Raw genomic sequence first — 60,948 nt, forward strand, 5'->3', positions numbered from 1 at the left:
AAAGGTGTACTTGGTAAGTGGGAGGCCTTCAAAAATGAAATTTTGAGAGTACAAAGCTTGTTATATATCTGTCAGAATAAAACATAAAGATAATGGATTTAGGGAGTTTTGATTTTCGAGAGATATTGAGGCTCTTGTTAAGAAGAAAAGGAGGTGCATTGCAGGTACAGGCAGGTAAGAACAAATGGGGTGCTTATAGAGTATAAGGAATGCAAGATAACAGTTAAAAAAACAGGAAGGCTAAAAGAAGGCATAAGGTTGTCCTAGCAGAAAGGGCAAAGGAGAATCCTAAGGGATAAAATTAGTAATCCATTCTCTAGCTGAAAGAGATGTGGGAGATTGTAAATGAATTTTTTGCATTTGTAGTTGTGAGGTAAAGCAGTATCAACTTCAAGGACCTTAGGAGGATTGCAGAAGAGGACGTGTTTGCTCTCTTGAGGCAAATTCAGGTAGATAAATCCCCATGCTCTGACAAGGTGTTCCCTTAGAATTCTGTGGGAAGCAAGTGAAGAAATTGCATAACCTCTTGACTTTCAAACTCAATGTCTCGACTAATAAAAGCAAACATTCCATAAGCCTCCTTAACCACCTTATCAACCTGTGTAGCCACTTTCAAGGAGCTATGAACTTGGATCCCAAGATCTCTCTGCTCAGCAGCACTGTTAAGATCTCTCTGCTTAGCAGTGTTCTGTCTCCTAGCAATTGCCATACCAAGACGCAATACCTCATATTTATCTGGGTTAAACTCCATCTGCCATTTCTCTGCTGAAATCTACAACTGATCTATATCATACTTTGCCAGTCTTCTACACTATCCATAACTCCACCAGTCTTGGTATCATCCACAAATTTAATAATCCCATGTGCTTTTTAGCTTTTTAACTTTGTAGTTCTGTGCTGTACCATTCAATGTTCTATCATTTAAAACTCCAAATCTTACTTCTGTTAGAACATTTTTGGTGTGGTTCTCATTTCAAAATCATTTTCGACCACCAATAGTGACCTCCTTTCTCGACCTCCTTAAAAGCCTTTTCCAGATGACATGATTGCAAACACATCCTCAGCTTGTTGGGCTTAACCACCCTCAACATGCTTAAGGCCCCAGGTCTACCATCATGAAGATTTTTGTCTCCATTAGTCCTTCAGTGTCCTCGTAACAGCTCCTGATTGATGTCTGGACAAGATAGTTCCCTGTGGCTTTCCAATTTCTTCAAACACACCTGTAATTTATCTAGCACTTGTTATCTGAGTATTACTCTGGAGCAAACCCACACTCATTACTCACCCACACACATCTCCCTCTGGCTCCCCTACCCCTCTCCTCCCTCTCATTTTTCAGTTTAAAACTCATTTATTTATCACCTGTACACTCAAGCACAGAGAAATGCGCCATTTGCTTTAACAACCAGCACTACCTAAGATGTAAAAACACAAAATGCTGGCAGAACTCAGCAGGCCAGACAGCATTTATGGGAGGTTTCGGCCCGAAACGTCGTCACTACCTCCTCCCGTAGATGCTGTCTGGCCTGCTGAGTTCTGCCAGCATTTTGTGTTTTTATTTATTTCCAGCATCTACAGATTCACTTGTACTACCTAAGGTGTGCTGGGAGCAGCCCATGAGTGTTATCGCGTATTCTGGTGCCAAAATAGCACGTCCACAATCTTTCGCAGAACACAAGCAATAACATCAACATAACAACAGCAATAAAATGAAAAACAACAGGAAAAGAAGCCCCTTTCCTCTCTCCCACCCAAATACACAGAACATGTTAGGAAATTGAGTACGGGAGTTGAGACGTTACATTACAGATATGTAAGCTGCACGTGGAGCACTGTGTACTGTTTCCGTCACCCTGTAACAGAAAGGATGTGGTTAAACTGGAAGGAGTACAGAAAAATATTTATGAGGGTGATGCCAGCACATGCAGGCCTGGGAAAGGTTGGCTAGGTTAGGTCTTCATTTCTTAGCAGATAGGAAATTGAGGGTCAACTTTAAAGAAATATTTAAGATTATGAGAGACATAAGTAAGGTGTCTTTTTCCCAGGATATCAGAATACTAACCTATGGGGTGTAGATTTAAGGTGAGTGGAAAAAGAGACCTGAGAGCCAACTTCATCAGACAGTGGGTGGTGAGTTTATGGGACGAGCTGCCAGAGGAAGCGGTTGAGGCAGGTACAATAGTATAATTTAAGAAGCAAATGGTATAGAGTGCAGAGGGTTGTTTGGGGTGGGGTCTCCTGGTCAGTTTGTTTCTGGGCTTACCAAGCTAGCCATTCATGTGTTCAATCAGTGGACAGTTAATGACTCTGCCTGAGCCAACTGCCTGCCCCCTTCAGGGGTTATATCCACTGCCAAGTATCCTTGGAGAAGGAGTATGGGGTATCGATGGGAAAACTGTGGAATTTCCAGGAACACTGGCACCTCAGGGACTCGAGTGTGTTGTAGATAGTAATAATCATATTTTAATATGAAACTAAGTAGTTTATGAGGTCCTGATTATTGTATAGTGTTTTGATGTTGAATACACTTTTGTAAAAGAAAAGCAGTTGGATACAGGACATTGGGGCCAACTGAATGGGCTCCATGGTTAATTATGTACATGATTAATGCAGCTCAAAAAAAGTGAGAGAATGAGAGAGAAAGAGAGAGAAGTAATAAAAGAAATCAACATTTTAAATTTGAATTTGATTATTTTAATTAATTTTCTCTCTAGGAAAGAAATATTACTTTCTCTCTCTCTCTCTTTCTCAAACTTAAAATGTTGATTTCTTTTAAGGCAAATCAAATTTAGAAACAAAAAGGTACATAGATTCTGGGTTGAGGCAATTGAGGACTACACACAATTATGATAATAACTTTTCATTGAATGAATATAAGTTTAAAAAGAAAATACTTTTACATTCTAAACAATTTTGTGGGGTGGGGGTAGCAAGATGGTGTGGGGGGAGGAGCAGGGGCTGCTAGTGGTATTTGCAAACACTCCTCACAAAAGCTACATGACAAAATAACGGGGGGAAACTATGGTACAGATGGTACTTTAGTTATTAATGTGTAAAGAAAATGCAGAGCTGGTGATCACCAGCAACTGATCACATAGTTGATCAAGTGCTCATTGAGGATAAAGACCAAAGTTATGAACATTGGTACTGTGCTTGCAGCAGCTGGAGGCAGGCAAGCTGGCATCAGTCAACATGAGAAGGTATGATAATCTCATTCAGATATCCTGTGAAATCCTCGTCCACAGTGATCATCAGCTCAGTTGAATGGTGAAAGTAAAATGGGTTGGGTGATCTGAACACAAAATGGTAAATTGTAATAGTGGTGGGAGTATTGTGTAATGTACACCCTTAGTGAAGTCATTTGGAATCAAAATTATCTGTTGTGCTGTAAATCACTGTCAACATTCTGCGAAAAGGTGAATCACTGTCAACATTCTGCGAAAAGGTGGGAAAGACTCCATTCTACAGTGAATAAGTACTGGATTGCCCATTTACCTGTTGCAGCCTTTATTTATTCTTCTTTATACATTTAGTCTTGCCCCTTACCCCTTTTTCTATGTCCACCTTTATGTGTCTGTACTTGTCAAAGGTACTTACAAACAGTTGACACCTGCGAACTATCAAGAAAACATCAGAAAGAACATTCAAGGAAACTTGTTCCACAGCTCAACCCACGAAGTCCCCATGCTGCCACTAGAAATGTAGAAGGGGTGAGCACAAGGTACAGGCTGAATCAGGAACTAAAGGAAAGCAGCAGAATAAGCAATTCAACCCCTCAAGTCTGTTCTTCCATCCAACAAAGGTTGACTCATCTATAACTCAGCAACAGTATCTTGTCCTCCACGTATGCCCCTTGACTCCCTTGATGGATGGAAATGTATCAATCTTTGATCTGGAATTGAATGATCCTGCAAATCCCTCCAGTTTAGAGAATCCCAAGTGAAGAAATGATCCTTGCTTTAGTCCTAATTGTCTGGCATTTCTCAGTCTCCACCCAGCTAATATGATTTATGTGTCACATGTTCCAGATATCACCTGGATCCCCATTCTCATCCACACTCCCCAGCTTTCACTCTTCCTGCCTAAAGTCTACCTTGTTACCTGTTGTGTTTAGTTTCTGTTCTCTCTTGGTTTGAGGACCCTCATGACTTGTTATTTTGCAGTCTATTATTAAAGTTATCATGCACTGATAAATCGTGTCTGCTACACTGCTTCTCCTGGAAATATAGAGGAGGCTTGATCCAAAAGGACAGCATCAGAGACAATTTATCCGTGAATGATTTCTTTAATAAGAGACTGCAAAATAACAAGCCACGAGAGAAAACAGACACTAAACACAACAGGCAACAAGGCAAGCTTTAGGCAGGGAGAGTGAAGCCCAGGAGCAACTGGTTCAAAGAGTGAACAAGGGCTATGGAGGAGCACAGGGGGTTAAATAGGTGATAACTCTGGAATCAGTGGTAGGCAAGTCCTATTAGCTGGGAGCTGCCTGCATATGGAGGCTGACACTAAGGCATTGGCCTCTGGTTCTAGACTCCTTAGCTAAGTAAAACATCTTCACCATACTTAACCAGTTGAGCCACTGTTGTTTGTCCCAATGAGATCACATCTCATTCCTCACAGACAGGACATGCAGGTGTACAGACTCAGCCGCAGAGATTGGGTTGAACCTGCTCCACGGTCGCTGTGAAGCAGCAGTTCTAACATCTGGTGAACAGAAGCCAACCTTACTGACCATCTGGTCATGCAATGGACTCTGCATCCCAGGAACCGGTCTGGTGACACACCCTCTGTAGTCACTATATCACTCTTTGGGTAGGGAGTCACTTTCATTCATCAGTATATATGTTAAATTTGGAATAAGTGGCTCTTAATTGGATTAAAGTTGTGAACTGATTTCAATTAAAAATGTTCTCACAAGGTGATGCATCATCTTAACAATATGAAAAGGTATCTGCATTTACTGAGACGGTAAATCCGTTGGAGACCAATCCCAGAGTTGTAAGGGACGTTGGTAATTGGTGGAACTACCACCGATTCGTTAAGCCCACTTTATGTTTTTATTTCCTCTCGGCATGACAGTTATCATTTGTTCAGGTTTCCCGCTGCTGTTTTTATTTCCATTCCCCCAAAGGTTAACATCCACCAATGACTGGAACCTGATCATTAAAGAGTCCACACTGGAAATGAGCTGACCTGTCCTAGAATGGCACTATATTTTGGGAGAGCTGGATGGTCAGAGCTACCTGGTCGCCTCGATATTATCAGTGCAAACCATTCGAGGTAAAAGGCGTGATTTTATCTAAAGACAAGTCTGCATCTCCCTCCACTTCGGAAACGGAATCCGTGGCTAACTCATTGGTGGCCAAGATCTGGGACACCCTGTCAAAGATCTGGTTGTCTTCCATGCAGTCCATTACATTGGGAATCATGGTGACATAGGCCGTAACCATCTCCTTGTGGAAGGCCGTGTCCTGGTTGTAGGACACAAGCTGGTTGCTAATGTTCACCGTCTCCACTTGGTTGTTGGCGCAGAAGTCTCGGCAACCCAGCAGGCTGGAGAAAGCTTTGCGGAACTCGGCGTTGAAAGCGTAGACAACCGGGTTGAGGGCGGAGTTGGTCCAGCCGAACCACACGAAGATGTCAAAGGTGGTTTCGCTGACACACGGTAACCCGGGGGCGGTGGACTGGGAGCGCCGGTCGCAGAAAGGGACCATACAGTTCAGGATGAAAAAAGGCATCCAACAGCAAACAAAGACCCCCATGATGATGGAGAGCGTCTTCAAGACTTTGGTCTCTTTCCTGAAGGAACTCTTCAGCGCGCTGGGATGCTGCGCCGGCTGCCGAGCCTGTCGCTTATTCCGGCAGCAGTTCTGGGCACGTTCGGCCGCTCTCTCCAGCGAGGCGATGCGCCGGATTTGGAGCTGAGCGATCCTGTAGATCCGCGTGTAAGTGACCAGCATGATGGCCACGGGGATGTAGAAGCTGACCAGGGAAGAGGAGATCGCGTAGGTCCTGTTGAGACTGGAGTCGCAGCTTTCGGTGCTGTTGGGCGCTGCCGACTGCTCGGCTGGGCTGCTGTGCCAGTGGAATTGCACGGGGAGGAAGGAGATGAGCAGCGACAGCGCCCATGTCACGGCGATCATCACCAAGGCAGCCCTGTGAGTCATTCTGCGCTGGTAAAGGAACGGGCTGGAGATTGCCCAGTACCTGTCCACACTGATCACACACAGGTTCAGGATGGACGCTGTCGAGCACATGATGTCCGAAGCCACCCAGACATCGCAGAATCTGCTCCCGAACGGCCAGTAAGTGACGACTTCTGTCACCGCTTTCCAGGGCATCACCAGCACGGCCACCAGCAGGTCGGAGAGCGCTAGCGAAACTATGAAGATATTGGTGACCTTCGTGCGGAGGTGTCGAAAGCGGACCAAGGCGGCACACACCAACGCATTGCCGAACAGGGTAGACAGGATCAACAGCGTGAGCAAGATCCCCGTAAGGACGCGAGCCGCCAGCTCACTCCTGGCAGTTACCGCTTCATTGAGGGTCCTGTTCGACGCCATCCCGGCTGCTATACCCGCCCGCCCATACCTGATGGTGCCAGATCAGTCGTTCAGAAGGATTCTGGAGTTTGACTGCAGAGAGCCTGCACCCGCATCTCACCGGTGGTCAGTCACACTAGGCAGGGGCTGCGTTTGCCTTCTTTCTTCAAAGAGCCCCGTTAAAATCTTGTCCTCCTGTTCAGCCGGACTGGTTTCAGTCTCCACCCACGCAAACACGGGTTGTCCCATCTCACCAACGGCCTACCTGTCATTCCCGTGGAGGCAAATAAAACATCGGAGATCATTCGTTTTACAATGTCCCTCGGGAGATGTTCTTCCTGAGACCCCGCGTCTCGGAAGAAAGGGGAAAAAGCCCCTCAAACGGACACCAATTCACTTGACTGTTCATAAATAGATTCTATCACAATTAAAATTCCTTTCCAAACTTAAAATCCAAAGTTGTGCTGGAAAAAATAATTATCGTTTAATTCAAATAGTTGAAATTCTTTTAAAGGAAAACGGTCCTGCCAATAGTCTACCGACTATTCTCGTAGTTTCGACTCTTCCTCCGTCTGCCGGACGCTCTCAGACCGGACAGGCTTAAAAGTTCGCTAAAGAATCTGTAGAACAAAGCGCTCAGCTAGAACCGATCTCAGCCACGGCTGATGCAGCGTTTGCCACAGGTTGCTAATATTAAACGAAGTCCTCTGCCTCTGTCTTATCGCCGACTAGAGAGCGCCACAGGGAGCCTCCGGGCTGACAAGCAGATAACCAAACAACGACACTTCCCATTGTCACATGCCGCGAAAATCTCCTGTGTGGAGAGTTATCTGCAAGGATGGGGGAAGCAACAAAGAGAAATTCAGGCGTGGGCTGAAGAGTTCTGAAGCACGGCCCCAAATCCGAATTCGCAGGTGCTGACAGGAACATGTATCCAACTGTTCGTCGTTTATGAAACGTTTGTGTTGAATGTAATGAGAGCTCCAGGGATATTGCCGCTCTCTAAAGACTCGGTAGGTCCGGATACTTCAGTTAGATTTCCAGTGACATGTTAACATCGAATTCAGAATTATTATTTCGGTTTTTTTTTCGCGTGAAAATAAGTGATATAGGACTTACCACATTGAGAACCACTGCCTCCATCGCATCGTAAAGTACACTGCTCTCATCCGAGAGAGAGTGACGGTCCCGGATTAGTCTACAATGCATTGGTGACCGACGTGAGACCGCTCTACTGTTACAGTGGTAACCGACGGGTATTTGATCGAAATGCCGATGGACAGGAAACGCTCTGGGTAAGACTCGTTGCAAAGGAGCATTAGGAAAAGGTCCCTGATCCCCTCTGCTTACGAAGAAGTGTGAATGTGCCTTTTGTTTTAGAAAAACGATTGCACTCAGCCATGGAGACAGGTTTGTGCTCATTGTAAACTGCGTGCTTTGAATTTTCCACCCTGTCTGCGGGGATTTTTAATAAGTGAATACAGTTCATGGACAAGACATAATTCCACGCATACGAGTTCCGGTCACTTTCAACGAATCACACCGGCACATAGAGCGGCCTTTCGGCGCCGATCGTCGTTTTTCCCGCTCACATCGGGCCAATTGTCCCAGCTTCCTACACGCCAGGAGCGGTGTCCAGGGCCCTATGCTCACTCAGCCTTGCAACCTGGGCAATGTGCTAACTCGCAAACGCCACACGACCTCATTCAGGTACGTAGGGTTTACATCCATTAAAAAGAAGTCCTGCGCAGATTGGTTCTCAGATTTGAACAGGATTTGCTCCAGTTTGCCCACCGCAGATGCGATTTCTCTGGCCTTCATTCTACTCTGGATCATCTGGACAACAGGGCTTGTAGGCCAGACTGTTGTTCATCGATTACAGCTCGGCATTTAATACTATCATCTTATCCAAATTCAGCATCAAGCTTCAAGAACTGAGCCTCCGTAACTCCACCTGCATCTACATAACAGCAGACGGCTGTAGAGATGAGTGTTAACAACATCTCATTCTGATGACCAACAACTCCTTAAGGCTCCATGCTTAACCCTCTAGTCCACTCCGATTGGGAGGGTAAGTACAGTTCCAATGCCACCTTCTATCTCAACAAGGAAACTATTGCAGTTGGGTGAATCACAGGTATTGAGGAGTCTGCTTGCCGAGGAAGAACGTTTTAAGCAAGAGTGTAGTAAATTTGTGGAATTCATTGCCAAATGAATTCTGTTGCTACCAAACGCTCAAATGTGGAGGCCAAATACTTGAGCGTATTTAAAGCGTAGGTGGATAGTTTCTTGATTAGTAAGGGTGACAAAGGTTACAGAGAGAAGACAGGGCAATAGGGTTGAGAGTGAAAATAATTAGCCATGATTGAATGGCAGAGCACACTTGATGGGCTGAATGACTTATGTGTTAAGATCTATGATTGGGGAATGCAGCATTTTAAATACTTGAATACTTTAAATACATCTCCAATGACCTGTCTTAGGCTGTGCACTTAGATGCAACCATAAGGAAAGCCTGTTAGCTTAGGAGGCTGAGGAGGTTTGGCTTGTAACCAAACATATTAACAAAGTTATATAGCTGAACTGTTGAACTGGCTGCACCATGGGTTGATTTGGAAATTCGAAAATGCAGAAATGTAAGAAGCTGCCCAATACACCCCAGGCTCATCCCACACCATCTTAGTAGTATCTACAGGAGGCAATACAGTGCAGGCTCATCCCTCACCATCTAAGTAGTATCTACAGGAGACAATACAGTGCAGGCTCACCCCTCACCATCTTAGTAGTATCTACAGGAGACAATACACCCCAGGCTCATCCCTCACCATCTTAGTAGTATCTACAGGAGGCAATACAGTGCAGGCTCATCCCTCACCATCTAAGTAGTATCTACAGGAGACAATACACCCCAGGCTCATCCCTCACCATCTTAGTAGTATCTACAGGAGGCAATACAGTGCAGGCTCATCCCTCACCATCTTAGTAGTATCTACAGGAGGCAATACAGTGCAGGCTCATCCCTCACCATCTTAGTAGTATCTACAGGAGACAATACACCCCAGGCTCATCCCTCACCATCTTAGTAGTATCTACAGGAGGCAATACAGTGCAGGCTCATCCCTCACCATCTAAGTAGTATCTACAGGAGACAATACACCCCAGGCTCATCCCTCACCATCTTAGTAGTATCTACAGGAGGCAATACAGTGCAGGCTCATCCCTCACCATCTAAGTAGTATCTACAGGAGACAATACACCCCAGGCTCATCCCTCACCATCTTAGTAGTATCTACAGGAGGCAATACAGTGCAGGCTCATCCCTCACCATCTAAGTAGTATCTACAGGAGACAATACACCCCAGGCTCATCCCTCACCATCTTAGTAGTATCTACAGGAGGCAATACAGTGCAGGCTCATCCCTCACCATCTTAGTAGTATCTACAGGAGGCAATACAGTGCAGGCTCATCCCTCACCATCTTAGTAGTATCTACAGGAGGCAATACAGTGCAGGCTCATCCCTCACCATCTTAGTAGTATCTACAGGAGGCAATACAGTGCAGGCTCATCCCTCACCATCTTGGTAGTATCTGTAAGAGGCAATGTCATCCATTATCAATGATCCCCACCATTCCAACTATGACAGTTTCTGTTGCTACCATCAGAAGCTGGAAGTCCCACACTGCTGGGTTGAAGACAGCGACTTCCCTTCAACTATCCAGTTCTTGAACCAACCAGCAAAGCCCTAATCATCACAGCTTAGCAACTCTGATCACTTTGCACTAAAATGGGCTTTATTTTGCTTTTGTTCTTATGTATGATTTTCTTATGAATGCTGCTTAAACAATGCTATGTGCCTGTGATGCTGCTGCAAGTATCAGTGCACCTCTGCATACACCTGCTTGTGCATATGACAATAAATTTCACTTTAACTTAACCTTGAACCCTTGACTTTGCGACTCACTCCCACTTCCCAGCTCTTGGTTGTACCTTCATGCGTTACATCCATTAAACACTCATCCATGTGTGCCGCTCCTTCTGTCAGTTACTTGCCCTCTTCTATCATTCAGAACTGTACAAATTCCTGTGGCTTCCTTACCCATCGTAGCCAGGTTTAGATTTCTGATCTGGTATTCCCCAGTCTATAGCCTGCACTTAATTGAAAAGGAAAGGAACTACTGCGGGTGGAGGTAAAATAGATAGGCAGAAAACCCCACAGGTTCTCCAAGATACATGCTTGTGGAAGTCAATTGAAGAAAACTGGTTGAAATTGAAATAAAGCCCTGCTGTTATTAAAAAATAAAACAAAATTATGCAAGTGTTTAGCAAGTCAGGGAGTTCCTGTGCAGGGAAACAAAATAAATGTTTCAGGTTCATGATCTTTTATCAAAATGAGAACATTTGGAAACCAGGCAAGCTTTTATTTCAGAAACAGGAGAGGGCTGAAGAAAACAAAGAGAAGGCTTGTGAGGTGGAGACCGAGAAACTGAATGAAGCAGCCGATTATTTGTCTTTTGCCCTATTTATTCCTTCTCACAATTATAGCCATTTTTGTCTTGCATTATACAGCTGCTGCTAAATAATAAACTTCATGGCTTTCCTGTAGGTCAGTTGTAATAAATGGTGCTGATTCTTCCTGGACCAAGGGGTGTTAAGCAGAGAGAGAACTGAGGAAATAGGGGAAGTGATGCAACTCTGAATCTGTGACCTTGTCAGGGTTGTTGAAAGGTCTTTGAGCTGAAACATCACCTTTATTTATTTTGCTACCTGAGCTGCTGAGTGTTTGCAGTGTTTTATTATTTCAGATGTGCCATTTCTGGCCTTTTGATCATGACCATTTGTTTCATTCATTGTTTCTCTCTCCATAGATGCTGCTTGACTTGTTGGATTATTGAGATACAGTACAGAATAGGCACTTCCAGCCATGTGAGCCATGCCACTCAGCAGCCCCCGATTTAACCCTTGCCTAATCATGGGACAATTTACAATGTCCAATTAACCTACTAATCATTACACCTTTGGACTGGTGGAGGAGACCAAGCATAGAGAGGAAACCCACACATTCCATGGGGAGGACATACAGACTCTTTACAGATGCAAATGGAATAGAACTCCAAACTCTGACGCCCTGATCTGCAATAGCATCGTACTAATTGCCATACTACCATGGGAACCAACCTATAATCTAGCAAATATCTAACAAGTGCTGTATTCAATTTGTTGGTTTTCTTTTCTCTTCCTTGGTTTTCCCTCTACTTTCATCAATTAAGAGCCTTCTACAATCTCTCACCCAGCACCACAATTATCTGTATCATTCAATTTTTCTTTATTCTCTCCATTCCTCCCCTTTCTGTGAAATTCAAGCAATGCTTGTTTTCTAACTGTTCCCAGTTTGTCTGTAATGTCATTCAATTGAATCATTAATTCTGTTTCTATCTCCATCCTCATGACCAGTGGAGTATTTGCAGCATTTTCTGTCTTTACTTCTGTCATGTACCGTTTAGCCAGGTCTTCCAATATAAAGAAACAGACTACAACACATTCAGAGTGGATCACATTTTTAATCCATTTATTATTTCACTTGCAAGGGGAGGTATACCTCCAGCCAAATTTCATCTGGAAATATAGCTTCTATCTTCTGTTTCAACCGAAGTACCTTTATACATATTTTTACCAAGAACATTGATTAGGTTGCTTCATTCCATAACATTACAATCCTCTGTATTCTTCATCTTTATCTCTTTCTCACATTTGATCTTTAGAAGCTTCCATCTTGTTTACACCTGTTATCAAAACATCTCCCCTGGCCATAAAACAAATTGCCTGTCATCAAAGAAATAGTTTGTTCCCATGTAACACAAACACACTTGAAGTTTTCGCACATAAGCCAGCAAAGCACCTTGGGATTTCAAAGACCCAATTTTATTACATTACATTTTACAGAAGTTACAAATTCATAAAGACTTCAGGGTTACAGATATATTTCCACATTCCCTCCTTACTGCCATTTCATGACAACACCATAATCATCAAAACACAGTTGTTAGTCAAAAATTATTTGAATATTCAAATAATGATAGTCTCAGAACTTTAGTTAAACAAAGCACCCTTTCCCTAGTCCGGATCAACAGATACCCATTTTTAATATACTCTCCTTCTTAGTCCTATACTACACATAAATCGCATACAAATAACAGCTATTATTATTATACCAATGGTTATACCATAATGTAGGATAGTCACCCATCATCCTCTTCCCGGACTGTTATAATTGTGAAACTGATCTCCCACTTAATCTTTTTGATGGCCTCTCGGATATGATCCACAAATTGTTATGTCTTTGGATTATTCTGATACGTAAATGCAACATTCTGATCCAATTAGGGCACAATCCTTTTTTGGATATGACAAAGTCCAAAGCCATTTGGTTTTGTGATGCTACTGTACGGATCTCCACCAACTCTGTCAACAGTTTAGATATTGCTTGTTGGGTTTGATCAAGAGCATATGTAGTTCCATTTGCTAATTGATGCCTTGGAAAAGTTCCTGTACCTTACCATTTCCATAGGCAAGTGTTACCTTCCCCAGGGACTACACTAAGAGCTTTTACCCTCGGGTCATATGGAGGTATGGTGACACGTAAAAGTTTGGGCACCCCGGTCAAAGTTTTGGTTACTGTGAATAGTTAAGTGAGTAGAAGATGAACTGATCTCCAAAAGTCATAAAGTTAAAGATGAAACATTCTTTTCAACATTTTAAGCGAGATTAGTGTATTATTTTTGTTTTGTACAATTTTAGAGTGGAAAGGAGCACCATGCAAAAGTTTGGGCACCCCCAAGAGATTTGAGCTCTCAGATAACTTTTACCAAGGTCTCAGACCTTAATTAGCTTGTTAGGGCTATGGCTTGTTCACAATCATCGTTAGGAAAGGCCAGGTGATGCAAATTACAAAGCTTTATAAATACCCTGACTCCTCAAACCTTGTCCCAACAGTCAGCAGCTGCCAAGCACTCTAAAAATTAAAATAAATGATACCCACAAAGCAGGAGAAGGCTATATGAAGATAGCAAAGCGTTTTCAGGTAGCCGTTTCCTCAGTTTGTGATGTAATTAAGAAATTGCAGTTAACAGGAACGGTGGAGGTCAAGTTGAGGTCTGGAAGACCAAGGAAACTTTCTGAGAGAACTGCTTGTAGGATTGCTAGAAAGGCAATTTGACTGCAAAAGACCTTCGGGAAGATTTAGCAGACTCTGGAGTGGTGGTGCACTGTTCGACTGTGCAGTGACATCAGCCAGTGGCACGGGGAACATTTCACTGGTAGAATGGAAGAATGAATTCAATTAAGTACCAGCAAATTCTGGAAGCAAACATCACACCATCTGTAAAAAGGCTGAAGATGAAAAGAGGATGGCTTCTACAGCAGGATAATGATCCTAAACACAACTCAAAATCCACAATGGACTACCTCAAGCTGAAGGTTTTGCCATGGCCCTCACAGTCCCCCGACCTAAACATCATTGAAAATCTGTGGATAGACCTCAAAAGAGCAGTGCATGCAAGATGGCCCAAGAATCTCACAGAAATAGAAGCCTTTTGTAAGGAAGAATGGGCAAAATTCTCCCAAACAAGAATTGAAAGTCTCTTAGCTGGCTTCTGAAAGTGTTTACAAGCTGTGATACTTGCCAAAGGGGATGTTACTAAGTACTGACCATGCAGCTTGCCCAGACTTTTACTTCAGGCCCATTTCGTTTCTTATTTTGAAACTAAAAGATGGAAATAAAAAAGTAATCTTGCTTAAAATATTAAAGAAATGTGTCATCTTTAACTTTATGCCTTTTGGAAATCAGGTCATCTTTTACTCGCTTAGCTATTCACAGTAACAGAAATTTTGACCAGGAGTCCCCAAACTTTTGCATGCCACTGTATATACCATCCTCTGAAGCAATTGTTCTTTCCTAATCTATATCCCCGTCTTTCCCCAGTGATATTCTGGCAGAGGAGGGCTGTAAGTTTTGGAGTCTGAGCTTTGCTGTAGCAACATATCCGCAACAGAGGGCGTGGACCAACTGAAGTAACAGTTTATCTCTGTTCCATTAAAGGGCACGGGTAAAAAGGGCTCAGCCATTTCCACATGTGCCTGGATATCCATACAAACTCAGCAAAGTAGGACATTGGCCCTGTTTGTACATTTGCAAATCTTTCATAAGAAAGTGTTTGTAGTTATTGAATCTGTCAGATTGGCCGAATCAACTCTATTAAAATGAACATTTTACCTAAATTTATATACCTTTTTCAGGCATTACCTGTTTTTATTCCTAAATCTTCTTTTGATTCTCTCAATTCTATTATATCTTCTTATATATGGAAAAGCAAACATTCTTGACTAAATAAAGTTCATCTTCAAAAATCTAAGAAGAACTGAAGTTTAACTTTACCAAATTTTAGGTTTTATTATTGGGCAATCAATATACGAAATCTTACGTTTTGGACATATTATATTAACCATGAGGATTGTCCAATATGAGTTTATTTAGAAGCTAACTCTGTTAATAAATTGTCTATTATTTCTCTTCTTGGATCCTCACTCCCTTTATCTTTAACTGAAACTTTGGAAGTTAAACATACTTTGAGGATCTGGGTCCAATTTAGGAAATTCTTTGGTCTATTGAGATTTTCTTTGTCTAGTCCCATTTGTTTTAACTATTTCTTTTAATCTTCGATGACCGATTCAGTTTTTAAAGAATGGGATAGATTGGGTACTAAATGCTTCCAGGATTTGTTTGTTGGAGGAAGTCTTCTTTCATTTGAGCAAATGTCAGCTAAATATAGTTTACCCAAAACTCATTTTTTTCAGTACTTACAAATTAGAGACTTTCTGCGTTCTCAACTATATATATTTCCTGTAAGTTCCGATAAGGACTTATTAGCTGTAATTTTTAATTTGAAACCTTTCAATATCCAATATTTATGGTATGTTGTTAGGAATGAGAAACGTTCCCATAGACAGAATTAAAAATCTTTGGGAAAAAGATTTACAGACTTCAATTTCTGAGGAAACTTGGAGTGAAATATTTTAATTGGTTAACACTTCATTGTTATGTACCTGTCATTCCCTTTTACAATTTAAAGTGGTTCATCGGGCTCAGATGTCTAAAGATAAGCTATCTCATTTTTATTCGGATACATCCCCGTTCTGTGATAGATGTAATAATGGAGAAACTTCTTTAATACGCATGTTTTGGACGTGTCCGAGCCTTGAAAGATACTGGAAGGAAGTATTCCAAACTTTCTCGGTACTTTTCAAGGTAAATTTTGAAGCCTAACCCTTTGACCGCATTATTCAGTATTGTTGGAGGAAAAAACTTCATTTTGGAGACACCTGATTTGCATATTTTGGCTTTTACTTCTCTTGTAGCTAGGAGGGCGCTCTTGCTTAAATGGAAGGATGCTGTTCCGCCTACTCATACTCAATGGTTACAGGATGTTATGTCACACCTAAATTTAGAGAAGATCCGATGTTCAGTGTTTGAATCTAGCCTAGACTTTTATACATTGTGGGGACCATTTTTGAGTTATTTTCAAAACCTTTGATCTGTTGTAAAAGTACAGATGGTGGCTAATAATATATTTTATTATATGTTACAGCTCTGACTTTGGTAGTGGGTTTGAATTTTTTTCTGTATAACAAAATTATTATATTTCAATATTACAATTTAATTTTTATGAATTCAGGGTTTTGTGATTGTATTTTTAATACTTTGTATTTGGTACTATCTTTTTTCTTTTAACTTCTAATATATATCTTGTACTCTGTATTCCTTTATGCAGAAACTAATAAAAATATTGAAAGAGAATCTGTCAGAAAAAAAGACAAGGGCTAATATAACCATTGTCATTAGGATTCCCAGTGATTTTATATGTTTTCCATGTCAGTTGGAACCTTCTTACAGTGAGAAGCATGAATCCACGGCAGCTTTCCTCTTACCTTGATGGCTGTATTGTAACCAGCAACACCTGAAATGGTCCTTCAAATCAAGGTTCCAAACAATTCTCTCTTTGAAGTGTCCACACCACCAAGTAGTCTCCAGGCTCGATGCTGTGGCACTTAGTGTCTGTTTATAGTTGCTGGGATTCCTTTACCTGTTGGTGATTTAACCATATAATTAACAACTACAGCATGGAAACAGGCCATCTCGGCCCTTCTAGTCCGTGCCGACGCTTACTCTCACCTAGTCCCACTGGCCCACACTCAGCCCATAACACTCCATTCCTTTCCTGTCCATACCAGCTACTGCTTTTTTTTCAGAGCAAAACAATAGTTCCATTAGCAGTGGCTCGAATAGTCATCAGAACCAAAGGCAGCACCTGTTTCCACTTTAGGCCAGTTTTCTCACAAATTTAGCTAAATTTATCCTTTATTTTTCCATTCACCACTAGGTCCTCTGACTGAATATCGAAATGTTGATTCACCTGTAAGGCTTTGCATACTTCTTTCACTCTCTGGCTAAAGAAATTCCTCTTTATCTCCATTCTAAAAGGACACCCCTCTGTTCTGAGGCTCTGTCCTCTGGTCTTAGATTCTCCCATCACAGGAAACATCCTCTGCACATCCATTCTATCAAAGCCTTTCAGTATTTGATAGGTTTCAATGAGGTCACCCCTCATTCTTCTGAATTCCAGTGAATACAGGCCCAGAGCCATCAAACACTCTTCGTATGACAAGCCATTCAATCCTTGGATCATTTTTGTGAACCCCCTCTGAATCCTCTCCAGTTTCTAAGACAATGAGCTCCAAAATGCTCACAATACTCCCAGTGAGGCCTCATCAGTGTTAATGTTCAGTGCACCAGTAAAGTCTCAACCTCGCATCTTTGCTTTTATATTCTAGTACACTTGAAATGAATGCTAACATTGCATTTGCCTTCCTCAATGCAGACTCAACCTGCAAACTAACCTTTAGGGAGTCAGTGAATGCTCCAGTCAGGTGATCAGCACAGGTCTTTACTACTTGGTCAGGTACCCTGTGTGGGCCAGATGCTTTTTGTGGGTTCACCTTCCTGAAGGCTGCTCACATTGTCAGTCTCAGAGACTGAAATCACAAGATCATTAGGGCAATAGTTGTTCATGATGGTTCCTCCATGTTTTGTTGGCCAAAGGGAGCATAGACGGCGTTGAGCTTAACTAGGAGGGAAGCCCTATTGTCGCCTCTGTTGCTTGATTTAACTTTACAAACATAGAAAACCTACAGCATAATACCTTCAGCCCACAAAGCTGTGCTGAACATGTCCTTACCTTAGAAATTACCCAGGGTTACCTGAGTAAAAAACTTACCCCTGACATCTCTTCTGTACCTGCTTCCAAGCACCTTAAACCTGTGCCCTCTCGTGTTTGCCATTTCAGCCCTGGGAAGAAGCCTCTGACCTTCCACACAATCAATGCCTCTCGTCATCTTTTTTTTATTAGTTTTTTTATACACTTTACAGATTTAAAAAAACCCAAATCACAATGAGGAACATTAATACAGTGCAAAATTAAGCATACAATGACAATATGATACAGAGAAAGAGAATTCTAAAAAAAGCACCTAAATTGAAGACAAGTAAACTTAGTGTCCTCCCCAAGCCCCACAACACAAAAAAACTCCAGACCAACCACAACACAATATAGAGAATATAAATCACCTCTCATCCTCCATCACTCCAAAGAAAAAAGGCCGAGTTCACTCAACCTATTCTCTTAAGGCATGCTCCCCAATCCAGGCAACATCCTTGTAAATCTCCTCCGCACCCTTTCTATGGTTTCCACATTCTTCCTATAGTGATGTGACCAGAACTGAGCACAGTACTCCAAGTGGGGTCTGACCAGGGTCCTATATAGCTGCAACATTACCTCTCGGCTCCTAAACTCAATTCCACGATTGATGAAGGCCAATACACCGTACGCTTTCTTAACCACAGAGTCAACCTGCACACAGCTTTGAGTGTCCTATGGACTCAGACCCCAAAATCCCTCTGATACCCCACACTGCCAAGAGTCTTACCATTAATACTATATTCTGTCATCATATTTGATCTACCAAAATGAACACCTCACACATCTGGGTTGAACTCCATTTGCCACTTCTCAGCCCAGTTTTGCATCCTATCAAATGTCCTGCTGTAACCTCTGACAGCCCTCCACATGATTCACAACACCTCTAGCCTATTTGTCATCAGCAAATTTACTAACTTATCCCTCCACTTCCTCATCCAGGTCACTTATAAAAATCACAAAGAGTAGGGGTCCCAGAACAGATCCCTGAGGCACACCATTGGTGACCAACCTCCATGCAGAATATGACCCCTCTACAGCCACTCTTTGCCTTCTGTGGGCAAGCCAGTTCTGGATCCACAAAACAATCCCATGCCTCCTTACTTTCTCAATAAGCCTTGCATTGGGTACTTTGTCAAATGCCTTGCTGAAATCCATATACACTACATCTTCATCAATGTGTTTAGTCATATCCTCAAAAAATTCAATCAGGCTCATAAAGCATGATCTGCCTTTGACAAAGCCATGCTGACCCATCCTAATCATATTATGCCTCTCCAAATGTTCATAAATCCTGCCTCTCAGGATCTTCTACATCAACTTACCAACCACTGAAGGAAGAATGTGATAGAGGTGATAGAATTCAAGCCCTGACACAAATATTGATCATCCTTCGTTGTTCATCTGGAATTGCCACTTTGCCGATGAGGTAGCTTTCCTGAGATCATACCTGGAGCTTTTGTAACTTTCTTGACCACCAGACTTGAATGCCTCTGATCTGGCTCTCAGAAGGCTCAGATTTCCTGGTTCATCCAGGGCTTCTGGTTGAGGAACTGAATGGGGACACACTTGTCAACAACTGTTATAATAAAGTCCATCACAACCATACATTCAGATTCGCAAAAGAGCTTTTGAACACAGCCCAGTCTACCAAGTCAAAGCATTCCTGAGGCTGCTCTTCTGCATTCTGCAACCATCTCTTTGTTGTCCTAGTCTCTGGAGGTTTGCTCTGTAGTCTCTGCCTGTGTGCAGGTAGGAGAAGGACAGCTAAGTGATCTGATTTACCAAAATGCAGTCTGGACAATGATAGGGGGCATTTCTTATCTTAGTGTAAGAGTGGTCTAGTATATTGGGACCTGTGGTGCTACAAGTTGTTTGCTGATGGAAATTGGCCAGTGTTTTCTTCAAACAAGCCTTGCTGAGTGTTACCCTGGCCTAGCATCTAGGTGCAATTATGAAAAAAGCACGGCAGTGCAAATTTAGGAGTTTGCAGAGATTCAGCATGACATCTAAAACTTTGATAAATATATATATGTGTAGTAGAGAGTATATTGACTGGCTGCATCATAGCCTGGTATGGAAACGCCAATGCCCTTGAATGGAAAATTCTACAAAAGGTAGTGGATACAGCCCAGTCCATTATGGGCAAAGCCCTCCCCACTATCAAACAGATCTACACAAAAAGCCATCATAGGAAAGCAGTATCCATCATCAGGAGCTTCCTGCCATCCACCAACCAGGCCAGGCTCTCTTCTCACTGCTGCCATCAGGAAGGTGGTGCAGGAGCCACTGGACTCACACCATCAGGTTCAGGAACAGTTATTACCCTTCAGCCATCAAGCCTCTGAACCAAAGGGGATAACTTCACTCAATCTCACTTGTCCATCACTGAAATGTTTCCACAACCAATAGACTCACTTTCAACAGTTCTTCATCTCAAGTCATCTCAATATTGATTGCTTAGAATTAGTGTTGATTCTGTGTTGAGAATTATTATTCTTTCTTTCTGTATTTGCAGTTTGATGTCTTTTGCACACTGGTTGAATGCCCATGTTGGCACAAACTTTCATTGGTTCTGTTATGGTTATTATTCTGTGGATTGATCGAGTATGCCCACAAGAAAATGGATCTCCAGGTTGTATGTGGTGACATATATGTACTTTTATAATAAATATACTTTGAACTTTGACTGCTTGGGTTTCCTTCTGCATCCTGAAGATACATTGGCAAGATTAGAGAATACGTACACGACGCTGGAAGAACTCAGCAGGTCAGGCAGCATCCATGAGAAAAGAGTAGCCAAAGTTTTGGGCTGAGACCCTTCATCAGGAAACATTAGCTACTCTTTTCTCACGGATGCTGCCTGACCTGCTGAGTTTTTCCAGCGTCGTGTACGTATTCTTTGATCCACAGCATCTGCAGTTGTATTTTTGTGCATTGGCTAGATTAATTGGCCACATATGGAGAATAATAGGGACTATTAATGATCATGTCAGAGATGGTAGGTTTCAAGAAGATGGGGATGGATAGTTAATCTTGTAACCACAAAGGTGTCATTTCCTTTTATTCCCCCTTTCCATGTCATCTAACCAGGACTGATATACTGACAGCCTTCATCTCCTGTAAGTCCTGTTTCAGCTACAATATCACATTTTCATATGTTTATTGGTACCTATATTCCCCACATTCAGGTATGCAGATTCCACTTTTCAACCAGAGCTCCCTCACTAAATTTTGCTTTATATTTCTGCTTTCCTCATATCTGAATTTATACTTTGCTTCTCATTCTCTTCAGGAATATTGGCCTCAGCTGTGTTGAGGAGCAACTTGGTTAGCCTGTACACATCTTCCCCAGAGTTAGTTCCCATTTCCAAAGAGTCTCAAGTCTTTGCTCCAGTATCATCTCTCCAGCCGTTGTGGTCTGCAGGTTGAGATTCTAAATTGGAGAAAGGCCAATTTTGATGGCATCAGAAAGGATGTGGCAAGTGTGGACTGGGACAAGTTGTTTTCCAGAAAAGGCGTGCTTGGTAAGTGGGAGGCCTTCAAATGTGGAATTTTGAGAGTACAAAACCTGTATGTTAGGGGAGATTTTAAATGGATTTGTTTGCATCTGTATTTACTCAGAAGATGGACATAGAGTCTATAGAAGTGAGGCAAAATGGCATTGAGGTCATGGACCCTATACAGACCAAAGAGGAGGTGGTTTTTTATGTCAAGGCAAATTCAGATGGATAAATCCCCAGAGGCTGACAAAGTGTTCCCTTGGATACTGTAGGAGGCAAGTGCAGAAATTGCAGAGGCCCTAGCAGAGATAGTTAAATCATCCTTAGTGACAGGCGAGGTACCGGAGGATTGGAGGATAGCTAATGTTGTTCTGCTGTTTAAGAAAGGCTGTAAAAATAAACCAGGAAATTATTGGCTGGTGAGCCTGAAATCAGTAGTGGGAAAGTTATTGGAAGGTATTCTAAGGGACCCAATATACAAGCAATTGGATAGATGTGGACTCATTAGGGACAGGTAGCATGGCTTTGTGTGTGGTAGGTTGCATCTAACCAGTCTTATAGTTTTTCAAAGTTACTAGGACAGTTGAAGGCAAGGCAGTGGATGCTGTCGACATGGACTTTAGCAAGGCATTTGACAAGGTTGCACTTGGGAGGTTTGCCAATAAGGTTCAGTCACACAGAATTCAGGGTGAGGTAGTAAATTAGCTTTGTGGGAGATGCCAGAGAATGGTAGTAGACGGTTGCCATTTTGACTGGAGGCCTGTGATGAGTGCCAAAGGGATTGGCACTCCATAGTCACTTATACTCACCTTTTCTCCCTTGCACCCACACCTCAGTGAATTCCACGCCTACCATAACGCTGAGCTCTTTTATCTCTGTCTCCGTGCCTACTTCTCTGGTAAGGACTCTCCAGCCTACCCTGATGACACCTTCTCCCATCTTTGACCCTCCTCCTCTTCCTGGACACTCCACCCTGGCCTTCTGCCTGGTCTGGATCTTTTTGTTGCTAACTGCTGACAGGACATCAACTGTCTCGATTTCACCACCACACTCTCCAATTCCAACCTGACTTCTGAATGTATTGCTCTTCACTTCCTCTGCAATAATCCTAACCTCACCATCAAACCCACAAATAAGGGGGTGCTGTAGTAGTTTGGTGGACTGACCTCTACCTTGCTGAGGTCCAGTGACAACTCTCAGACATCTCCTCTTACTTACTCCTCGAACAAGATCCCCCTAAGGAGCACCAGGCCATTGTCCCCCACACCATCACCATCCTTATTAACTCAGGGGATCGCCCATCCACTGCCAACAGCCTTAAAGTTCCGACTTCCCTCACCTCCTGTTCCTACCTCCTACCCAAGATCCTCAAACCCAGTTGTCCAGGTAGACCTATTATTTTAGCTTGTTCCTGCCCCAGTGAGGTATACTCACAGACAGATACCTCAACTCTGTCTTGTCCTCTCTCGTTCAGTCCCTTCCCACCTGCATCCATGACACTTCACATACTCTGGATTTTTTCAATTACTTTCAGTTCCCTGGCCCGGATTGTTTCATTTTCGCAATGGATGTCTATTCCCTATACACCTCCAACCCCCATCAGGAAGGCCTTAAAGCTCTCTGCTTCTTTCTGGACACCAGACACAATAGTTCCCCTCTACCACCAACTCTCCCCCATCTGGTGGAACGTCCACACTCTTAATAATTTTTCCTTCAGCTCCTCCCACTTCCTTCAAACAAGGGTGTAGCCATGGGTACTTGCATGGGTCCCAGTTATGCCTGCTCTCAGAATGAGGTTTTTCATTCCAGAACAAAGGAGATGTCCTCTTTCTTCAAAGAAAGGGCTTTCCCTTCCTCTACCATCAATGCTGCCCTTAACCGCATCTCTTCCATTTTATGTATGTCTACCCTCACTCCATCCTTCCGCCACCCTACCAGGGAAAGAGTTCCTCTTGTTCTCACCTACCACCCCACTAGCCTCCGCATCCAGCACATAATTCTCCACAATTTTTGCCATCTACTACTAAGGATTCTACTACCAAGCACATATTTCCCTTCTCCCCCTTCCCCACTTTATGCTTTCCACAGGGATTGCTCACTGCACAACTCCCTTGTCCATTCATCCCTCCCCACTGAGCTCCCTCCTGGCACTTATCCTTGCAAACACCTCCTCCCTCACTACCATTCAGGGCCCTAGAAAGTCTTTCCAGGTGAGGCAACACTTTACCTGCGAGTCTGTTGGGTCTTATACTGTATACAGTGCTCATAGTGTGGCCTCCTATATATTGGTGAAACCTGACATAGATTGGGAGACCACTTCACCAAGCTGACGTACCTCTACAGCCGAGATGAGACCACACTTAGGTTGGAGGAGCAACATCTTATATTCTGTCTGGGTAGCTTCCAACCTGATGGCACGATCACCAATATCTTGAATTTCTGGCAATTGCCCCCCCACCCCCCACATTCCTTTTTTCCTCTCTCACCTTATCTCCTTACCCACCCAAACCCTCCCACTGGTGCTCCTTCCCTTCCCTTCCTCCATGGTCTTCTACTCTCTCAGTTTTCCCCTCCTGCAGCCTTTTATCTTTTACTTATCAGCTTCCCAGCTCTTTACTTCACCCCTCTCACCTATCACCTACCACATTGTACTTCTTCCTCCCCTCCACCTACCTTCTCACTGAGTTCTCATCTTCCTGTCCAGTCCTGATGAAGGATCTCAGCCCAAAACATTGACACTTTTCCATGGATGCTGCCTGGCCTGCTGAGTTCCAGCATTGTATGCATTGTTTTGGATTTCCAGCATCTGCAGATTTTCTCATGCTGGTGCCAGGTCCATTGTTATTTGTCATTTATATCAGTGGTAACATGGTTAACTTGATCAACAAATTTGTAGATGACACCATGATTGGGGGTGTATTATACAATGAGTAAGATCAGAACTTGCTGAACCAGCTGGAAAAATGGCAGATAGAATTTAATGTAGATCTGCATGTGTTGCACTTTGGTAGGAACAAGCAGGGTAGGTCTTACAGAAGAATATAGGGTAATGAGAACTGCGGTCAAACAAAGGGATCTGGGAATACAGGTCCATAATTAATTGAAAGTAGCATCATAGTTTGATAGGGTTGTAAAGAAAGCTTTGGCACATTAGTCTTCAAAAATTAAAGTATTGAGTAGTATGTTGAAGTTGTACAAGGCTTTGGTGAGGCCTAATTTGAAGTATTGTGTGCAGTTTTGATCACCTACATACAGGAAAGATATAAATAAGATGGAATTCAGAGAAAATTTACAAGGCAGGTTTGAATAGGTTAGAACTTTATTCTTTGGAAAATAGAAGATTGGGAGGAGATATGATGGAGGTTTACAAGATTATGAAGGGTATAGATAGGGCAAGGACAAGCCAGCTTTTTCCCCCACCGAGGTTGGGTGGGGCTACAATCAGAGGTCATGGGTTAAGGGTAAAAAGAGAAGTTTAAGAGGAACATGAGGGAAAGTTTCTTCACTCAGAGGGGCTTGTGAGTGTGGAATGAACTGCCAGTGCAAGTAGTGCATGCAAACTCAATTTATGTTTAAGAGAAATTTAGACATACACGGATGACTGCAGTACAAGGTTCAGTGCCTACTGTTCATTTACCACACAAGCAAATAATGGGAAATAAGATGCAAAATTTTCAATTAGCAGTCAACAATTTATTGCATACTCCTAACGATTCAATTATACCTCATTCAGAATGTTTTAGAGGCTTCCCCCCACTAAGGATGGTGCATTAATTTTGACTTAACTGAAAGGATTGAGTACCTTCAATAAAGGGTTATCATACGAGGAACGTTTGATGGCTTTGAGTCTGTACTCGTTGGAATTCAGAAGGATGTGGGGAGAATCTCATTGAAACCTTTTGAATGTTGAAAAGCCTAGACAGTAGATATGGAAAGGATGTTTTCTATGGTGAGAAAGTCCAGGACAAGATGGCACAGCCTCAGGATAGAGGGGAACCCTGTCAAAACAGATAGAGAAATTTCTTTAACCAAAGGACATTGTGGAATCTGTTGCCACAGGCAGCTGTGGAGGCCAGGTTGCTGGGTGTATTTAAGGAAGAGATTGATAGGTTCTTAATAGGACATGCCATCAAAGGCTTTGCGGAGAAGAGCAGGAACTGGGGTTAAGGAGGAGAGTCATTAAAAAAAGGATCAGCTATGATTGAATGGCAGAGCAGACTCAATGGACAGGATAGCCTAATTCTGCTCCTATATTTTATGGTCTAATATACTGACCATCGATATTCTTCAGTCATTAACTGTGGACAATAAATTCTACCCCTGCCAGCAAAGCCTTTTCATGCACCAAAATACAGATCAATTAATGCAAGATTCTTAATGTTAAAACTCAACTAAACACTCAGGTTTAAAAACATAGAAAACTTGCAGCACAATACAGGCCCTTCAGCCCACAAAGCTGTGCTGAAAATGTCCTTGCTTTAGAACTACCTAGGCTTACCCATTGCCCTCTATTTTTCTAAGCTCCATGTATCCAAACAGGAGTCTCTTAAAAGACCCTATCGTTTCCACCTCCACCATCGAGAGCCCATTCCACGCACTCACCACTCTGTGTAAAAACAAAACTGGTCTCTTTACCTACTTCCAAGCACTTTAAAACTGTGTCCTCTTGTGCTAGCCATTTCAGCCCTGGGGAAAAGCCTCTGACTATCCACACGATCAATACCTCTCATTATCTTATACACCTCTATCAGGTCACCTCTCATCCTCCATCACTCCAAGGAGAAAAAGCCAAGTTCACTCAACCTATTCTCATAAGGCAAGCTCCCCAATCCAGGCAACATCCTTGTAAATTTCCTCTGCACCTTTTCTATATTTTCCACATCCTTCCTGTAGTGACACGACCAGAACTGAGTACAGTACTCCAAATGGGGTCTGACCAGGGTCCTATACAGCTGCAACATTACCTCTCGGCACCTAAACTCAATCCTACAATTGATGAAGGCCAATGCACTGTATGCCTTCTTAATGATAGAGTCAACCTGCGCAACAGCTTTGAGTGTCCTATGGACTCAGACCGCAAGATCCCCCTGTCCTTCACACTGCCAAGAGTCTTACCATCAATACTATGTTCTCTCATCATATTTGACACACCACATTTATGAGTTGAACTCCATCTGGAAGAACAAATGTTTCTGTATTTGTATCATTTAATAATGTTTTGGTAACATTCCCATTTAGCTGTATTATCTCAATGTAATTTCTGCTCTTTCATAACTTGTAATTGAAATCTATCAGTCATTATTAGTTAAATTTTACATCAATACAGATCTTTCACAAAGTCTATATACTAAAATAACTTAAAAATTTAAATGTTTTCAGTGCATGTACAAAACATTTGATGACAGTATTGTGATTAACAATTGCCAGGCTATATTTTTAATATGCAGTACAATATTTCCTAGAATTTACCAATTTACGGTATGCAACTCATCAGTTTCTATCTCCATTGGGAAATGAACTATGATTGTAGCTTACATGCAAATCAAAGTATGCATTTGAAAAGGTTTACCCCTGTGCAATGGTGGCATGAACTGGGGCAAAATTGTGCAGCATCTTAATAGTTTACAAACCAGAACACCTTTTTTTATTTCTCAATGGATTTACATCATTACAAGTTTTATATTCAAATCTTACAGACCACTTAATTGAAAATTTGCATAATAAATTAATACAAAATACAACTCCAGTAGACATTAGTACAAAATTAAAATTATTAACTTTTAGATAGTGCCAAAACCATATTCTGATACAAGAAATTCAAGTGCAATTAATGGAGCTCTCCCCCCCCCCGCAGTTATCTACACTATCTGACTCTATACACACCAATGACATTTAATTTGTTAACTATGCCAAACAGAACACCTCAAAAAGTGATGCAGAAGCATGCATACGATAGAAAATAGCAAAAGGCATTGCAAGATTTACAATTAGAATCCACATTTCAAATCCATAAACATTTTCTTCAAGACCGTTGTCAAACTGCGGGCGAGTTCCAAATGCTGGAAGTATCCAGAACTTTAAACAGAAGAAAAGCAGAACTGAGAATGAGATTGATAGTAAATTTCTCAACACAAGCCACATAACAGAATAAATCCAAATATACTGTATATGCCAATTAATAAACTTCCTCCCGTGTTTCAACACTGGACCATGAGAAACAGGATTGTTGATTACAACTTTAATTGCAGCATTTGACTAGTTTCTGCTTAAGTATTGTAACATTCTGTTAAGATTCAAATCTCTTTTATAAAGACATTTAGAAAAACACTTATAAAAATGCTTACTGAAATCATCCAAGTACTGTATTAATAGTTCATGGTTCACATGGCCAAAATGGATTCTGATGAAAAGTCACTAACAAGAAGTGTTGACAATCTCTTTCTTTCTGCCTTACCTTGTTGACTATTTTCAGAATTTTATATTTTAAATGAAAGCTAATAAATTAAATCACTTCTGCAACCTTTAATCAAAATAAACTACTAATTAAGTGGAAAATATTGCAATTTACAATGTCAAACCAAGGTAGGACAACAAATGTTTGTGCTCTGAGGAGTGTGGAATAGAGGGACCTAGCAATAAAGTACATAGTTTGCTGAGAGCATCATCACCAGTAGACAGGGTGGTGTAGAATGCACAGTAGCTGTCATCAGTCAGGGCATTGAGGGCAGGAATTGGGACATTATGTTGCAGTTGCACAAGATGTTAATAAGACTGCACTTGAATAGTGCAGAGTTTTGATTGTGCTGCTAAAGTCCTCATTAAGTTGGAAAGAGTGCAGAGACTTATCAGGATTCTACTCAGACTTGAGCCCAAGTTACAGGAGAGGCTGGGCAAACTGGGTTTTTTATTTCTTGTAACATAGAAGACCGAGCAGCAATCTTTTGGGAGGTGTATGAAATACAAAGATAGTGTTAGAAGTCTTTTTCTCCAGCCAAGATTTAAAAGACACCCAAGGGGCAACCTCCACAGAGTGCGGTACACAATGCAACGTGCTGCCAGAGAAAGTGGTGAGGCAGGTACAATTATAGTATTTAAGACATTTGGACAAGTTCATGGATAGGAAAGATAGAGAGACATGGCCCAAACAGGCAATGGGACTACCTTGTGGCTCAATGGACAAGTCAGGTTAAGGTGGATTTTTCTCAGATCCACTGAATGGCATGTTATCAAGCAGTACCAATCTGAAATGACAAAGTCTTGCCTGGTGACCCTAGTGCCTGGAGTCATTCATATGATGCATCGTCACCATATGGGTGGTCAGAATAAGACTCCACAAAGAAATTGCAGTAAAGAAAATATGCAAATACTCAGGTCAGTCAGCACCTTCAGAAAGATTTAACATTTCAGGGCAAGACTTCACTAAAACTGAACTATTAACTCTCTCCAATTCCACAAATTTTACCCAAGTTGCCGAGTGATCCCAGCATTTTTGGAATTTATTTTTACCTTTCCAGCATCTGCAACCTTGATTTTTTTTTTACAAAAAACCCTGATAAAGCCAAATGTCAAATTCAATAGCTTAAAAATAATGCTGGAAACATATTTATAATGCTTATGGATGTTCCCAGCTCAAATCAAAAATAATGAAAAAACAATTCTTAAAAATATTTTCAACCAAGTTATTCAAACTAATTAAGCTAATCATTGAATTGCAAATTATCTTAACTGATGCAATTCAGTAATCTGATTGCCCCCAAAGGATTGAACTATTAAATGTCTAACTTCACCTGACATTTGATAACTTTTCTAACCTCCTTTTCCCATTTCTACAGCACTTTTCTCCCATGAAAATCTTGTTTAAAAAGGCAATTTTTTTCCAGTGAATGAAAGAATTAGTCCACTTCAAAGTTTAGCTTCTGCTAGTTTTGAATTCACTTGAAAATGCTAGTCCTAAATACTTTAGATAAATGTTTCAGTGCTATATTTACTCATTTTTGTGGATGTGGAAATTTGGCTCAATGAGTCTATGGCCGCTCTCAAAGCAATCCCCTTCTCTCCCCACTTTCCAGGTTACAGCACAGTGAAGCACGTAGAGCTGCATCAACTCCACTGACTTGTATATGACCAGGTGGATTTCCTCATGGCCCAAAGATGTGCTAAATGGCCATGGTAAATTATCCCTAGGATAGTGGATAACATGTAACATGAGGAAGTCATTGGACATACAAGGAATGTGGGGGCAGGCGAGGAGAGAGAAAATGGGACCAAAGGGCTAAATGGCCTCCTTTGTCTTGGGAAGAGATTTGAAATAAGTGAATAACCTATTCTCTCCAATGTGCCCATCTGCTTCATCCCATGAGATGCCTCAGGCTTGTTCACATTCCTTGCCTTGAAAGGCAGTGGTTGAGGGGTTGAATCAAAAACAAAGGCTGCCACTTCAGAATTGAATTGAGTTATTTTCTTTGGAATACAAAAGTCCTCTTTGCTGTCCTACAGAATGGCCCAAGTACAGACGTACAGTTTAGAAGAATCTCAGATACACAAACGTACTGATTGAACTGATTTAGTAGATGTCACCTTGTTGATGGGATAACCTGCTGAGTAAAGAAGTTGTGCATTTTCTGCTTCGTATAAACACTGGTGACTACACTGCAGAGAATATACCACTGGCTTTAAAATGCTCCAGCATGATCTAAAAAGGCCAAATACAAGTCCCAGACATTCTTTCTCAATGAAAAAACTATTATAAAGACTAAAGATTGCTTTTCAACTGGCTTGTATTGCATTTCTAAATCTTACCGAAATGTTGCACAGGAAGAGAAAGGCAGCGATATTCTTCAGCAAAAGGCTCTTTATGTCCCACGTGCGTGTTTCGATGTCCCTCAGTGGCATGGAGGATGCGGGCTGCCAGCCACCATCTCCCCTGGCTGCATTGCTCCTGCCATCGCCACCAGCTTGCTCCATGCAATTCCCACAAGCTGAAATGGTGAAGACCCCTTGGCTCTTTTCCACTTGCTTCTTGTACTTGTCACTTTCACGATGAAGGGATTCTATTATAAACATATTCTGGAGATATTTCTCAATGATTGTTAACAAAGAAAAGGGTAGATTCAGCCACGTATGACCTGGGCGCCTTTCTGCTGCAATTCCTGCTATCACAGAGCACCAAGAGAGGAGCCAGGAGGCAGAGGCTGTGCTGACCAGGAGGGAGCCATCCAACTTCCTTGTAGGGTTCGTGGAGTTGTCCACCAATCGTTTGTCTATTCTATAAATCACAAGGCCACTTGTGGTTGCTGCAGACATTAAACTTAGCACTGTAATACTATACAAATAGAACATAGTCACAGCAGACTGGCGCAGAGCTTCAGAATGGCCCACCTGTATGTTGTACACAATCAGAATTCCTATGGTGGCTGCCAGTACAACAGCTCCCAGAACTGGTCCTGGTAATATTTTGTATTGTTTCTTAAAAAAAAGTTTGCGTGGTTTATGCTCCTTGATCTTCCGCCCAACATTCTTCCACATGACATAAAGCATGGCAGACGCAAATACATGGTACTCAATGCTGAAGGGATACATGTAATAGAAACCTTTGTAGAAAACAGCACACGCATTGGTAGTACAGTTACACTCTGGTGCAGTCTTTTCTGAAATAAAAAGGATTATGCAAATTACCTTTCAACAATATTATGCAAACTACCAGGACTTGTACTTTTAAGTGAGACTTAAACCCACTCATACTTTTATTGCAAACAATAGTCAGTGTGCAGTATAGTCAAGGCACTATGATATTGACATTTGCATTCATCCTGCTGTTAATTTGCCTTCCTCACTGCTAGCCGTCATGTTTATTTTCAGCAACTTATGCACAAAGGGTACCTACAGTAGGTCTCTTTGAACCCTCATCTTTTCAAATACTTAATATCCTGTTATGTGCACCACAGTGGATAGCTTTACTTTGCTTAATAACCCTGCTCAAAGCTTCTTTACATCTTCTCCAACTCAGTCCCAGCTGTTTTCCTTTCATAAACCCACACCAGGTCTGCTCAGCCCTATTTTAAGGCAGCTCTTTCCGGTGTCATTCACAGAATCTCTAGATATATTTTGTCATCTCAACAACAGGTATACCACTTTGAATTCTGTTGGTGAGGTCAGATCTCTGACATTGTGACTCAGAAGGAAAGGGGAGTGGAGGGCAGGGGAGAAGGGGTGACCTGTGGTGATAGGGAATATGTTGGTTAAGAGAACAAAGAGAAGGAGATTTGTGGATGAGAACAAGATTCCCAGATGGTATGTTGCCTCCTAGGTGCCAGGGTTTGGAACATCTCAGATTGACTCCTCAATATTTTCAAGTGAGAAGGTGAGCAGACAGAGGCCATGGTCCATGTAGGTACCAATGGCATAGGTAGGAGATTCTGCAAAGGGTGTTCAGGGAGTTAGGTGCTAAGTGGAAAGACAGGACCAAGGTTGTGATCCCAGGATTATTACCCATGCCACACACTAGTGAGGTCAGAAATAGGAAGATCACTAAGATGGAGGGCGTCAGAATTTTGGATTATTGGGCTCTCTTCCAGGGATGGTGGGACCTTTACAGAAGAGATTTGCACCTGAACTGAAAGGGGCTAATATCCTAGTGGGGAGGTTTACTAGTGCTGCACAGAGGGTTGGAACTGGAGTTGCAGGGGATGGGAACCAGAGTACCAAAACACAGAAGAGAAGTTTCCAAGAAATATTGAAGCCCTGGTTAAAAACATGGAGGTGCCCAGCAGGTATAGCCAGGTAGAAACAAATGTGCTTCAGGAGTACAAATACAAGAGAACAATGAAATCACGAGGGCTAAAAGAAGGCATCAGATTACCTGAGCAAACAAGATGAAGGAGAATCCCAAGGGGTTCTACAGATACTTTTAGAGCAAGAGGATTGCAAGGGACAAAATTGGACCTCTGGAGAATTAGAATGGCAATCTATGTAGAACCATAGAGCATTACAGCACAGAAACAGGCCTTTTGGCTCTTCTTGGCTGTGCCAAACCATTTTTCTGCCTAGTCCCACTGACCTGCAGCTGGGCGATATCCCTCCAAACCCCTCTCATCCATATACCTGTCCAAGTTTTTCTTAAATGTCAAAAGTGAGCCTGCATTCACCACTTCATCTGGCAGCTCATTCCACACTCCCACCACTCTCTGCTTGACAAAGCCCCCCCCCCCCAATGATCCCTTTATACTTCCCCCCTTCACTCTTAACCCATGGCCTCTGGTTCTTTTCTCCCTTGGCTTCAGGGGAAAAAGCCTGCTTGCATTCACTCTATCTATACCCATCATAATTTTATACACCCCTATCAAATCAACCCTCATTCTCCTGCGGTCCAGGGAATAAAGTCCTAACCTATTCAATCTTTCTCTGTAACTCAGTTTCTCAAGTCCTGGCAACATCCTTGTAAACCTTCTCTGCACTCTTTCAACCTTATTAATATCCTTCCTGTAATTAGGTGACCAAAACTGCACACAATACTCCATATTCAGTCTCACCAATGTCTTATACAACCTCACCATTACATTCCAACTCTTATACTCAATACTTTGATTTATAAAGGCCAATGTACCAAAAGCTCTCTTTACAACCCTATCTACTTGTGACGCCACTTTTAGGGAATTATGTATCTGTACTCCCAGATCCCTCTGTTCTACTGCACTCCTCAGTGTCCTACCATTTAGTTGTATGTTCTACCTTAGTTTGACCTTCCGAGGTGCAATACCTCACACTTGTCTGCATTAAACTCCATCTGCCATTTTTCAGCCCATTCCTCCAACTGGTCCAAATCCCTCTGCAAGCTTTGGAAACCTTCCTCACTGTCCACTACACCTCCAATCTTTGTATCATCAGCAAATTTGCTGATCCAATTTACCACATTATCATCCAGATCATTGATATAGATGACAAACAACAATGGACCCAGCACTGATGCCTGTGGCACACCGTTAGTCACAGGTCTCCACTCAGAGTAGCAATCCTCCACTACCACTCTCTGGCTTCTTCCAATGTCTATTCTAATTTACTACATCTCCATGTATACCTAGCAATTGAATCTTCCTAACTAACCTCCCATGCGGGACCTTGTCAAAGGCCTTACTGAAGTCCATGTATACAACATACACTGCCTTCCCTTCATCCACTTTCCTGGTAACTTCCTCGAAAAACTCTAATAGATTGGTTAAACATGACCTACCACGCACAAGGCCATGCTGTTTCTGATAAATCCCTGTCTATCCAAATACTTGTAGATCCTTTCTCTTAGTATTCCTTCCAATAATTTAAACAACAGAACTACATGAGCTATCCTCCAATCCTCCGGCACCTGACCCTTGGATATCGACATTTTAAATATGTCTGCCAGGGCCCCTGCAATTTCAACACTAATTTCCCTCAAGGTCCGAGGGAATACCCTGTCAGGTCCTGAGGATTTATTTACTCTGATTTGCCTCAAGACAGCAAGCACAACCTCCTCTTTAATCTGTACAAGTTCCATGACCTCCCCATTTGTTTGCCTTGTTTCCATAGACTCCATTCCAGTTTCCTTAGTAAATAAAGATGCAAAAAACCCATTTACTATCTCTCCCATTTCTTTTGGTTCCATACATAGCCGACCACTTTGATCTTCAAGAGGACCAATTTTATCACTTACTATCCTTTTGCTCTTAATATACCTGTAGAAGCTCTTAGGATTATCCCTCACCTTGACTGCCAAAGCAACCTCATGTCTTCTCTTAGCCCTCCTGATTTCTTTCTTAAGTATTTTCTTACTCTTTTTATACCCCTCAAGCATCTTATTTCCTTCCTGTTGCCTATACATGTTATACATTTCTCTTCTTCATCAGAGTTCCAATGTCCCTCGAGAATCAAGGTTCCTTATTCTTATTGCTTTTAACCAAGACAGGAACGTACAAACTCTGCACTCTCAAAATTTCTCCTTTGAAGGCCCCCCACTTACCAATCACATCCTTCCCAGAGAACAACCTGTCCCAATCTATGCTTTTTAGATCCTTTTTCATTTCTTCAAATTTGGCCTTTTTCCAGTTTAGAACTTCAATCCGAGGGCCAGATCTATCTTTATCCATGATCAAGTTGAAACTAATGACGTTATGATCACTGGAACCAAAGTGTTCCCCTACACACACTTCCGTCACCTGCCCTAACTCATTTCTTAATAGGAGATCTAATATTGCATCCTCCCTAGTTGGTACATCTATATATTGATTTAGAAAACTTTCCTGAACACATTTCACAAACTCTAATCCATCTAGACCTTTAACAGTATGGGAGTCCCAATCTATGTGTGGAAAATTAAAATCCCCTACAATCACAACTTTCTGTCTCCTGCAGTTGTCTGTTATCTCTCTGCAGATTTGCTCCTCCAATTCTCGCTGACTATTGGGTGGTCTATAATACAACCCTATTAATGTGGTCATGCCTTTTCTGTTTCTCAGCTCCACCCATATGGCCTCCGTAGACAAGCCCTCTAATCTTTCCTGCCGAAGCACTGCTGTAATATTTTCCCTGACTAGCAAAGCCACCACCCCCCCACCCTTCATCCCTCTGTCTCTATCACGCCTGAAACATCAGAACCCTAGAACATCTCTCTCCTGCCCCTCCTGTAGCCAAGTTTCAGTAATGGCTATGATGTCATAATTCCATGTGTCAATCCAGGCCCTCAGCTCATCTGCCTTACTCACAATACTCCTTGCATTGAAATATACACACCTTAGAAGATTATTATCACCACACACAACCTTACTATTTGTGACTTTGCATGAACTACTATTATTTATTTTTACCCCCGTTCCACTATCTACTGTGGTTCCCATTGCCCTGCAAATCTAGTTTAAACCCTCCCCAATAACACTAGCAAACCTCCCTGCAAGTATATTGGTCCCCTTGTAGTTCAGGTGTAACCCATCTCTCTTGTACAGTCCAACCTGCCCCAGAAGAGGTCCCAATGATCTAGAAATTTGAAACACTGCCCCCTACACCAGTTTCTCAGCCACGTGTTCATCTGCCAGAGCAATCTACTCTTACCCTCACTGGCACGTGGCACAGGCAGCAATCCGGAGATTACTACCTCGAGCTCTTGTTTTTCAACTTCCTATCAAGCTCTCTGTACTCATTCTTCAGGACCTCCTGACTCTTTCTACCCATGTCATTGGTACCAATGTGTACCACGACATCTGGCTGATCACCCTCCCACTTCAGAATGTGTGGAGTCAAGAGAGTTGGGGGGGGGGGGTGAAGAATGCAAATGGATTTTTTTTTGCATCTCAGGAGACTACACTGAGTCTATGGAAATGAGACAAAGCAGCAGCAAGGTCATGGACCCTCTCCAGACTAGAGGAGCTGTTTGCTGTCTTGAGGAAAACCCTCAGGGCCTGACAAGGTGCTCCTTCAGTCCCTGTGGGAGGCAAGTACAGGAATTGCAGGGGCTCTAGCAGAGATATTTACATAATCTTCAATGACAGAAAAGGTTAACATTGTTTTACTGCTTAAGAAAAATCTAAAAATAAAGCAAGAAATGGTAGGCCAGTGAGCCCGACATCAGAAGTGGGAAAGTTATTGGAATGTTTTCCAAGGGACCAGATATGAATACTTGGATAGACGAGGACTGATTGGGGATAGTCAGCATGGCTCTGAGTGGTTGATCATGTCTAGCCAAACAGAGTTTTTCCCAAGGAAGTTACAGGAAAGTTGATGATGGCAAAGCAATGGATGTTCAGCAAATCATTTGACAAGGTCAGGAATGTTCAGTTACTTGGCCTTCAGAATGAGGTAATAAATTGGATTAGACATTGGCTTTGTGGGAGAAGCCAGAGAGTGGTAATATATGGTTGCTTCTCTGAATGGAGGCCTGTGGCCTGTGACAGATAGATACCACAGGGAGAGGTGCTGAGTCCATAGTTGTTTCTGATCTATAGTCAATGATTGGAATGTTAATCTGGTCAACTGGATCAGTAAATTTGCAGAAGACATCAGATTGGGGGGTGTAGTGGACAGCAAGACTATCAGAGCTTGCAGAGAGAACAACAGTGTGGACCATTATCTAAATGGGGAGAAGGCTGAGATATCAGAAGTGTAGAGGGACTTAAGAATCCTCATGCAAGACTCCCAGGAGGTTAATTTACAGGTTGAGTCTGTCATAAAGGCAGCAATTCAATGTTGGCATTTATTTCAAGGGGAATAGAATATAAAAGCAAAAAGTAATGCTGAGGCTTTATAAGACACTAGTCAGGTTGCACTTGGAGTATTGGCAACAGTTTTGGGCCCCATATCTCAGAAAAGAGAGCCCAGAGAGGTTTACAAGGATGATTCCAGGAACAAAGGGGTTAACATATGAAGAGCATTTATCAGCTTTGGGCCTATACTCACAGGAATTTAGAAGAAAGAAAGGCGATCTCATTGAAACCTACCAAATGTTGAAAGGACTAGACAGGATTGATGTGGAGAGGATATTTCCCATGGTTAGGGTATCCAGAATTAGAGGTCACAGCCTCAAAATTGGGAGTGACCTTTTAGATCAAAGGTAAGGAGGAATTTCTTTTAGCCAGAGAGAGTAGTGTATCTGTGGAATGCTCTGCCACAGACTGCGGTAGAGGCCAAGTCCATGGGTATATTTAGAGTGGAAGTCGTTAGTTTCCTGATTGGTCAGGTCAAAGGGTATGGCGAGAAGGTGGTTGTATGGGGTCAAGTGGGATCCAGGATCAGCCATGATGGAATGCCAGAGCAGACTCGATGGGCTGAATGGTCCAATTCTGCATGTCTTATGGTCTTTTGCTGTGGGGATGTTTCACTGCAGCAGGCTCTGGAAGACTTGTGAAGGTAGAGGGCAAAATTATTATATGGAAATCCTAATGCTGTCTGCAAGAGAACTGTGACTTGGGATTTGTTTTCCAGCAAGACAATGATCTCAAGCACATAGCAGGAATGACTTAAAAACAAAGTTAATGTCCTGGAGTGGCCAAGTCAAAGTTAGAGTCTAACTCAAATCCAATTGAGAATTTGTGGCTGGACATGAAAAGGGCTGTTCCTTCATGATCCCCATGCAATCTGTCAGAGCTTGAGCAGTTTTGTAAAAAAAAAAGGGGAAAAATTGCAGTGTCCAGATGTGCAAAGCTGATAGAGACCTATCCACACAGACTCAAAACTGTAATTGCTGCCAAAGTTGGATCTACTAAATACTGACTTGAAGGGGGTGAATACTTATGCAATCAATTATTGTGTTTTATATTTGTAATTAATTCAGATCACTTTGTGGAGATCTGTTTTTACTCTGACACAAGTGTTTTTTTTTTCTGTTGATTAGTGTCAAAAAAGCCAAATTAAATCCACCATGATTCAATGTTGTAAAACAATAAAACATGAAAACTTCCAAGGAGAGGGTGAATACTTTTTACAGGCATTGTAATGTTGAGGCTTTATAAAGCACTAATGAGGCCTCGCTAGGAGTATAGTGAGCAGTTTTGTGTTCTTAATTTTAGAAAGGATGTGCTGAAATGGCCTGATTCTGGTCCTATATCTTATGGTTAATACTGTAGCTAATGAGAGCATACAGTCACGAGGATACACAGGAGCATAGTAAAAGGGAAGAAAAAAAAACAATTGGCCTAAACTGTTCCTTTCATTGCAAGAGGCTTAACAGATATGGCAGATGAACGTAATGTGCATTGACTCAGAGGGCTGGGATACTGCAGCCATTACAGACGTGGCTGAGGGAAGAGCATGAAAATAGCTCAATGTTCCGGGACACATCAGGCGTGACAGATGCAAATGTAAGGAGGGAAAATTTGTCTTCTTGAGGAAAGGGGATGTAACAGACCTTGGAGAGGATACTTTGGTGCAGAGGTCATATGAGTTGGAACTTAGAAATAGGAAGAGATTGTATTATAGCTCTACCCTCACCCCCACCCCTGAAAATAGTCTCCAGAATTGAAAGAACGGATACATTGAGGAAGTGCAACAAGTTGTAAACAGAACAGGGTAGTAGTAGTGGAATATTTTAGCTCCCCTAATACTGGCTGGGCTGTACACACTGAATGTCTTGGATGGAGTGGAATTTGTGAAGTGTCCAAAAGATATTCCATTACCAATAGAGGGGGACATCAGACGCTAGTACAATGCAGCTCCTTTGGCCATGATGTGTGCTGACCTATTAACCTACTCTAAGATTATTCTAGCTTTTCTCTTCTACATAATCCTCCATGTTCCTATCACCTATGTGCTCAACAGTTTCTTAAGTTCCCCTAATATATCTGACTCCATCCCAGTTCCAAGCACCCACTGTTTAGAGAAATTACACTCAACTTCACCCCTACACTCTCCTCCAATGACCTTACGGCCCCCCCCCCCCACTTCTATAAGCCATTTACACCCTAGGCAAAAAGGTCTTTGGCTATCCACTTTACCCATGTTTCTCGTCTTGTACATCTCTATTTGTCACCCCTCATCCTCCTGTATTCTAAAGGGATCAGCCCTAGCTTGATCAACCTACATCTTCACAAGAATGCCCTCTATCCACAAGATATAGAAGCAGATTTGGCCATTTTGCTCATTGAGTATGCTCCATCATTTCATCATGGCTGATCCAATTTTCCTCTCAGCCCCAATATCCTGCCTTTTCCCCATATGCCATCATGCCCTGACCAATCAATAATCTATCAACCTCTGCCTTAAATATACTTAAACACTTGGTCTCCACAGCTACCCGTGGCAGAGAATTCCCCAGATCCACCAGTGGCCAAAGAAATTCCTCCTCACCCCCATTCTAAAACAACATCTCTCTATTCTAAGGCCATCTCCTCTGGTCTTCGACTCACCATAATGGGAAACATCTTCTCCACATCCACTCCTATCAAGTCTTTTGATAGTTTTTAATGAGGTCACCCCTCATTCTTCTGAATTCTAGTAAATACAGGCCCAGAACTATCAAATGCTCTTCATACGACAGGCCATTCAATCCTGGAGTCATTTTCATGAACCTCCCTTGAATCCTCTCCAGTTTCAGCACATCCTTCCCAAGATGAAGGCCCCCCAAAACTGCTCACAATACTCCAAGTGAGGCCTCTCTAGTGCTTTATAAAGTATCAACATTACGTTCCTGTGTTTACGTTCTGGTCCTCTTAAAATGAATACAGTACCAATATTGCATTTACGTTCCCACCACCAACTCAACCTGAAAACTAACATTAGGGAATCCTACACAAGGACTCCCAAGTCACTTTGCATTTCAGTTTTTTGTATTTTCTCCCTATTTGAATTTAGTCAACCCTTTTCTTCTCTTCTACCAAAGTGCATGACCATACACTTCCTGACACTGTATTTCATCTGCCACTTCTTTGCCCGTTCTCCTAATCTGTAGCTACTCTACTTCCTCAAAACTATCTGCACTTCTACCCATCAATTTCATCATTCAAATATTTGTAATGTAACAAGAATCAGTCCCAATAGAAACCTCTGAGGAACACAGCAACCAGTCAGAAAATGTGATTGAATTCACATTATGACCATTTCAGGTTCTCCTCAAATTGCAGGGCGAATTCTATCATACTGTGATCACTTTCCCCTGAGGGTTCTTTTACCTAAAGGTCTCTAATCAATTCTGGTTCATTGCACAACACCTAATCCAGAATAGTTGATCCCCCAGTAGACTCAACCATGAACTGCTCTAAAAGCTCTCACAAGCATTCAAGAAATTCCTCCTCCTGGAATCTAGTACCAACCTGATTTCCCCAGTCTTCCTGCATATTGAAATCCCCTGTGACTATTGTAATATTGCCCTTCTAGTAAGCATTTTTTATCTCCCATTGTAATTTGTAGGCCACATTCTGACTACTGTTTGGGGTTCTGTATTCAACTCCCATCAGGGTCTTTTTACCCTTGTAGTTCCTTAGCTCTATCCAAATGATTCAGCACCTTTCGACCCTATGGCACCTCTTTCTAAAGAGGCAATTTCATTTTTTTTAAAAAAACCAACAGAGCAACAATACCTCCTCTGCCTTGCTGCCTATCCTTTGAATACTACGTGTATCCTTGGACATTAAGCTGCCTGCTATAACTTCTTTCAGCCATGATTCAGTGATGCATACAACATTGTACCTGCCGATCTGCAACTATGCTGCAAGTTCATCTACCTTATTCCATATGCTGCACGCAGATACAACACCACCAGTCCTGTATTCACACTTCTTGATTCTTACGTTGCAACTCATCCTGTTGACTGAAATTTTGCCCCATCAGCAGCCTCTCTTCACTACACGTTGCCTCCATTTGTAAACCAACTACCTCATCTTCAGGACCATCATTCGCCTTCCCTATAATACTTCTTGCATTGAAATATACACAGCTTAGGACACTAGTTGCACCATCCTAAACCTTCGGATTCCGGAATTTGCCTGATGTCTAACCAGCATCTGCCACAACATTTCCACTAACTGTTCTGGCACTCTGGTTTCCATCCCCCTGCAACTCCAGTTTAAACCCCAAGATTTTATACTTGGGTCTACAATTCCCAAGATTTCCACTCTCTCTCATGAACAAAAGAATAACGTTTGTTACTCTCCAATTATCTTTTACTACTCAGGCCAGTGAGAATACAAAAATCATTCCTAAGGGTGCAATAATCTCTTCCTCACTTCCTGCAGTTCTCTGGGGTATATCCTGTCTGGCCCCAGGGATTATCTATCCCAATGTTTTTCCAGCACATCCTCTTAACATCAAGATACTCAAGTATATGGATCTGTTTATTCTGTCCTAGTATCAAGGTCACTCTCAATGGCGAATACTGAAATCAAAATATTCATTAAAGACCTCCCTTACCTCCAGGCACATTTCTCTACTATCCTTGATTGGTCCTAACCTCACTTAGTCATCTTCTTGTTCTTCACACATGTACAATACCTTAGGGTTTTCCTTAATCCTACTCACCAAGACCTTCTCATGGTCATTTCTAGCTTTCCCATGTCCATTCTTCAGCTCTCTCCTGTAGAGAGTTATGGGGTAGTTGGATACCCCATAACTCTCTACAGCCCCATCCAATCCTTGCTTCCAAAACCTTATATAAGTTTCTTTCTTCCTCTTGACTAGATGTTCCACATCTCTTGTCAACCATGGTTCCTTCACCCAATCATCTCCCTGCCTTAATGGAGAGGGTGCAATGTTGGATCTCTTCCTAGGAAATGAGGTAGGGCAAGTGGCAAGATGCAGCAAGAGTTGGAGAGGGAAGAGGTAAAAGAAGCTCGGAGAGAAGCTGTGTTTTTAAAACTGATCGCGACAAAGAGGCTAGACTGCGCAGGCGCGTGAAAGCCGGCCTCTGAGATCAGTGGGGGAATTTTAAAAGCGAGTAGAGGCCGAGTACGAGCTTCACTCCAGGTGAGGTAAGGCTGGGTAAGCTCCTTTAATTAATCTAAGTAGCTTAGGAGTAGGTAATGGAGGCAGCAGTTAGGGCAGTTGAGTGCTCGGTTTGCACTATGTGGGAAGTCAGGGCGAGCACTGTTGTCCCTGATGACTACACCTGCAAAAGGTGCATCCAGCTGCAGCTCCTGACAAACCGAGTTAGGGAACTGGAGCTGGATGAACCGGATCATTTGGGAGGCAGAGGCAGAAATAGACAGGAGTTTCAGGGAGATAGTCACCCCTAGGAGTCAGGAGACAGGCAATTGGGTGACTGTCAGGAGAGGGAAGGGGAATAGACAAGAAGAGCAGAGCAGCCCTGTGGCTGTTCCCATCAACAATAAGTATACCATTTTGGATACTGTTGGTGGGCATGACCTACCAGGGACAAGTTGCAGTGGTTGCGTCTCTGGCACCAAGACTGGACCCTCAGCTCAGAAGTGAAGGAGGGAAAAGAGGAGAGCAGTAGTGATAGGGAATTCGATAGTTAGGGGGACAGATAGGAGGTTCTGTGGAAGAGATCGAGAATCCTGGATGGTCTGTTGCCTCCCTGGGGCCAGGGTCCATGATATCCCGGATCGGGTTCTCAGTATTCTCAGGAGGGAGCGTGAGCAGCCGGATGTCGTGGTCCATATAGGGACCAATAACATGGGTAGGAAGCGTGAGGAGGTCCTGAAAGGTGAGTTTAGGGAGCTAGGTGCCAAGTTAAAGGACAGAACCTCCAGGATAGCAATCTCAGGATTGCTACCAGTGCCACGTGCAGGTGGGTTTAGAAATAGTAAGATAGTGCAGATCAACACATGGCTGAAGACATGGTGCAGGAGGGAGGGCTTCAGATTGATAGATAATTGGGCAGTTTTCCAGGGAAGGTGGGACCTGTTCCAGCGGGACGGTTTACATCTGAACTGGAGGGGAACAAATATTCTTGCAGGTAGGTTTGCCAGAGAGGCTCCAGTGGATTTAAACTAGATATGAGGGGGGAGGGGAACCAGAGTGTAGGAACAGATGTATGGGAGAAGGAAGAAAAAGACAGTAAAGTTCTTTGTACTGTTACAGATAAACAGAGGAAAAGATGGAGAATATCTTAAGTGCATTTATTTTAATGCTAGGAGCATTGTAAGAAAGTTGGACGAGCTTAGAGCATGGATTGATACATGGAAATATGATGTTGTAGCTATTAGTGGGGTGTGATTGGCAACTAAATATTCCTGGATTTCGTTGCTTCAGGTGTGATAGAAGCAGAGGGACAAGAGGGGGAGGTGTTGCGTTGCTTGTCAGAGAAAATATTACAGCGGTGCTCTGGCAGGATAGATTAGAGGGCTCGTCTAGGGAGACTATTTGGGTGGAATTGAGGAATGGGAAAGGTGTAGTTACACTTACAGGGGTGTATTATAGACCGCCTAATGGGGAGCAAGAATTGGAGGAGCAAATTTGCAAGGAGAATAGCAGATAATTGTAGTAAGCACAGGGTTGTGATTGTGGGAGATTTTAAATTTTCCACACATAGACTGGGAAGCCCATGTTGTAAAAGGGATGGATGGTTTGGAGTTTGTAAAAATGTGTGCAGGATAGTTTTTTGCAGCAATACATAGAGGAACCAACCAGAGAAGGGGCAGTGTTGGATCTCCTGTTAGGGAATGAGATTGGTCAGGTGACGGAAGTACGTGTTGGGGAGCACTTTGATCACAGTGATCACAATGCCATTAGATTCAATATAATTATGGAGAAGGCTAGGACTGGACCCAGGGTTGAGATTTTTGATAGGAGAAAGGCTAACTTTGAAGAGATGCGAAAGGATTTAGGAGGAGTGGATTGGGACAATTTGTTTTATGGGAAGGATGTAATAGAGAAATGGCAGTCATTTAAAGGTGAAATTTTGAGGGTACAAATCTTTATGTTCCTGTTAGGTTGAAAGGAAAGGTTAAAAGTTTGAGAGATCCATGGTTTTCAAGGGATATTGGAAACTTGGTTAGGAAAAAGAGAGAGATCTACAATAAATACAGGCAGCATGGAGTAAATGAGGTGCTCAAGGAATATAACGAATGTAAGAAGAATCTTAAGAAAGAAATTAGAAAAGCTAAAAGATACAAGGTTGCTTTGGCAAGTAAGGTGAAAATAAATCTGAAGGGTTTCTACAGTTATATTAATAGCAAAAGGATAGTGAGGAATAAAATTGGTCCTTCAGAGAATCAGAGTGGACAGCTATGTGTGGAGCCAAAAGAGATGGGGGACATTTTGAACCATTTCTTTTCTTCCATATTCACTAAGGAGAAGGATATTGAATTGTGCAAGGCAAGGGAAACGATTAGGGAAGTTATGGAAACTAGGACGATTAAAGAGGAGGAAGTACTGGTGCTTTTAAGGAATATAAAAGGGATAAATCTCCGGGTCCCGACAGGATATTCCCTAGGAGCTTGAGGGAGGTTAGTGTAGAAATAGCAGGGGTTCTGACATAAATATTTCAAATGTCATTAGAAACAGGGATGGTGCCGGAGGGTTGGTGTATTGCTCATGTGGTTCCATTGTTTAAAAAGGGTTCTAAGAGTAAACCTAGCAATTATAGGCCTGTCAGTAGTGGGTAAGTTAATGGAAAGTGTTCTTAGAGATGGTATATATAATTATCTGGATAGACAGGGTCTGATTAGGAACAGTTACCATGGATTTGTGCGTGGAAGGTCATGTTTGACAAATCTTATTGAATTTTTTGAAGAGGTTACGAGGAAAGTTGACGAGGGTAAAGCAGTGGATGTTGTCTATGTGGACTTCAGTAAAGCTTTTGGCAAGTTTCCGCACGGAAGTTTAGTTAGGAAGGTTCAATCATTAGGTATTAATATTGAAGTAGTAAAATGGATTCAACAGTGGCTGGATGGGAGACGCCAGAGAGTAGTGGTGGATAACTGTTGGTCAGGTTGGAGGCCCGTGGCTAGTGGTGTGCCTCTGGGATCTGTACTGAGTCCAATGTTATTTGTCATATATATTAATGATCTGGATGATGGGGTGGTAAATTGAATTAGCAAGTATGCAGATGATACTAAGGTAGGTGGTGTTGTGGATAATGAAGCAGGTTTTCAAAGCTTGCAGAGAGATTTAGGCCAGTTAGAAGAGTGGGCTGAACGATGGCAGATGGAGTTTAATGCTGATAAGTGTGAGGTGCTACATTTTGGTAGGAATAATCCAAATAGGGCATACATGGTAAATGGTAGGGCATTGAAAAATGCAGTAGAACAGAGTGATCTAGACATAATGGTGCATAGTTCCCTGAAGGTGGAATCTCATGTGGATAGGGTGGTGAAGAAAGCTTTTGGTATGTTGGCCTTTATAAATCAGAGCATTGAGTATAGGAGTTGGGATGTAATGTTAAAATTGTACAATACATTGGTAAGGCTGAATTTGGAGTATTGTGTACAGTTTCGGTCACCGAATTATAGGAAAGATGTCAATGAAATAGAGGGTACAGAGGAGGTTTATTAGACTGTTACCTGGGTTTCAGAACCAAAGTTACAGGGAAAGGTTGAACAAGTTAGGTCTTTATTCTTTGGAGCATAGAAGGTTGAGGGGGGACTTGATAGAAGTATTTAAAATTATGAGGGGGATATAGAGTTGACGTGGATAGACTTTTTCCATTGAGAGTAGGGGAGATTCAAACAAGAGGACACGAATTGAGAGTTAGTGGGCAAAAGTTTAAGGGTAACACCAGGGGGAATTTCTTTACTCAGAGAGTGGTAGCTGTGTGGAACGAGTTTCCAGTAGAAGTGGTAGAGGCAGGTTCGGTATTGTCATTGAAAGTAAAATTGGATAGGTATATGGACAGGAAAGGAATGAAGGGTCAGTGGGACTAGGTGAGAGTAAGCATTCGGCACGGACTAGAAGGACTGAGATGGCCTGTTTCCGTGCTGCAATTGGTATATGGTTATATTTATATGGCTAAAAAGAGGGAGGTTTTTACTGTGCATAAGTAATGAGGAACTAGTATATCTTGATGATTTACAAGTATAGGAGTGCACTTGAGAGATATTAGAGGATACAAGATTTGGCAGGCAAGATGAAGCAAAATCCCAAGAGATTCTGTAGATGTAACAAGAGTAAAAGGGTGACTATGGAGCAAACAGGATCCCTTAATGATCAACATAACTGACATATATATGGAACCAAAGGAAATGGGAAGGATTTTTAATAATTTTCTCCACATTAAAACCAGAAGAAAAAGTAAGTTAAAAGGAATAGGGAAGTGAATGATGTCTTGGATCACATTAATTAGTATGGAGGTGGTACTGGAGACCTTGGAGTACATTTGGGTGGATAAATCCCCAGGGCCTGATCTAGTGCATTCTCAGACCCTGTGGGAAGCTGAACAAGAAATTGTGGACACCTTGCAGAACTTTGGCTTCACCTCTGGCCACAGGTGATGATCCTGAGGACTGGAGAGTCGTTAATATGGTAATATTGTTTTAAAAAAAAGGTAGCAAAAGCAAACCAGGAAACTACAACCCACTGAGCCTCTCATTGCTGGTAGGTAAATTGCTTGAGGGGACTCTGAAGGACAAGATGTACTAACATTTAGAGAGACAAGGTCTGATTGGAGACAGCTGACATCCTTTGTGTGGGTACTCACGTCTGAGAAATCTTTTGAAGTTCTTCAAGGAAGTAACCAGTAGGGTAGATCAGTGGATGTTGTCAATGTGGACTGTGGCAGGGCCTTTGACAAAATCTCTCCAGGCAGACTAGTCTGGAAGGTTTGATCATATTGGATCCAGAGGAAGAACATTCATAATTGGCTCAGTGGTAGGAACCAGAAGATGTTTGTCTTGGCTCCTATCATACTGGAGGCCTGTGCCTAGCGATGTGACATGGGGAGCTGGTGCTGAAACCTGTTTGTAATTTACTTAAAACAATTTGGATTTTGATGTAGAAGGCATGGGTGGTAACTTTGCAAATGATACCAAATAAATGGTGTTGTAGGCATTGTAGATAATTATGACAAATTAGAGAACTATCAATCAGCTAGGTACATGACCCAAGGATCGGCTTTCAATCCAGAGGAGGCACACTGCATTTTGAGTTGGACTTGTACAGTGAATGGTAGGCTCCTGGGCAGTTTATGAAACAGAAGGCCATAGGATTGCCATTGCAATCTAGACTGAAAGCCATTTGCCAATCCTGAGCCACATACCTAGCCCACTGAAATTCCCCTATTAAATTTTCATAGTTATTAATTTCTACATAGAAGAATAGAGTACAAGATACAAGTCAAAAAAGATAAAATATTACCAAATACATTATATTGGAATCACATCCTTTCAAACCAAATGTAAGGTCTCAACCCGAAACTTCAACTGTTCTTCTCCCTCCACAGGTGCTGCCTGATCCTCTAAAAGATTGTTTTTTTTGTCCTGTCAGTGTGCATTTGTTAATTCAAATACTTCTACACATGGTTAAGAAATATCCTCTCTAAATTTCATTTCCCTTGTTCTGGAGTTTAAATTCACTGAAAATTTCTTACCCACAGATATGTTGATAACTCCAAATGTGGCCAGTCGTTTTTTGTGATCATTCAACTGATGTTCAGATTCAGCAACAATACCATTCACCCACAATAACAGATTTGTGAAGACAGCATGAATCATCCCAAATCTAATGAAAAGACACATCTTGTAAGGCACACAGAATGTAGTAAATAAATTAAAATTAGAAATTTTACAGTGGAAAACATTGAAATCATGAAGTTGCAAAAATTCAAAAAAGTTTCTAAAGTCAGTCCAGTCGATTAGTTTCACAAGGCATTTCAAAGGAAATGCTCACTTAATATGTTCAAAAATTTTGGATTACTATACCAAGGACAGTGTCTAAAATAAAACAATTACAGCTAGAAAATACAACTCTTACAATTCCAAAGTTTAATTTTAATTTTAGCATCAGAATCAGTTCTAAATTTCCTTCAAGATACTGCACTAACATTGTTTGACAAATGCATTTTCTCCTCAGACAACTACAGAATAAGACTAACAGCCAAAATCAAACAATAAAGCAAAGTCTATTGCCATAACATAAAGGAGAATATTAGATCACATGACCACAAGACCAAGGCCATTCAGCCCATCCAATCTGCTCTGCCATTTCATCATGGTGATTCCGGATCCCACACAACCCCATACACCTGCCCTCTCACCATATCCTTTGAGGCCCTGACCAAGCTGGAAACTATCATTAACACTTTTAATATACCTATGGACTTGGCCTCTACTGCAGTCTGTGGCAGGGAATTCCACAGATCCACCACTCTGACTAAAAAATTCCTCCTTACTTCTGTTCTAAAGGTCACCCTTCAATTTTGAGGTTGCATCCTGTAGTTCTGGATATCCCCACCAGGGGAAATATCCTCTTCGCATCCAGCATTTCAATCCAATCCAATCCTTTCAACATTCAGTAGGTTTCAATGAGATCCCCCAGCATTCTTCTGTATTCTAGTGAGTACAGTCACAAAGCTGCCAAACACTCCTACGTTAACCCCTTCATTCCTGGAATCATCCTCATGAAACTTCTCTGGGCTCTGTCCAATGACAATGCATACTTCCTGAGGTAAGGGGGCCAGAACTATTGGCAATACTCCATGTAGCCTTACTACTGTCTTACAAAGCTTCAGCATCATCTCCTGGTTTTCATATTCTCGTCCCCTTTAAATAAATGCCAACATTGCATTTGCTTCCTTTACCACAGACTTAACCTGTAAATTAACCTTCCGGGAGTCTTGTACAAGGAACCCCCAAGAGCCTCTGTACCTCTGTTGTTTGACATTCTCCCCATTTAGATAATAATCTACACTATTGTTCCTTTTCCAAAAATCATACATTTTCCAACAACGTATTCCATCTGCCACTTTTTTTGCCCATTCTTCCAATTTGTCTATGTCCTGCTGCAATCGCATTGCTTCCTCAGCACTAATACACCTCTACCCATCTTCGTATCATCTGAAAACTTTGCCAAAAAGCCATCAATTCCAGCATCTAAATCATTGACAAACAATGTGAAAAGTAGCAGTCCCAATACTAACCCGAGGAACACTAGTCACCAGCAGCAAACCAGAAAAGGCCCCCTTTATTCCCTCTCACTGCCTCCTGCCTGGCAGCCATTCCTCTATCCATGCCTGTATCTTTCCTGTAATGCCATAGGATTTTATATTGATAAGCAGCCTCATGTGAGGCACCTTATCAAATGCCTTCTGAAAATCTAAGTAAATGACATGCACTGCCTCTCCTTTGTCCACCCTGCTTGTTATTTCCTTGAATTCTAACAGATTTGTCAGGCAAGATATTTCTTTATAGAAACCACGGCAGCTTTGAGTTACTTTATCATTAGTCTTTAGGTATCCTGAAACCCCATCCTCAATTACAGACTCCAACAGTTTCCCAACCACTGAGGTTAGGCTAACTGCCCAATAATTTCCTTTCTTTTGCCTTCCTCCCTTCTTAAAGAGTGGAGTGACATTTACAATCTTCTAGTTCTCCAGGACCATGCCTGAATTAAGTGATTCTTGAAAGATAATGACCAATGCATCCATTATCTTTTCAGTAACCCCTCTCAGAACTCTGGGATGTAGTCCATCTGGTCCAGGTGTCTTAGCAACCTTTGAGTTTGCCTAGCACTTTTTCCCCCAATGGCACTCATTCCTACTCCCTGACACTCAGACCACTGGCACACAGCTAGTGTCCTCTGCAGTGAATTCTGATGCAATGTACCCATTAAGTTCATCTGCCAATTCTTTGTCCTCCATTACTGCCTCACCAGCATCATTCTCCAATGGTCCAATATCAATTCTCACCTCCCTTTAACTCTTTATTTAATGAAAAATAAACAGATTCTGCATGATATTATTGGCTAGTTTCACCTCATTTCATCTTTTCCCTTATTGTAGCTTTTTCAGTTGTCTTTTGATGGATTTTAAAAACTTCCCAATCATCCAACTTCCCACTTACTCTTGCTAATTTATATGCCTTTTCCTTGGGTTTTATGCAGTCCTAACTTCCATGTTTGCGTACCCTTGCCATTTGAGAACAACTGCTGTCAGACATATCAATCTTGTGCCTGGTGAACTATTCTCAGAAACCTCAGCCACATTCTGCTGTCATCCCTGCCAGTATCCTCCTCCAATCCACCTGGGCAAGCTCCTCTCTCATGCCTCTGTATTTGTTTATTCTATTACGATATTGATACATGTGAGTTATGCTTCTCCCTCTCAAATTGCAGTACGAATTCAATCATATTATGCCACCAAAGGGTTCCTTTATGTTAAATTCCCTAATTAGATCTAAGATTGTAACAAAACTCCCTGTCACTTAAACAGAAGATGCATGGAGTGCAGAAAGCTAACCGGTATGCACAACAGGAAAAGGGATCGGACCAGTTAATGTCAGCAGTATACCCAGAATTCTCTACTAACTTCATACACAACCAGAACACTGAAAAACCATACAACTTGATCTTTTGGGGCAACAATGGAACAATTTGGTAAGAAAGAAAACCGATGAATATTGGCAAAGAGACAGGAAAACTGTGGGCAATTTAAGAAAATTAGGAATAAAAGTGTAATAGGACTTTTTCTGTAATAGGTTTTTTCTGATATAGATTGGAATACTGAAGGCTTATTGAGCCAAGTGGGAAATCCAGAAATGTGCATGCCAAATCATTTAATCTGTGCTTCCAGTGCAATGATGAATCTAGTCCTGGGGAATGACGTGGAGCAGGTTTCAATACAGATTGGGATAGCAAAGGCATATTGCGCAAAGCAGGAAATCCAGAAAAGTGTCTATTAAATCATTTAATCAGTGCTTCCTGTGCAACGATGAATCTAGTCCTGGGGAATGATGTGGAACATGTTTCCATGGGAATGTATTTGGAAATCTGTTTCAGAATATCCATGGGAAAAGACAATATACAAACAAGCAGAAGTGGGTGCCACAGCAGTGCAGCAGTTCGTGCAACTCTATACAGCTCAGGGTAATTCTGAGTTTGGAGTTTAATTCCGGTGCTGTTCTGGACGGAGCCTCTGCATGTCTTCCCTATGGAATGTGTGAATTTTCCCAGATGCTCTGATTTCCTCCTGCAGTCCAGAGACATACTGGGTAGGTCAATTGGTCATTGCAAATTGTCCTGTGTTAATCCTGTTTGTCAGGGGTTGTTGGGGCAGTGTAACTCAAAGGGCCAGAAAGCTCCACTCTCTGTAATGAGTGTTACTTTGGAAATTGAATAAATATGCTCATGAAATCTAAACAGATTGTACACCAAAAATGTAAGGGTTAAAATAAATTGAAAGGAAGACAACAAGTGACAGCAGGAAGATACAGACTTATGGAACAGATTAAAATATGGGAATAAAAGGGACAAAGATTGTGCAAACCTAGACAATAGCTGACATTGAAAAAATTGCAGTTCCTATTTAAGATAAATAGTAATCAAATTCTGGTTGCAGGGTGGAGATGCATCTCTACCAAAGGAGGTGCAAGGTGCTCTTTCCCTCCGCTAGCCTGCAGGTCACCATTGGACAAAGTAGCAATGCCCCCCCCCCCCCACCTCAGGCTCATGTGTCACCTTGGGAGCAGGTGGTGGATGGTCGTATGAGCAGCTGATGCATATCACAAGTCCTGGTTATGTGACAACTGCCACCAAGCAGGTCATCTCTGAGAGTATTGATAATGGTTGGGATCACCGTCATGTAAAGACTGCCCAGAGAAGGCAATGGCAGACCACTTGTGTAGAAAATTTTGCCAATAATAGTCATGGTCATGGATAGAGAAAAGAACAACAGTGTGAAGGGGGTCTTCCTCAAAGCCACAGATTGTAGACAGATGGAAGATCATGATCACTCACATCATGTGACACAGCACATAATAATGATGAGTAATCAAAGATTAAAATATGAATCTTTGCAAGCCAAGGTCATTGGAGTACCTTCTCCTTAGCAAAACAGGAGAAGAGAAAGCAGTGACAACATTCCAATAATACATATACAGGATGTACTTGGAAACTGTGAACTTAAAAAAGCCACCTCACCCAAAGGGGGTGTATTCTATGTTACTGGAAGAAATGAAGATGGAAATTGTGGCGATCAACTACAATCTACCAGCTCTATTTTGGTGTAGTTGTATTTCCTGAAGACTAGGTTAATCTACACTTTCCCTCTTACATAGTGCTCCACTTTATTACAATCCATGTGCCCAAGTGTTTCTTAAATACCCCGACAGTATCTACCTCTACACCCATGCACCCTCCATTGTGTAAAAAAAAAGTCTCTGTCATCCCTCCAGTTTCCTCTAATCTTAAAGACCATGCTCCCTAGAATTACCCATTCCTGCCCTGGGGAATATGGTCCATGCATATGCACTTGACCTATGCATCTTGTATACCTCTATTAAGTCACCTCTCACCCTTCTCTCCAAAGAGAAAGAGTCCTAGCTTGCTCAACCCATGCTCATTAAAACATGTTCTCTAATCCAGGCAGCATCCTGGTAACCCTCCCCTGCAGCCTCTTCACATCTTTCCTGTAGAGGTAACTAGAACTGAACTAGTGTTGTGTAACCAGGTACTAACAGAGCTGCGACTTTACCTTGTGTTATGTTGATACATGTTAAGCAAGTTATTCTGCCATAATCATTGCACAATCACATCCTTAAAATGTTCTGACATTTAAATTCATTCGTTTGATACAATAGACTGAAGAAACGTTATCCTGTTTGGAATATGGTACATACTTTACCTTTCAATAATCTGAAAAGTTTGAATGACATCCTTTGCATGAAACCAAAGGAAATATACCTGAAAATAAATTATATTTTTAATATGTACTGCATACTTATTCTTCTATGATAACACAAATTAAAAATCAAATGCATATAAACATGCCTGAGAGATTGTGTGTACTGCGTGAATCACGGGAAAGGCACCACTGGCGTCTGTTAGACAACTTGAATATCCAACATAGTATCCAATTTTCAACATATCCAGAACTAAACTCAAGATGGCAAACAAGATTAAACCACCTGGGAACCAAACGCAATAAAAGTTAATTCCTAAAGAAATAAAAACAGGTCTTAAATTATATTAATTGAATTTTCTTACAACTTGTTCCAACGACTTCATATCTGACGTACTGTAAAACTTTGTTACTTTGAGCAACGTCGAGTTGGCATTGACCCTATGCACTGAGCGAGTTATGAGCATCGTTACAATGATAAACTGCTCAACTTATCGCACGCTGTAACACTGCAGTTGATGATACTAAAACTATCGTGTCAGTTCTGCCGCTTAACGAAAGTGCACAAGGCACGAAAGCTCAACCTGCGATAGAGAGGTGCTCAACAGGTCGGGTAACGGCGCGGTGCCGTTATAAACACAAATCTAAACAAATTTCACATACTTTCCAAGGTGACAGGGCTAAACTCTTTTCAACTATGGCAATATGAACATAGAGAACAATAAAGCTCCCAGTGTACACCCGAATTCCCCGCTAACGCCCCTTCCACCCTGACAACTTACCTCTGAGCCACCCTGGCCCGGCGTGGTCATCTTTATCGATGGCCAACCCTCTCCTTTCGTGCCGCTTCACGAAGTACCAGAACATCCACACTAGCTGCATCGCCATGAGGGTGCTGAGATAGGCCAAGATGTGTTCCTGCGTCGCACCGGCTTTCTGCGACGCCTCTGCCACCGTTAGGACCAAACCCAGGGCAAAAACATTGATGCCGTACTGAGCGCTCGGGGTGACTGCATTATTCGGGAGGTATTTATCTGTCAGGTCGCTGGGGCTGGGGAGTCTCTCTTGCTCTTTCAGCGCCCTGCACTTGTCGGAGTTCGGCTTGCTGCCTCTGTAAACTTCCAGGCTGCATTCGTCGTCCATTGCCACTTGTCATCTAGCTCAGCGAGTAAACTTAGAAATGGTAAAGAAAAGCCCGTTTTAAGAAAACTCTCATTAATGTCCCCGCCCCCTGATTGTAGATCAGACAGGTGGGAAGGAAGTTTCACCCTTGATGGTTTCTTCAGTTAACAGGCAGGTGGAGTTACAACCGGACAGCTTCAACAGATCAATAACTTTTAATTTGATAAACATTGAAAACGTAAGTTAAATTCATCAATTTTCATGGGTTTTATTTTATTCTACACATTCATTTAGGTATTTTATACTCCTCCGGAGGGTTTGTAATTAATAACAAATGTTCGTGAATAAATCTCCACCAATATTTTCACCTCGCCTCTCCTCTGCAAACGTACGTCATACTAAGGCAAAAAAAAACACACTATATTGTAAACAGAAGAATTTCTGCAGATGCTGGAAATCTGCTATGACTCTTAACGTACTTTGAATGCAGAGCAACACCCAATGCTTGTCTGCAAAGGTGTAGAGTTAATAGATCTTTTTATACACAGATTTGATGCGTCATAATGAATCAGGCTAACATCTCGTTTCCTTTCAGCCAGTTTCTCAGATGTTCGGTCCGAGTTGGCCGGCGATTCTTCTGCTTCCTTTCGTGTCTACATGGTCTTGCGGGACTGGACCAGGTTTATCTATTTAGCATTAAATTAATGGCTAATCAATTGCAGAAAACTTGATTAGAATAAAAACAATTTGTGTGTTGTCGTTTTCTGCAAACTGCAGTCTTTATGACGAACTGTACACTCACGGTGTAAGGGTATGGCAAGGCTGTGAATATATTTTTGTTAGTTATTATAGCGTAGTGATTCTCAACACTTTTCTGCTCCTAACCCACTTGTGACTTTCATTTACCTCCATGATATCACCCTCCACGGTCTGGTTAGTTGCTAAAGTTTTTTGTTTGGTCAATTGGCTACCTCCAGATGGTAGCCAAGATGTGGGTTTGAGATTGTAAATAGAGCTGGAAAGGGCATGTAATAAGCGTAATGACACAATCGTAATGGGGGATTTCAATATGCGGTGGGATTGGGAAGATCAGGTTGGTGTTGGATTGCAAGAGAGGGAATTTGTTGAATGCCCATGAGATGGGTTTATATAGCTGCGTGCTTGAGCCTACTCAGGGAAAGGCCATCTTAGATTGGGTGTTGCATAATAACCCAAATCTTATTAGGGAGCTTAATGTAATGGAACCCTTAGGAGACAGTGATCATAATATGAATGAATTCATACTGCAGTTTGAGAGGTAGAAGCATAGGTTACATGTATTAGTATCACAATGAAATAAGGGGAATTACAGAGGCATGAGAGTGGAGCTTGCCCAGGTGGATTGGAAGAGGATACCAGCAAGTGGGAACAAAAGGGGCCTTTTCTAGTTGGCTGCTGGTGACTAGTGGTGTTCCTCAGGGTCAGTATTGAGACCGCTACTTTTCACATTGTTTGTCACTGATTTAGATAATGGAATTAATGACTTTGTGGCAAAGTTTACAGATGATACGAAGATAGGTGGAGGGGTAGGTAGTGTTGAGGAAGCAATGCGATTGCAGCAGGACTTAGACAAATTATCTAATTGGGGAGAAAATTCAAAATCAGAGGTGCAAAGGGACTTAGGAGTCCCTCGTGCAAGACTCCCAGAAGTTTAATTGACAGGTTGAGTCTGTGGTAAAGAAGGCAAATGCAATGTTGGCATTTATTTCAAGGGGAATAGAATAAAAAAACAAGGAGATCATGCTGAGTCTTTGTAAGACACCGATCAGGCTGCAACTGGAGTATCGTTAACAGTTTTGGGCCCCAAATTTCCTAAAGGATGTGTTGTCATTGGAGAGAGTCCAGATGAGGTTCATGAGGATGATTCTGGGAATGAAGGGGTTAACATATGAGGAGTGTTTGGCAGCTTTGGGCCTGTACTCACTGGAATATAAAAGAATGCATGGGGACCTCATTGAAACCTACTGAATGTTGGAAGGACTAGAATAGGCAGGATGTGGAGAGGATGTTTCCTATGGTTTTGCTATCCAGAATCTAGCCTTAAAATTGAGGGGCAACCTTTTAGAACAGAGGCTAGAAGGATTTTTTTTTAGCCAGAGTAGTAAGTTTGTGGAATGCTGTGCCGCAGACTGCACCAAGTCTGTGCATATATTTAAGGAGGAAGTTGTTAGTTTCCTGATCGGTCAGGGTGATATGGTGAGAAGGCAGGTGGGATCAGGGATCAGCCATGATGGAATGGCAGAGCAGACTTGATGGGCTGAATGGCCTAATTCTGCTCCTATGTCTTAATGGTCTATTAAATAGTTAAGTTAAAATAAGTACAGAGAAATTTAAAAAGTAGTGAGGTAGTGTTCATGGGTTCATTGTCCATTCAGAAATCAGATGGCAGTGGAGAAGAAACAGTCCCTGAATTGCTGGGTGTGTGCCTCCAGGCTTCTATACTTCCTTGACAACAGAAACAATGAGAAGAGGGCATGGGCAGGTTCCAAAGAAATACAAAGGTTATTGAATTTGTAGAGGTCAATTCCCAATTACTAACTGGGATTACCTCAGCATTCAAGGCACAGCAGAGCTGTAATTTTTAAGGTGTGTCCAGGAGAGCTTTTGATAGAGTAGGTAGATAAATCAATGAGGAAAAGGCCATTACTGGACCTGCAGCTGCTTATGTGGAAGGAGATAGTGACCATAACTGTCTACTTTCAAGCAATTATGGAAAAGGATAGGAATAGACCTTAAATTGGGGGGGAGTGGGGGGAGAGGAGTGTTACAGGAGGCTTATTTTGTTAACATGGGGGAGAACCTGGCAAAGTTAGACTGGGATTATCTACTTGCTTCTAAGTCCACATCTGAACAGTGGGAAGCATTCAACAGAGTAATAGCACAGTTTGAAGGCTAAATTGGGTAAAAGCCAGCAATAATATGTTTTGGGAACCCTTGGTGTTGGGGGTTATTGATGGTTGGATAAGGAGAAAAAAAAGCAGCATATAACAGGAATATATGTAGGGAAGTGCTTGAAAAGAAAACTAGTATTTTAAATTGTCACTACACACAACCCTGTAAAAGCATCAGCAGCAACTGAACACACCTAGAGTCTAGTTTTGATGTTAGACTCTATTTATTAGTAACTACTTAAAATAGTAACTTAAACCAGGTAAATCAAAAGTTAGCAATGTTATACATATATATGTGTGAAAAAATAGTTCCCAAATTTATTCAAGCTCAGGTGGCAAAAGTTACAGTCTTACAATGGTATTTAAGAAAGTTCAGTTCAGTCCAATCCACGGAATTTGAAGTGAGAGAGAGATATTTGTAATCCAAACAAACAGGTGTCGTCAATCTTCCCGTTGTCCTCCGAATCTTCACACAAAGTGTCACCAACAGTAGCTTATCACAAAGGGGACCATCTTAAAGGGAACCACCACACAGACAAGGGTCAACACACCGGTAGATTCCACAAGGTTACTCCAATCACACACAACATGATAGCCACTTATCCAGTTCCATGACATACGAAATAACTCCCAACAGTGATTTGCCACAGGGGTGCCTTTCTTCAGTGAACTACCACACCCAGACAAAGGGCAAACACACACATGGTATTCACAAAGGTTTCCCCTCACCAGAGAACCCACTCCTGTGGATTAACTATATGACAATCACACTTTCGTTTTTGAATGGAATCAAACTCACCCTTACATGCTACTTGGAGAGAGTCCAAACAGTGATCTCTTTGTCACTAGGTTTCTTCTGTTTCAAACCTTTCTCTCCCCTCCTCTCTGCAAACATCTTCTAGTTGCAGCACTTGTGAGAGTCATTTATCACTACTCTGGATCGATCTCAACTCACCCCTTCTGGGCTACTGAAGGTTTAAACCAGTGACCCTCCTGTCACTGGTTTCTTTCCATGATCGACCAGCTCAACTCTGAGCATGCATTTATGTGTCCTTGTATATTTAAAGCAAGTCACGAGAAACCATAAACATTCATTGTCCATCAAATAACACCACCTCTCTTTGACATAGCAACTCAGAAGCCGAAAGCAGTAGTCAATGTCCTTGAGTCAGTCTCAATCTCTTGGCATCTTAAAGTGACTGTCCACAAAAAAATGAACCCTAGGGGTATATAACACAGCCAAGAAAGCAAAATTTTGATCAAAGAGCAAAATTTTTAACTGTGGTTTAGAGTATAAAGCAATACATATGTGATTAACATTTAGCACATTACAGAAGCATATACAAATTCTAGTTTCTATTCCACTCTTAAACTTAACATCTAGACAGTCAATCTACCATGATATTGTCTTTACCTTTCACATGCTTTGTTACAAAAAAGTCAAATCCTGTAAAACCAAATCCTGTTGTATTCAAAATGGCGTTTGATCAACCATTTTCCCTTTTCCACTTCACAACAGAACAATTAGCCGTCACGTGATCAGCTTGCTTACCTGCAAGGACAGTCTGAACTTTACCCTGGACAGGTGCCAACTCCTCACCAGTATTTTCCAAACTAAGCACATTCGTGGAACTTACTGAAACCGTGTTTACCTTGTAAAAAGTTCCAAAAAAGTCCTTTGTTCCATTTTCAAGATCTTTGGTTCAATACGTTTCCATAGTAACACCTGAAGATGGTCCCTCCTGATCAAAACAACACTTCAAACCCTGTCTCTCCAACCCACAACCTTGAGGTTGTTTATCTTTAAATTCCAAAATAGAACCTCAGATCATTACAGCACAGAAACAGGCCTTTTGGCTGTGCCAAACCACTTTTCTGCTTATCCCACTGACCTGCACCTCGACCATATCCCTCCTTACCCCTCTCATCCATATACCTGTCCAAATTTTTCTTAAATGTTAAAAATGAGCCCACATTTACCACTTCATCTGGCAGTTCATTCCACACTCCCACCACTCTGTGTGCGAAGAAGCCCCCCATAATATTCCCGTTAAACTTTTCCCCCTTCACCCTTAACCCATGTCCTCTGGTTTTTTTTCTCCCCTTACCTCAGTGGAAAAAGCCTACTTGCATTCTCACTATCTATACCCATCATAATTTTATACACCTCGATCAAATCGTCCCTCATGCTCTTACACTCCAGGGAATAAAGTCCTAACTTATTTAACCTTTCTCTGTAACTCAGTTTCTCAAGTCCCGGCAACATCCTTGTAAATTTTCTCTGCACTCTTTCAACCTTATTAATATCCTTCCTGTAATTCTGCACACAAAATTGCATACAAAATATAGTTAAGCAAATCAACATGCACTGTCTCAGCAGATCACTGTTCCTTCAACAAGGTCAAAGGTCTTGAAACCAATCAAGAATTCAATATCACCTTATTCAAAGGTTCAGAAACAATATCTTTCCTAATACCTTCAGTAAAATTTTCCCCACCAGTTTTCATCTCATCACCAGATTTTAGCACACTGTTCAATATATGTGACTGAGAACCCTCAATTTCCACTGGTACCAGGGTTAACCCTTCATTCACTGACACCAATCCACCTGACACAAAAGGACTGAATTCTTTTCCAACCAAATTAGACATCTCAGGCTTTAACGCAGTTTCAACACAATATTCAGCATCCTGCAGATTTACAGATGCTTCAACAACCTGAACACAGGCAATTGGAACTGCCCCCTCTTCCTTGCTTTCATCACTAGTCCCAGCTTCAAATTCCAATTCACCCTGATCATCTCAGCTATTCTCTTGGAAGCTCTCATTCGGGAAAAACTTAACCTTATGGGTTAAAGCATACTCGTCTGCTAACTTAGTAGACTCTGAAAGGGCCACAGCCTCTTTCTCTTCTAAGTATGTCCTTATTTCAGCAGGGATGCATTTTTTAAATTCTTCAACCAAAATCAACTCTTTCAAGTTGTTAAGATCATCATTTACCCCTTCTGAGGTACACCAATGATTGAAGTACACAAACTTCTCATAGGCACTAAACCCATCACCAAGGTCTGGCACTGGACCTTGCTGCAGTCTCTTTATCTTTCCAGCTCAAACTCCCTCTGTCCCTCTCTGTTCGTCAGCCTAATGCTTCTGCTTTTTGGCCTCCTCAGCCTTGAGCTGTTTTACTCGTAACTCAAACTTGAGCTGTTGCTGTCTTCACTTCTCCTCAGCTTTGATCAATTAAGGATTTTCCATCTGATAGTGGTGCTCAAACCCACTAGGTTTACTTTCAGGAAACAACTCCAACTCCTCCACTTTAAACACATCCTCAGATACATAATACTTGGCTATTGTCCTCTGCATCTGTGACCTCCTCATTGTTGATTTCACCTTAGTAAGTCTCAACTTCTTAGCAATACTCAACAACCCAAATCTTCTGGCATCCTCTAATGCCTCAGAGGTTGGCACTTCCAGAAATTTATCAACATCCATTGCTGCTGATATTCCCTCACACAAGTAAACCAAAAGGGATTTCCCCCAAATCAAATTGATATTTGATCACTCAAGAAGCCCCAAAATTTGTCCATATCCTGGACGAGCTCCCAATTATGTTATGTACACGTAACCCTGTAAAAGTATCAGCAGCAACAGAACACACCTTGAGTCTGGCTTTGATGTTAGACTCTATTTATATGTAACTACTTAATATAGTAACTGAAACCAGGTAAATCAAAAGTGTTATGCTTTTACATGTGTGTAAAAATAAAGTTCCCAAAACTTATTCAAGCTCAGGTGGCAAGAGTTACAGTCTTACAATGGTATTTAAAAAAGTTCAGTTCAATTCAATCCACGGAATTTGAAGTGAGAGAGAGATATTTGTAATCCAAACAAACAGGTGTTGTCAATCTTCCCATTGTCCTTCAAATCCTCACACAAAGTGTCACCAACAGTAGCTTATCACAAAGGGGACCATCTTCAAGGGAACCACCACCAAGGCAAGGGTTGACACACCGGTAGATTCCACAAGGTTACTCCAATCACACACAACATGATAGCCACTTATCCAGTTCCATGACATACGAAATAACTCCCAACAGTGATTTGCCACAGGGGTGCCTTTCTTCAGTGAACTACCACACCCAGACAAAGGGCAAACAAACACATGGTATTCACAAAGGTTTCCCCTCACCAGAGAACCCACTCCTGTGGATTAACTATGTGACACACTTCCATATTCAAATGGAATCAAACTCACCCTTACGTGCTACTTGGAGAGAGTCCAAACAGTGATCTCTTTGTCACTAGGTTTCTTCTGTTTCAAACCTTTCTCTCCCCTCCTCTCTGCAAACATCTTCTAGTTGCAGCAC

General features: G+C 41.9%; 2 protein-coding genes across 3 annotated transcripts; both read right to left on the bottom strand.

Moving 5' to 3' along the window:
• Positions 1-5,264: 5,264 nt before the first annotated feature.
• drd5a (dopamine receptor D5a) lies at positions 5,265-8,276 on the bottom strand. Its single transcript, XM_059963345.1, has 2 exons — positions 8,260-8,276; positions 5,265-6,552 (listed from the first exon to the last, which is right to left on the bottom strand). Exons 1-2 carry the CDS (start codon positions 8,274-8,276, stop codon positions 5,265-5,267), a joined length of 1,305 nt encoding a protein of 434 aa, XP_059819328.1.
• A 16,772-nt stretch (positions 8,277-25,048) lies between these two features.
• On the bottom strand, positions 25,049-59,079 carry otop1 (otopetrin 1). 2 transcript variants are annotated; one of them, XM_059964832.1, is made up of 7 exons: positions 57,997-59,079; positions 53,313-53,703; positions 52,680-52,816; positions 52,534-52,592; positions 47,287-47,417; positions 30,156-31,003; positions 25,049-27,431 (listed from the first exon to the last, which is right to left on the bottom strand). In XM_059964832.1, the coding sequence occupies exons 2-7, from the start codon at positions 53,671-53,673 to the stop codon at positions 27,261-27,263; spliced, it is 1,707 nt and encodes a 568-aa protein (XP_059820815.1). In that variant the 5' UTR covers positions 53,674-53,703; positions 57,997-59,079; the 3' UTR covers positions 25,049-27,260. The 2 variants fall into 2 exon arrangements, with proteins under 2 accessions (XP_059820815.1, XP_059820814.1); XM_059964831.1 differs by lacking the exon at positions 57,997-59,079 and having other exon boundaries at positions 53,313-57,988.
• Between the last annotated feature and the right edge of the window lie 1,869 nt (positions 59,080-60,948).

The sequence above is a fragment of the Hypanus sabinus genome, chromosome 3 (assembly GCF_030144855.1).
Source record: "Hypanus sabinus isolate sHypSab1 chromosome 3, sHypSab1.hap1, whole genome shotgun sequence".
NCBI lineage: Eukaryota > Metazoa > Chordata > Chondrichthyes > Myliobatiformes > Dasyatidae > Hypanus > Hypanus sabinus.

What these genes read in the sequence shown, in the direction of transcription:
- otop1 (XM_059964832.1), bottom strand. Translation starts at nt 53,673, where the DNA reads ATGGACGACGAATGCAGCCTGGAAGTTTACAGAGGCAGCAAGCCGAAC. An exon ending in CGGGCCAGGGTGGCTCAGAG is followed by an intron (nt 52,817 to 53,312) that starts GTAAGTTGTCAG and finishes TTTGGTTCCCAG; the next exon opens with GTGGTTTAATCTTGTTTGCC. An exon ending in AGTTATCAACATATCTGTGG is followed by an intron (nt 31,004 to 47,286) that starts GTAAGAAATTTT and finishes TTTTTATTTCAG; the next exon opens with AAAAGACTGCACCAGAGTGT.